The sequence below is a fragment of the Pinus tabuliformis genome, chromosome 8, assembly GCF_031772625.1.
Source record: "Pinus tabuliformis cultivar Carrire ecotype Pingquan chromosome 8, CPIR1, whole genome shotgun sequence".
Lineage (NCBI taxonomy): Eukaryota > Viridiplantae > Streptophyta > Pinopsida > Pinales > Pinaceae > Pinus > Pinus tabuliformis.
The window spans coordinates 497,583,952-497,656,040 of NC_142294.1; the positions used below are offsets into that span (position 1 = coordinate 497,583,952).

General features: G+C 36.9%; 1 protein-coding gene across 1 annotated transcript; it reads left to right on the top strand.

Moving 5' to 3' along the window:
- The first annotated feature begins 12,737 nt into the window (after positions 1-12,737).
- On the top strand, positions 12,738-53,813 carry LOC149236258 (lipase-like PAD4). The gene is made up of 3 exons (XM_089368823.1): positions 12,738-13,049; positions 13,265-13,755; positions 53,693-53,813. Exons 1-3 carry the CDS (start codon positions 12,738-12,740, stop codon positions 53,811-53,813), a joined length of 924 nt encoding a protein of 307 aa, XP_089224949.1.
- The last annotated feature ends 18,276 nt before the right edge of the window (positions 53,814-72,089 follow it).

A 72,089-nucleotide genomic window follows, 5' to 3' on the forward strand; every position in this document is an offset into this window, starting at 1 on the left:
CATAATTAATACATATAATCCAACAACACAAAAATGACTCATAACTTCTGATTTAACACCACATGGAAATCAAATTTTTTATTTCAAGATACGATGCAAACATCAGTTATATAAACTGTCTTAGACAATTATTCAAAACCACTCATGTTTTCTTGCACACCATCAAAATTCACATCTTCAAATGAATGACAGGATGCAGATGAAGATGTTCCATATTCTTCTCTTTCATCAACTAGTTCCCCATTTGAGTCCACATGCATGCCCACCATTTTAGTTTTCAAAATTATTCTAGATCTATGACTTGTTTCAGCAGACTCCCATCTCAACATTGTTCCTTCTAGTAACAACCTTTTCAAAATCTCTATCATCTTGAAGCGAAGAGTTCCTCTCTTTGTTAAATTGAAGTCATAAACAAGTATGACAATTTATATTTGTACCCTTTCTTTTTCTGTTCCCGCATATTTTTTTATCAACTACCATCTCAGTCTTATACACACCATTGAATGGGTGTGTATTTGTGGCATACCAATGTACTTCAACACCTGTAACATCTTCATTTTATGTAATTACCTTTATAACCTTGGCAACCCAAAATGGATAGCCATTGGGATCTCCATCTACTAGCACTGTGATCATGCAACCCTCCTTAATATCATGTACTAAACCCTTGTAAAGGTCTTCCATGGCTTCACGCTGTGCACAAGATCTTCTTTAACTAATATACATCTCTCTTTCCTCTGCCTGTGAAGAATTAATAATACCTTGAGATTGTTTTTTCAACAATGTTTCTTTCCTCATGTTCATTTGACACATTTTGTGGCCAAATAAATGGATTTTTCAAAGGTATATCTTCATTTGTTGTTCTTGAAATGATATCACTTTGATTATTGAAAAAGGACTCCCACCAAACTGAATCAACAATATCAAAGTACTCATATGTATATCTAATACATTTTTTAATTTCTTCTAGGCAATCAGAATAATTTATATCTCTATTCTGTCTGCATGCATTATGAACTTCAGCAACTGATTGTAATAACAATATATTTGATGCAAATATTGGATGATCTAGAATGAACTTCAAAAATTCCAAACCTGATGATGGTGCCCATTCTGCAGTAGTTGAATACTTCTTGCCCCATATTAGTGTTTTCCCATCAATTTTTTTGATACAAAATTGATGTTGGAAGCTAATGTCATTAAGTTGTTCAATGCATTTCTCCTCACCATGTGATCCCAGAATAAACCTTCGCATGTCAACAGTTTCTTCCAACACATCAAAAGTAGGCTCTGGCATGTATGATTTCTTAATACATTCAATTAATGATGGCAAGCTCTCAACTTCCTTCCTCCTCAATGTGACTGAAAAATGACTGAAAATTTGATCAATATGGTCATGAGTGTGCCCAACAAGAAGGAAACCAACCTTTACCTTCAGAAAAATTCTCAATACAACAATCATGTTTAGATATCCAAAAACAATCTGATTTTTGCTTTCACGACAATTGTTGTCAAATTGTAGATATAAAACTTCAAAAAGATTACTAGACCAATTAGAAGTCACATCATGAATTATGGTTATTGTCATATTTTCATCATTATGAATATTTGGAGCTATGAAGTACACCCTTGGTAACATTTTCCCATTGAAGGCCATACAACTGACCAAGAGATACTGAATAAAACTTTCATCCTGTAATTTTTTCGGTGTGCGAATAAAATGTGGTAAAAGTGTTTTCTTCTGGTACATACTATCAATTATCAAACCCAAATATTTTTTTGGATTATCATAACACTTCTTTCGATGCTTGTACAACTTTTTCCTTTCACTTGTTTGTTGTTCATGATGCTCCTGAAGTTCTTGGATGATGGAATCTACACAGCATAAAAGAAAGTCATAAAGAAATATGTTTTCATAGTTGATGACTATGTAATTTTAAAGTTAAAGTTATGAATGCTTACCTCTTTTTGACCCTTCAAATTTATCCTTTCTTTATTTAATAGAAGCACATGTACTACAAATCCCCATCCTTGTCTTCTTAGGAATACGAACATTGTTGAATTCTTTCTTCCATACCTTCAAAAAATATTGATATGTAATAAATCGACCATGTCCCTCAGCACCTTCTGCATATTCTTTATATAAGTTGTAGATTTCTTGCCTTGAGAAATTATCTGGAATATGTATTGTCTCTCTATTTGGTACACACTCTCCATGCTTTGAAAAGAAATCTTTCATCCATGACATTGCAGTATTTGATAATGTCCCAAACTTTCGTTTATGACGTAATTCTGAATAAAATGTGGGATCCTTTTCCAAATTTTCTTGGATTATTGAGAGACAAAAATTACCCATTGAATGAAACATTTTGAAAACCTTTATATAGATAAATAAATACCCAATATGATAATCATAACCTGACAATGTAGATTGCATGCACCCCACTAAATATGAATTTTTCATGCTTTTATTCATTGACAAATATCTCTTCCTTTTCTCTAATGCAAACTTGAAATCCATATGTTTCAAGCAATCTTTTTAACAACATTCACTTGAAATGAGAGCACTGATAGAACTTCTTCTCATCAGATATTGTACTCTACCCCTTGTATAACTAGAACATCTTGGATTGATATGAAAAAGTCTGCTCCTGCTCCTTAATACAATATTTCCTGGCAACATCTCCATCATTGGATCATCATTTGTATAAGAATTTTCATCATCATTCTGAGGAATGTTATCCTCACTATGATCATTTGTGCTTTTGAAATACTGATGTGGAGGATATTCTTCATATTCCCCTTCTTCAATGCTATTGTCATAGTCCTTAGAATTAGGACTAAATTGAAAATTTGACTCGATGTTTATTGGATATTCTTCATCATGTGCATTTTCAGTGCTGCTCTCATAGTCCATAGGATTAGGACTATGTCAAAAATGTGACTGTTTACTTACTGAAAATTCTACATCATGCCCTTTGTCACTACTATTCTCATAATCCTTAGGATTAGGACTAAGTGTTTTATCCTGTCCTTCATCACTATTGCTCTCATAGTCCTTAGGATTAAGACTAAGTGGAAATCACGACTCTTTATTTATTTGAAAATCTTCATCATGGTCTTCATCATGTTTCTCTCATAGTCCATAGGATTAGGACTAAGTGGACACTGTGACACTCTATTCATTTGAAATTCTTCATCATGTTCTTCATCACTGCTGCTTTCATAGTCCATAGGATTAGGACTAAGTGGACACTGTGACACTCTATTCATTTGAAATTCTTCATCATGCTCTTCATCACTACTGCTCTCATAGTCCATAGGATTAGGACTAAGTGGACACTGTGACACTTCATTCTTTTGAAATTATTCATCATGCTCTTCATCACTGTTGCTTTCATAGTCCATATGATTAGGACTAAGTGGACACTATGACACTCTATTCATTTTAAATTCTTCACCATGATCTTCATCACTGGTGCTCTCATAATCCATAGGATTAGGACTAAGTGGACACCGTGACACTCCATTCTTTTGAAATTATTCATCATGCTTTTCATCACTACTATTGTCATAGTCCATAGGATTAGGACTAAGTGGACACCGTGACACTCCATTCTTTTGAAATTCTTCATCATGCTCTTCATCACTGCTGCTCTCATAGTCCATAGGATTAGGACTAAGTGGACACCGTGACACTCCATTCTTTTGAAATTATTCATCATGCTCTTCATCACTGCTACTCTCATAGTCCATAGGATTAGGACTAAGTGGACACCGTGACACTCCATTCTTTTGAAATTCTTCATCATGCTCTTCATCACTACTGCTCTCATAATCCATAGGATTAGGACTAAGTGGAAACTGTGATTCTTTATTTATTTGAAATTCTTCATCCCGTATTTCATCAATGCTACTCTCATAGTATTTTGCAGTAAAATGGCATCAAAGAATATTTCTGTGAATCTTTCTGGACCAAAGATTGTTAAAGGTGGATCCTCAAAAAGCCTTATTGAATGAATCGAACCTGAGTTGATAGCTACAAATATTTCAAGTGCCTCAAATGATAAGAAGACGATTTCATACTAGAAGAAATCAAAAGAAGTGAAACTTCCAGAAAATGTATGGTATGTGAAAGAAAGAGAAAACAGAGATGTGGAAATATATTTGTATGTTGATATACCTAACAATAGTGGAATTTATGAGGTGCTGAGAAAGATCATAGACATGTGTTTGGTACCAGATAGTGAAGTTGTTTATATACTTACAAAATCGCCCAAGTCACATGAAAGGATTGCATATCAGTTATTATATTCTTTGTATGACACGAGAGAGATATCTACAAATTTGTGTAAACAAATTGCAAATGAAATTACAAAAAATATTGTAAGTACTATTATTTATATTTGTGTTTTGCGTTATTGTAACTGTCTCATTATATTTTTATAACTTAGCTTTTATTGACATATGATATTTTGTTTGACAGAATTTTGTTGAAAGTGTTTCAATTATGTTGGGAGGCATTCATTGAATAGAGCGTGATATTATGAATGTTGTCAGTAGTTTCTACTCAATGTCAGAAGAAGATATGGCAAACAAGCAAAAGGTAGTAATTCATGATGCTACAAAACTACATCCAAGGGATAAAAAAAATGCCTCTAGTGGATAAATCTAGCAAAGGTAGATAGGATACTTTTGAAGATGAGGAAGTTGAAACTAACATTGAAGAATATGTTGTCGTTATTGAGGATGACATTGGAACTAATCTTAGAAAGGAGAAGAGCCGTAAAAGACCACAAGTAACAATACCCAAGAATAAATTTGTTTTAGTTAATGATGAGAATGTCATGAGGAAGAAAAGTAAAGTTGTACATTCTCAAGTAGTCATTACCAATAGTGAATATCCTAGTGAAAATTAAAAAGAAAGCAGAGAAATCATTACACTAGGAGCTGATTTAGGGTATGGTATTATTAAAACAAAACAAAATTCCATTTGAAAGAACTTGACAAAGAGATACTTAATTGAGGGTGGTCGTACATTTCAGCTTAATGTGAGACAAATCTGTAAGGCAAGTGAAGGAAAATGTAAATATAAAATCAGAAAGCCACACCGCCTGCATGTTCACAACTTGAAGACATTGATGAGGTACAATCCATATGCTCATGTGGTTAATTATGTGCTTCTTGTTGATCCAGTTCAAGTTCCCAGTAAAGAAGAATTTGATAAGTCAAAATGTTTTGAATACAATTATTATGTGCTTGGGGGAACCATTCTATAGAATCTCAAAGACATTTGATGGAGGAATATCCCAATAACCCATGTTTTGAAACAATGAAATGTATCATATATGTTGGTTTATCAGATATAGAAGCAAAGTTAGTGGCATGGGATCATAATTCAGATAATGAATATAGGATGTCTATGACTTTCATCCAAAGGGTTAGATTTATTCGTACTGAATTTGAAGAAAAATGTGGTGGGGATAAGATAAATGTTACTGTAGATTTTTGAAAGGAATGTTATATGGAAATAGGCTATCGAATTGATGAGAAAATCAATTCAAAAGGTGGCAGAGTAAATACTGATTTATTTATAGGTATTGATAACATTTTCTAGCTGGCATTTAGAACTGGAGAGATATGGGAATTTATTAATGAGATTTTTAGCATGTGGGAGAACATTGGCATTAAAAACTAGAAGGCCAAAAGGTTTAAACCACTGATATGTAGCAATAGTAAATCAGGTCCTGAAATGAAGCAGCTTCTAGAAGATATGACTATCACACCTTAGAGAGCATTGCAAGGAGTGAAGGGTGAAAAAGTTGTCAAAGCAATATTATCTCGTGTGAGGACAGGGGAATTATCATTGGAGGAAACATCTAAGGAATTTCAAAAGTAAGTTTGTTGAATTATTTTTACTTATTTCTAGATTACAATTTTCTTTTAAATATAACATATTGTTCTTGGTAGTATTTGTTATACATATCATTATATTAATTTTTTTTACTTTATCTATGCAATCACAAAGTTTACATGAAAATATAGGAACAAATGGTTAAATTTTTGAATGAAGATAGTTGGGATGATGTCGTATGCAACTATCTAGACTCAAGTTCTACATCAACACTAATTTTTTTTTTTTATCTTGCATTTAAAAATGTATGTTGATTTGTACATTCATTTTTATTCATCTGTATAGTATTTTTACTCTATAACTTAGACATATATTTGTTTATTTTATTAAAGATGAGGAAGGATGCAAATCGAGCACTAGATAGTTTCAAAACCTTTATTGAAAAAATTAAGATCCAAAGACTAAAGAAGCAACGTCTTAGCAATGTTCAACTTGATCCAACTCTTACTCATTTCATTTGGAATAGGCTTGACACTATTCAATAGCAAGTAATACAAGGTGACTATGAAGGCATTGCTAAACTCATAACCTAAAAGGGATTATGCCCTAGTTATTGCAGATATTCCCCATGGTTTCAATATCCCAAACATTGACTATGATAGTGACCCTTATACTTATCAAGCTCTTATTAAAGTGGTTGCGGGATTTCTAGAAGTCACATCATCACCATTATGGAGATTTGTGACATTTCATTTAGACACACAATTGGCAATGTTTTTTTTTGTGAACTTTGACGAGCCCCAAAAATGGACAATTATTTGGGCTCATTCAACCTCCTAATTTGACTTAATCCACCATTCTCATTAGTTTATTGCATGTTTTTTATTATATTTATGTTAATAGAGTGAATTTGGTTAGTCATTATGCCAACAAGTCTAATGGGTGCTTTGTGTAGCCTTTTTGGTCAATTTGGAGACAAAATTGAAGGTCTTAATGAGCACTTGGCAGCCAAATTCGTGGGAAGACAAGGGAGAGGATTTGTAGGAAGGTGTCCCCTTCATTTATGGGCCCTTACCTCGAATTCTCCACCATCAGCTCGGAGTTCAAGGGCCACCGAATCAATCAGCACAAGGGCAGCCAAACAAGTCAAGTAGGACTATTGTTAACTCCAAGTTTTGGGCAGCCAAGTCCCTAAAGTTTAGGAGGACTGTTGGGTCCTCAATTTGTATAAATAAGAAGGCTTAGGGCCTCATTTTGGTTAGCCAGGTTAGCCAGTGGATGTTAGCTAGTTAGCCAGTAGATAGTAGCTAGTAGTTAGTCATTTCATAGCCTTGTTGTAGTCATTTTCTAATTCGATTTGTAGGCCATGGATTAGCTTTGCTTTCAGCTCATTCTCAAGCTCTCCTTGTGGACAGTTTTGATGTAACTCTTCATTCTTGATTAATAAAGATGAATCCAGCTTTGCACCAACTCTAAATCACTCTTGGGAGGCTGTAGCTCTTGGGGTTGGGCCCATCTCAAGCGCCCAGTACCTCCCTTGTTTATCTTTATGTGTGTTCGCTGCATTCTTAAAATAAAATCTACTCTTTAGATTTAATTCGTGCTTTGTTACTTAGGTTGCTTTTGATGGTTGAAGTAGCTTTTTATGTTTAGGATGGATTGGTAGGAGTTAGTCATGCGTTTATATCTCTTTGATAATGTTTTGTTCACATGTTGTACGTGATTCTTGTCATGAATAAGGTTGTTGTTCACTGATCTCATTAAACTGTTAGATAGATCATCTAATATTTTGATTGTATGCAAGACGTAGTTGGTTTGATCAGGTAAACACTATGCAGGGCACCTTCATCACGTCCTCGTTCATCTGAGCCTCGTCTAGATCAGCTCCTCCATCACCAAGTCTGTTTCCTCATCCCCCATCTGCTCTTTTGCCATGTAACCCTACCTTCTTGCCTTTCCCTTGCCTAAACCTTCTTTGATGCAAGCTAGACTTCCACACCCTCTCATCACCTCATCCCTCAGTCATTGGGTCATTCCAGGCCCCTACCCAACCTCCCTACCCATTCATGCATTCTCTTCCACTCACCTATCAGTCAAAAACCCAATCACGAAACATCCTGTAGAAGAATTACAGAACTTCCTGTAGAAACCCCTGCAGACTTCCCGTAGAAGTTCATAAACACGGTTGCATGGCATCCTGACTTTGTGAAACTCTCTGAAAGGATGATAGGGATCCCTTAGACCCTCTCTGAACCTTCCCAACCTTTCCCAAGCATTTCTCCTCCTTGATCCACCTCTGCACAGTGAAAAGCTAGTTAAAAGCACATGCATGATAATTCAAATAACTTAATCAAAAATACAAAAAAGATGTTTTCTTCAGATAGTGATAACTTAGACACATGCATTTTACCTTCCTAGAAGTAATGGCATCTCTTCTCGTAGTTTGCATTCTCATTTTTGCATCTGTAGGACTAGTTGGTAGAATTAGGGTTTGCTAGGGTTTGTACTTCTTTTTGGCTTTCAGTTTCTTTCCGCAAGTAGATTAGCTTCCTTTGAGTTAGCTTTCATCCATCAGTTAAAAAGCTTCTTCTAAGAGCTCATAGAAGTTGGCTTGAGCCCCTAGCGGACTTGTGTCGGCTGACCAAGTGACAGCTGCGGCAAGAGCTAGTACTTGTGCATACAGCACCGTCGCTTCCAAGTTTGTTACAAACTACCGGGTTGATAAAATTAGAGAAGGAAGCTCCAGGAGTTGTAGCATTATTGCTACAATACTGGAGCCCACCATCTTTTTGGCGTCGTTGCCGGGGAAGCGTCAGAGTATTAGTAATTGTTGCTTTTCTTCTACTTTCCTACTCTTGCTTTCTGCCAAGTAGTTTATTTCATTTCCATTCTGCAAAAGTAGCATAGACATTTCCTGCTTTCATAGATTAGCATTTCAATTCCACAATTTCAATTTTGCAAGCATAGATTAGTATTTCAATTCTGTAAGTGTAGACTAGCATTTCCATTCCTGCAATTTCATTTGAGCAAAATAGATTAGTCCTTTCCTGCTTTCATTTCAATTCCGCATTTTCATTTTAGCAAGATAGTTAGTTGCAGTTCAATCTATTTTAGTTTTGCAAGTAGAAGTAGAAAAAAGAAAAAAACAACCAAAAAGATTTCATTTCATGCCTTGTAGGAGTAGAGATAAGTTAAAAAAAATGATTGCACAACACCCCCACTGCTTCACACAACCAACATTCTCTCTTCTTCGATGGCTGTGTTTGAAGAACCCCTGGGTGGACATCAAGGCATATTTAAAGAACCTCTAGGGGAGAAGAAGAAGAAACCATTCCTCTGGAGCAAATGGCTACAAGCAGAAATGTTGGGAGCAATCCCTTGTCCAAAAACGAATTTGAAGACCAGATAGAAGATTTCAAGAGTGATATGAGGTAGTTTCTTGCCATGCAATTGGATACCCTGTGGATCCAAAAGAAGCAAGAGGAAGCCAAGAGGGCTTTGGTCATCTTTTGTCCCAGGTGCACTAGAAAGCATCCTAGGAACGAATGTCCAATGCACTCCCTAGAAGTGTGTTTCATCTATGAAGAATACCATCCTACAAATCAGTGCCCTTCCTTGCCCGGAATCAAAGCTTCCTATCAAAGGGCCAAAGGAGCCACTGAATCACTCTATTATATGAACCAAAGGAGGCCGCATGGACCTAGATCTTACCAGCAGGAACTGCAAGGGACATCCGAGACCTATTATGACCCCTATCAAGCCACTTTCATGCCTTCTTGGGGTCCCCCTGCTCACCCTTCCTGGTTCACACCTCCTCCTTGTTCCTTCACAGATCCATATTATGCCCAACCAGTTGCTCATTCATTTCACTCTTATGCTTAGCCACAGCCTCAGTGGAATGCACCTTATCAGGAGTGGAGGCCCCAATACAACACTCCTTCCGCTTATTTTCCTCCACCACCTGCTCATCCACAACCATCGCCTCCTCCTCCACCAAGGCAACCCCAAATGCCTACCCAACCACAATGCCATCCATCTCCATCTCAATTTCACACCTCCACTCAACTACCCGTACCATTTCCAAAGCCATACCATGAAGTAGCTCAACCCAATTGCAAAGCTGAGGCACAACATGTGCAAATGACTCCTTTTGAGCTCAATGATGTTCACCAAAGCTCAGGAAGAGTGTTGCAAAATAGAGATTATATTGACAACATTGAAGGACCAAAGGAAAAAGAAGATTCCAAAGAGGAGATCAAAGAACCATGGGCTGCACTTGATGAAGAGAAGACATCAGAAGCAGAGATAAAGAAAGATCCTTCATGGTTACCATCAAATCTTCCATGTATTCAAGAGAAAGATCAGCAAAAAGAGGAAGATGAGAAAGTCATGATAGAAGGTGACATGAAGAATGATCCAGATCAGCAAAAGGACCAAGAATATCAAAGCTATATTGAGACATGGTTCCAGACAGTCACTAAGTTGCAGCAGTACTCTCTTCATCGGCTATGTTTGATCCCTTCAAAGTCAAATCATTTGGTCTCTGAGATCTGGATAGCTGTCAAAGCATGCATTTCAAGCCATCACATCATTTTTTCTTTAATCTCGATGTGCACATGGCTCCATTGGAAGTATTCTTATACTTGAAAATGATTTTGTTTTTCAAGTAGGGTAGGGTAGGAAAAAAGAAAAAAGAAAAAAAATGAAAAAGAAAAAATGAAAAAAGAGGAAAATAGAAATCTAAGGTGAAAACCTCCTCGGAGGCGCCTTAGATTGGCTCATTGATTGAAAACCTCCATGAGGCGGTCAATGGGTTGGAAAGAAAAGAAAATAAAAAGGCAATAAGATCTTTGGGTGAAAACCTCCCTTGGAGGCGCCCAAGGCAGGCAATTAGGGTGAAAACCTCCATGAGGCGCCCTAGTTGTTTTTCAAAAAAAAAGAGAAAAAGAAAAAGAAAAATAAAACTAATTTCCATTGGCTAATTGCAGGTTGCAAGAAGGACGTTTCATGACAGGAGGAGCACTCAAATCAAGGTTAAAGGAATTTTTCTTGTGCCTTCTACAGGAAGCTCTGTATTTCTACAGGAAACATCCTGTAGAACCTTTGGACGAACCAAATTCAAGTTTAAAATGGAATCTGATGGTGGGAATCTGTTGATTAGGCCTACAAGCACTTGTGTGTCCATCCCTTGCCTTTCTCCATCATTTTTTCCACCTCATTGTGCTTCTCATTGTGCTTCTACAGGAACTTCCTGTAGAAATTGTGGGAAACTAGACATGGATTTCAAAAAGTGGTTTGGCGAACATGGTAGCTTCCTCAAGGGTTCAGAAGTCCTCATGCAATCTTCCAACTCCTCCTCCATCATCTCCATACCTGCATCACAGCCCAAGCTCAGTTTTCCCTTCCATGCAAACACTTGCAAAAAGCCTTGAGGCAAAAATCCATAGAACAAAATTTGTTTTTGCCATAACTTGAAAACCATGCATCCATTTGACAAACCGTTTTATGGGGAATTGTACAAGGGTGATGGCAACATGCTTGAGCAGTTTCAGCCAATTCCGGTGCACGGTTTCCAAGAAATCAGCCTCCATTGCCATCAGCCATTTTTGCATTTTGTCCATAACCGTGCATCCGTTTCAAAACCTGTTTCATGGGGATATGCATATGAGTGATGGTAACCTACCCAAGCAGTTTCAGCCGATTCTGATGCACGGTTTCCGAGAAATCGATCTCTAAAATCTTCAGCCATTTTCCATTTTTCTCGAAATCCGTGCATCCATTGATCACGATTTTTCTATGGGAGATGCATCATGATGATAGAAACATGCTCAGCAAGTTTCAGATCAATCCGCTTTACCGTTTGGGAGAAATGGCGAAAACAAGTTCTGGTTCTGTGACATTGCAGCAGCAGCAGCTTGAAGGTGCAGATTTGAACGTGGAAACAAATGCATGCAGCTTAGATCTGGTCAGAGGACACCTGCACAAGGAAAAGCAATAAAAAATCATCAGCCAAGCCCTCATGCAACCAAAGGATCCAAGCATGCAGCAGCAGAACATGAGCATGCAGCAGCAAAAAGCTTCACAAGCAGCCGTTTGACTTCAGGTACGTGACTAAACCTTGTTCATCTATTGCATGAATCTAGTCTGAGCATTGCATGAACGAATGGAATGGTGAAATTAAGCCATGAATGTAGCAAGACACCCAGTTCTCTAGCACTCACGAGAAGATCACGCAGCATGCGTGGATAGTCATTCACGTGGAAGTTGAGAAACACAGGAAATGGAAGATTTATTGAACTTCAGTGCACATGGCATCAATTGATTAACAAATAGAAGAAGACATGCAGTTCATAATAGCACAACAGTTCATATGGGCCAGCACACGTTTTTGCCACCTCACTCCACCAAAAATCACGCAGAATTAATGAGCGCTTAGCCGAAACTCATAGACTGCTGTTAACTTGCACTTGCATCATGTTCAACTCGAAGTATATATCCTCTGCTTCCACAATCGGCTTAACCTATCGTCCTCCGCTGAGTTTCCTACCTGTTCTCGAATTTCACTCGTGCATCAGGCTCACTCAAAGGCAGAATCACATTCTACAGGAAACGGGTGGGGTCTTCTATAGGCAAGTGCAGCAGAGTCTTCCAGAGCAGAGAAGCCTAAGGTTCTTCATCCAGTTTGGAGCTTGAAGAAATCTCTGAGATCCGACACCATTGTGGAATAAATCCAGTAGCAATAGCAGGCCATGGAGTCAGAAACGAAAACTCCAGAGTTCACTGGTGGTCAGGAGATTGCAACTTTTCTTGTCTCATATGGACTACTGCCCAAGGTTTGGGGAAGAGTCTCTTCATGCAAGCAATTCAGAGGGCTTTACTGTGAATGGGCATGAAGATTTCGTATGTGTCGCTTTCGCTTCAAAGAGTAGAAGATTTCATTGTCAACCAGAGTAAACGTGGAGAGGACAATATAAAAACTGTTCAAAAGGTCTCCTCTGAATGCCTCAGGGGTGATGATGGTGAACCAGCCTTCATTCATCCAGGAGCTCTTATGTTGTTTCTCCATATAATCGAGAAAACAGATTTCCAAGCAAAGTTGCAGATTTACACGGACTTCAAACAAAAGAAGCTCAAGCCCATCATATTTGTGGGTCACTCCATAGGAGGGGCAGTTGCAACCTTGGCCACATTATGGGTTCTGGGAAAAGGCTAAGGCAAAGCTCTCCCTTTTGTATCACGTTTGGTTGCCCTCTGGTCAGACATGAAAGGCTTGTTGAAGCAGTTGGCCGTGAGAACTGGGGAGGAAAATTTTGTCTCGTGGTTTCCAAGCATGATATTGTTCCTCGGATGCTCCTTGCACTGATTGAGTCCATTGCTAACTCCTTGACGACCATTTTTCCTTATTGGCAGGGCACAAATGTGCCTGATTCTTTAATTCAAGATGCTTGTAGGACTCTTCTGAAACAGATCTTTGTTTCTCCAAGCAGCCCATACAGACCTTTTGGCACTTACATGCTTTGCTCAGGCAATGGTGTAGCTTGTATTCAAAACGCTCAGACGGTTTTGGAAATGCTTAGTTTGACTATGCGAAGCCAACAAACTTCTTTTGATGAGATTGTACAGGCCTGTCTTTCAGAGCACATAAGGTACGATTCTGTTTTGGAGGAGGTTTTGCAAAACCCCATAAGAGGGATACGATCAATAGAGAATTCCAATTCAGAATCCCTTTACGAGATGGGTATTTTATTGCAGCTTGAAGCTATTGACGTTGGAGCTCAGAATGATCATGCACAGCTGGCCCTACGAACAACTGGAGAAACTGAAAAAGGGTATAACACAAATGTTGACAAGCTAGCTATTGAATTAAGCGTAAAACAAAGTAGCATGGCAGAGCTTGAATGGTATAAAGAGAGATGGAAGAAGGTTCAGTTGCATGGCGAACATATCCTAGTCCAAGGCCTCAAGTACCAGCCTCTACACCACCACCAATTTGTTTCTCAGCATATCCATCAGGCCTATCAGCATATTGATGAGCCTCGTCATTGAGTTTTTGGGAGAAAATCATGGCAATTTTGGCTAATTAAGAGCAGAAACTTGAATGAGACAAGGAGGATAGATTATAGGAGATAGATCCTCCTCATTAAACCCTCACTCATTCAAATATTACTTAATCAAATCACACTAGCTCAGATTTGCAAGCAGCACAGTTCAAGGAGAAGGCACCACCGGCCAAGCAAGCAAAATCAGAGAAAATTGGTTCAGCAGGAAGTTAGCAGACTGTTTCTACAGGAAGTTAGCAGACTGTTTCTACAAGAAGCCAGCGAACTGTTTCTACAGGAAGTTTGAAAAGAGGGAAGCCAAAGGAGAAATCAGCCGAGATGTTAGCCAAAGAAGCCACCAGGGCCATCAAAGATGAGGAGAGAGATTGGTTGCTCAGAGGATGAGCAACACTTTCAGTAGGGGGGTGATGACGAGCCCCAAAAATGGACAATTATTTGGGCTCATTCAACCTCCTAATTTGACTTAATCCACCATTCTCATTAGTTTATTGCATGTTTTTGATTATATTTATGTTAATAGAGTGAATTTGGTTAGTCATTATGCCAACAAGTCTAATGGGTGCTTTGTGTAGCCTTTTTGGTCAATTTGGAGACAAAATTGAAGGTCTTAATGAGCACTTGGCAGCCAAATTCGTGGGAAGACAAGGGAGAGGATTTGTAGGAAGGTGTCCCCTTCATTTATGGGCCCTTACCTCGAATTCTCCACCATCAGCTCGGAGTTCAAGGGCCACCGAATCAATCAGCACAAGGGCAGCCAAACAAGTCAAGTAGGACTGCTGTTAACTCCAAGTTTTGGGCAGCCGAGTCCCTAAAGTTTAGGAGGACTGTTGGGTCCTCAATTTGTATAAATAAGAAGGCTTAGGGCCTCATTTTGGTTAGCCAGGTTAGCCAATGGATGTTAACTAGTTAGCCAGTAGATAGTAGCTAGTAGTTAGTCATTTCATAGCCTTGTTGTAGTCCTTTTGTAATTCGATTTGTAGGCCATGGATTAGCTTTTCTTTCAACTCATTCTCAAGCTCTCCTTGTGGACAGTTTTGATGTAACTCTTCATTCTTGATTAATAAAGATGAATCCAGCTTTGCACCAGCTCTGAATCTCTCTTGGGAGGCTGTAGCTCTTGGGGTTGGGCCCATCTCAAGCGCCCAGTACCTCCCTTATTTATCTTTATGTGTGTTCGCTGCATTCTTAAAATAAAATCTACTCTTTAGATTTAATTCGTGCTTTGTTACTTAGGTTGCTTTTGATGGTTGAAGTAGCTTTTTATGTTTAGGATGGATTGGTAGGAGTTAGTCATGCGTTTATATCTCTTTGATAATGTTTTGTTCACATGTTGTACGTGATTCTTGTCATGAATAAGGTTGCTGTTCACTGATCTCATTAAACTGTTAGATAGATCATCTAATATTTTGATTGTATGCAAGACGTAGTTGGTTTGATTAGGTAAACACTATGCAGGGTACCTTCATCACCTCCTCGTTCATCTAAGCCTCGTCTAGATCAGCTCCTCCATCACCAAGTCTGTTTCCTCATCCCCCATCTGCTCTTTTGCCACGTAACCCTACCTTCTTGCCTTTCCCTTGCCTAAACCTTCTTTGATGCAAGCTAGACTTCCACACCCTCTCATCACCTCATCCCTCAGTCATTGGGTCATTCTAGGCCCCTACCCAACCTCCCTACCCATTCATGCATTCTCTTCCACTCACCTATCAGTCAAAAACCCAATCACGAAACATCCTGTAGAAGAATTACAGAACTTCCTGTAGAAACCCCTGCAGACTTCCTGTAGAAGTTCATAAACACGGTTGCATGGCATCCTGACTTTGTGAAACTCTCTGAAAGGATGATAGGGATCCCTTAGACCCTCTCTGAACCTTCCCAACCTTTCCCAAGCATTTCTCCTCCTTGATCCACCTCTGCACAGTGAAAAGCTAGTTAAAAGCACATGCATGATAATTCAAATAACTTAATCAAAAATACAAAAAAGATGTTTTCTTCAGATAGTGATAACTTAGACACATGCATTTTACCTTCCTAGAAGTAATGGCATCTCTTCTCGTAGTTTTCATTCTCATTTTTGCATCAGTAGGACTAGTTGGTAGAATTAGGGTTTGCTAGGGTTTGTACTTCTTTTTGGCTTTCAGTTTCTTTCCACAAGTAGATTAGCTTCCTTTGAGTTAGCTTTCGTCCATCAGTTAAAAAGCTTCTTCTAAGAGCTCATAGAAGTTGGCTTGAGCCCCTAGCGGACTTGTGCCAGCTGCGGCAAGAGCTAGTACTTGTGCATACAACACCGTTGCTTCCAAGTTTGTTACGAACTACCGGGTTGATAAAATTAGAGAAGGAAGCTCCAGGAGTTGTAGCATTATTGCTACAATACTGGAGCCCACCAAACTTGGCAGTGCTTCCTCTATTTATATTACTTTTCCAAAATCATTAACTTCCATTTGTTCCAGGTGGCTTACCTACCCGAAGGAAACCAGGTAGCCACCTATATGCATTAAACCCTGTTCAAAATTTAAGAAGTTTCTTTACTATCCTTCTAGCAGCATTGTTTTGACTGTCTATACTACTGATTCGATAAAACAAATTAAACAAGTGAATTTCATCAAAATTTTATCAGATTCGAACTTGAACACTACTTCAATCCTCATCCGAAGATATTACTGGGGCTGGCGCTTTGTCACTGGAGCCTGGAATCTCGCTCCTCTGCTCAATTCTCCACTTCAAATCTTTTAGGGTTTGTTCAATTCTCCCCAAGGCCAGGTTATCTCTGTAGGTCTGTATCTGAAGGGTTGCTATTTCCCTAAGTAGTTCAGCTCTGACTGGATCCTTTTCCTTGTTTTTCTCCTATGCCTTTGTTCCGTCACCCACTGCTTGCTCTCGATTTAGGGTCATGGCCTGTGCCACCACATTTTTCATTACCCAATATTGTGATATGGTTTTCCTAAATAGGGAGTGCCTTCCACGAGAATTCCCTGGGTCGGGAACTGTGCTTTCCCACTCCTCCATGGGGATGTCTTGGTGCTTGATGTTGTCATTCAAGTCCCTCTCCCAACTTGCAATTTGGGATCTAATGTCCGTTGGGTTCCTTTCCATATATGTGGCGATAAGAGTCTTCATGTGTTCACTACCCATCTTCCTCCCTCTTTTCCTGGTCGACCCGCTTATTCCTTCTTCCTTCTTGTTTTCTCTCTTGCCTCTCCTAGGGGCCATGTTACTCCTTGCCTGTCTACAACTTTCGTCTTCTTGTTCTTTGTTCTCCTCATTGTACTGTCCTCGGTATGATAAGATACCTATCACAAAGCCATTGCATTTATCAGAATTATAATAGTAAATCAAAACTATTTCCCATTTACCCATTTTCTTTCCCTTTCCAGGGTTTGTTGCCTTCGGGATTTTTGTCAGAAGGGATTTAGAGCTAGTCCTCTTTTTGTTAAGGGTTCGTTCCTTGCTTGGATATCTTGCATTTTTGGCTAGCCTCATGGGTTCCTTGTTTTGGCTAGCCTCATGGGTTCCTCCCTGGATGAGGTCGGTTTTCTATTCCTCCATTCCCAGGGTCTCCCTGGCTTGTCTACAACTTCCCTCTGGGTGCTGGCTCTAAATCCCTCCCCCCAAGGTTTCTTGTTTTCCTGGTTCGCTATATTCCTTGGATTTTTTCCCCCAAGTTGCTTCCTTTTTTCCTTCTGGCTCCCTCCCATCGATTCCTACAGGCCTGGCTATAGTCATGCTCTGTCAGGGTTTACTACAAGCTTTTTCCATTGTATGGTCCTCTCCCTTCCTGGGTGCGAGACCCTCCCACCTGATCTCCCTACCCTGGGATTTCACAAGCACTTCTATATTGTTTATCTCAGTGTCACAAGAATTTCTGGTTTCCTTCTTAACAGACTTATGCATGTTCCATCTCAGATATCCTATATTCCTACTGAAATTAATCTTGGGCCTAACGAGGATGGGGAGCATAGGAACTACATACCAACTTGTAGGTCTAATGCTACTTTAGTCCATAGGTTGGGTCTTTGCTCTTTGACCACCCTTCCTCTCACCAGCTCTCCTCTCTATCGTTTGTATGAGTTTAGATATATCCTAATTTTTGTTAAGTTTTATGCCCCTCCCCCTCCTGTCCCTTACCTTTACTACCACCTATCTGGCATTATTACCTGCGCAGATCCCTACACCCTCCTCTTAGGATGCTGCCCCTCTATCCTTACTACCATCTCCTCTCATTAATCCTCACTTTCTCTCGGTTGCTCTTGCCGTGTACGTGATGTCCTTGTCCTGCCACTTGTTGACATTCTTCTGCTCGCCCCCTTGCTCATTGCCTTTCCCTCTTCTCTGTCATTCTCATCCGTCACCACCCTCATTCTCTCGGGAGTTGTACCTTTCTTGCCCTGCTCCGTCACTTGCTAGCTTACTTGTCTACTCACTTCATTCCCCTCCTCTGTCTGTTCCCCCACTTGTCCTCTTCCTCCCCCTTCCCGATCACATCTCCCCGGTCCCTCTAGATTTCCTGTGTTGTTCCCCGATTTGGGGTTCTTCTCTCCTCCTTTGTCTTGTTCAAGGAGTTCCACTAAGTTTGTCATCTCCTCCATATGGAATAACTCTTCCTCGTTTGCATCCAGGGTTCTTCCTCCATGCCTGCTCCCCCAGTTTTCCAGGTTGTCTGCTGGTGCATTGCCTTTCCTTCTCACATGGGTGGGAAGGATGTAGTCTATTTGTCTTATGAGTTTGCCAATCCCCAGCACCAACCAAGTGGTTCTCCAGCTATGGATGATTTTCTCCTATTGGGTTCCTTGATTTAGTTGTTTAACTATATCAATTACCATTTTCGAGTCTCCTTCAACCTGTAGATTTTGGTATTTCTCCCTTATGGTGATTTCTAGCCCTTCTTTCAGTGCATGCAGCTCTACTTCATTGTTTGTAGTGTTACCACAGTCCATCGCATTGATTCTAAGAGTCCTTCCCCTGTCGTCTCTGAATATTCCACTAGTCCCTACCTTGCCTGGGTTCCCTTTCATAGCCCCGTCGAAGTTTAACTTAATAAACCCCTGTTGAGGTCTTCTGAAGTGGTTGGCCTCCTCCACCTCGTTGCTTTGGTGTTTCCTGGCTGTCTTGTGCGTCATGCTTGGCTTTAGGTTCAGGTGTATCATTATTTTTGTTTCTGTTGGGTCTGTTTTCCAATCCTCCTCAAACCACCTCTCGGTAAGAATGGTCTCTCTGATATTTTGTATAATTTGGTTCCATATCTCTATTCTTGCTCTACCTTCCTCCTTGAATATCAGTCTGTTTCTCTCTTTCCAAATATTCCACAGAACAAAGCCTAGCGAGAGTCTCCATGCCTTGTTCAGGATCGTGTTCTGGTAAGGTTTTTTCCTCCAGTTCTCTATCATTGTTTGCATGCTATTTATATTTTTGTCGCTGATTTCAAATATTTGTTGATGTTGTTTCCACATGTTTACACTGACTTTACAAGAATTGGTTAGATGCTCTATGGTCCTTTCCTATTCTCTGCAGAGGGCACATCTTGATGGACCTTGCATTCCTTTTTTTCTCAGTTGGTCCCATGTTAGTGTTGTCCCGTGGCTTAGGATCCAGGTAAAGAATGCTACCTTCGACCATGTTTTTGTTTTCCATATACTTTCCCATTTGTTTCTGGATGTCTGTTGTATCCTAATTTTAATTGGTAATCTTCTCCTATTGTGAACATACCTTTGATTCTATAGCCCCATATTAGAGTATCTGACCCTTCTTTTATCATTATTTTCCTTGTTTCCATTTCCTTTTCATAGATTTCCCATTGGGGTGTTGTTGGCACATCTGCCCAGTTTTCATGTTGTTTCCACTTTCTCCAATATCCTTTAGATTCCGGGCACTAGTAATTTCATACTGTGTCACCCTCATTTAGGCTGGTGAATTGGTGGATCTCTTTAAACTACAGTTGATTGTTGAGTTTTTCTCTCTGTTGCCATGCTTCTTCCCATAAGCTGTGCTTCCTGATCAGATCCCTGTTGGCACTGGCCAAATTCCATATTACAGAACCTTTCTTCTCATTTTGACTTCTCAGCTTTCCTTCTGGGGACCTAGGCATCTCATATTTTCTCTCCCATAGTTTTTTCCACAGGTCTTCCCCTCCCTGTGTCCATCTCCACCACAAATTTTCCCCCATTACCTGGTTCAAGATGTATGGATCTCGAAGACCGAGTCCTCCTTCTTTTAGGGATTTGCTTAGCCAGCTCCAGGATAGGAGCGCCCATTTCTTTGTCGTGCTAGGCCCTTGCCATAGGAATTTTTTAAACATATCTACCATTTTCTGGTAGATTGTTTTAGGTGTGGCTTGGCTGGTAAGTTGATATATCGGGATGGATTGAAGCACCGATTTTAGTAGAATGATGTGGCTCAGGATATTCAATGCCCTGAATGTCTAGTTTTGCATTCTCCATTGAATCTTTCCCATCAGGGTACTCCAGTTGACCACTCTATTTTGCTTGTCATTTAGGAGGATGCCTAAATACTTTGCAGGGAAATTCCTAATTCTATATCCCATGGTTCTTGCCAATAAGGCTTGGGAGGAGGTAGGGGTATTAAAGAAATAAATCTTTGATTTCTCTTTACTTATATTTGTCCCAGAGGCACCTGTCAAGTTTGTGAGAATTTCCATTTTTTTTTCTTCTTTGAGTGTTGCCTATCCATATAGCATGACGTCATCGACAAATTACTGGTGGGTTACAGTGAGATCCTTTCCCCAGAGTCTTAGGCCCTTGAGTTGTTCGTTGTTAACTTTAGATTTTATCTATCTTCTTAGTCCATCCGCTGCGAGGATAAACAAGAATGGGGATAGCGGGTCTCCTTGCCTGAGCCCTCTAGACACATTGAAAGCTTCTGTAGGTGATCTGTTTATTAGTACTGACAAAATTGGCATGGTTATCATTGACATTACCCAACCTATCCATCTATTATCGAAGCTGAAAGCCTTCAGGATGTTTTGGAGGTATCCCCAATTTAGTCTATCATAAGATTTGGCTAAGTCTAATTTTATCAGCATCCCTTTGGTTTTTGAATTTTTCAATGAATGAATTGCTTCTTGTGCTACCACTATGCCATCTGTTATTTGTCTACCTTTGACAAACCCTATCTGCTCTTGGGATATCAACCCTGGTAGTATTGGTTTTAGTCGATTCACCATAATCGTAGCTAATATTTTGTATATAACATTGCAGAGCACTATATATTGGAATCCTTGTGGTTCTTCCGAATTCTCCGTCTTTGGTATCAGGGCTAGGAATGTGGTGTTCAAGGTCGGATGCATTCTTTTGGTGCATCTGGATTCTTCTACTGCATTCACTATGTCTTGGCTCATGAAGTTCTACGTAGCTTGATAAAATTCTAAAGCGAATCCATCAGGCCCAGGTGCGTTATTCTTTGCCATCTTTTTTATTACCTCCTCCACCTCCGCTTTTGTTATGACTCTTAAGAGAGCCAAATGCTGATCTCTAGTTACTAGTTTAGGGATATGTTGACTAATTTTGCCAATGTTGTCCTCCCTTCTAATATTGGTTTCTATCAGGAGCTCTTTGAAATGTTGTACCAGCAGATTCTCCATTTTTGCTTTCTGAGTTATCCTGTTGCCTTGTTGGTCCTTTAGGGAGAAGATTCTATTTTGTTGTCTATGTTGTACCATTGTTTCATGGAATAATTTCATGTTTCTTTCTCCTTCTTTTAGCCATTGGATTCTTGATTTTTGTTTCCATATGATTTCCTCTTGTTTTCTCCTTTCTTCCAGATTATTTAGCACCAGCCCTTCCTCTTCTGCCAGCTCTTCACTTCTTCCTTCCTCTATGACTTTCTGTTGTATTTGTTTAATATTTATCTGGAGTGTTTCTTGTTCCTTCTGGATGTTTCCAAATTCTTCTTTGTTCCACTTCTTTATCCTTCCTTTTAAGTCTTTTAATCTGAGTTGGAGGGTGTGCATTTTGTTTCTTCCTTCCATCCCAGTCTCAGTCTCCTTCCACCAATTCTTCATTTTATCAATAAAGGTGGGTTCTCTTAGCCAGAATGCCTCAAACCTAAAGGGTATATTCTGGTTTTGTTGATTCATAGCTATTTCTAGTTTAATGGGCCAATGGTCTAACCCTAAACATAGGAGGATTGTTGCTTCATAGAAGATATATTTTCTAATGAAGTGTTTTGTTGCTAAGAATATGTCTAACCAGATGCTATATGTCTGCTCCCTCCTCTTCGATTGTTCCATGTATATTTTCCATTTATGGTTGGAATATCTACCATTTTCAGTTCTGCTTGAAGGTCCCTGAACCTCTCCATCTCTGGCTCTTCTCTTTGCAGTCTGCCTTTCTTCTCATCTTTTGATGTTGTCATGTTAAAGTCCCCTGCTATCATCCACAATTTCTCCTCGTGAAGGTTTCCAAGCTGTTGTAGTTGGAGGAGGAAGCTTCCTCTTTCCGCTGGGGTATGAGGGTCGTATACTGCAGAGACTAGAAACCATTCTCTGTTTCCGATTAGCCAGAATCTTCCCGTGAGTATTCTTTTCATGCCTATCCAATAATCTACAGTAATTTCTACAGGGTTCCATAGTATTGCTATGCCTCCCACACTGCCTTTCGCATCTATGGACATGCATTCATATTTCAGTTTTATTTTATTTAGGATTTCCTCCATTTTCCTTCTTGAGATTTTTGTTTCCTGTAACAACATTAGTTGGGGTTTTTCTTTTCTTAACCTTTCCACTAAGTGCCTATGTTTACCTTTACTATTAGGGCCTATTATATTCCAAGATGTAATTATCATTGGGATGCTTGGTTGGTTTGGTGGAATACCGCTGATAGTGGTACTACTCTCCCTGTATTCACTAACATTTCTCCCATGATCTGTATCGATTCATGTAGGTTTCTTTGACCTCTTTTCTTTCCGCCTTTTGCTTTTCTCTGATGGTCTTGAGTGTTGTCTTGTTGAAGGCCTAGTTGTTCTACCATTTCCATTTTCCCTTGTCCCTGTTTCGCTTGGTACTGTTGAAATGTTTCTCTGTATAGTCTTTTTTTCTCTTCTGGAATGAATCTTTCATCCAGGTGTCTCCACTCATTTAATAGTTTCCTCAACACTTCTTCTTCTGAACTTAGTTCTTCTCCTCTACTTGTATCAATTTCCATTATTGCATTATCCTTCTTCTCCCTCTCTTATATATCCTCCTTCTCTGTCAGTTTGCTTTGTGCCTTCCTCTTGGGTTTTTATTTGCCTTGGCTTGTGTTGCTTTCCTTTTCGTTTTCCCCCTGATAGTCCATTGTTTGGGTCTCATTATCTTCTTCTTATTCTTGTAGGATTTCAAAACTGTTTGTATTGCTTGGTTGGGCTTGTTGTTCTTTCTTTCCTTCACTGGTATTCTCTCTTGTTTGTCTTCTTTTGCTTTTTACTTCTTGAAACCCTTCCTTGTCTTCTTGGTTTTTCCTCTGCTATTTATTCCTACGCTCCTCTTCTTCTATATTCAGTGGGCATTCCTTGAATAGATGTCCATACTCATGACATCTTCTACATCTAAATGGAATATGTTCGTAGTTGAGGGTTTGCTGCTAGACCTCTTCGTGATACTCTAACTCAACTGTGTCTGGAATAGGGTCAACTATATTCATGTAAACACAAATTCTAGTGTATGAGGTGTATCTTCCTCTTTTTGTTGTTTCTGTTATTTTAACAAAAATGCCTATTGTATTTCCTATGCCCTCTAGGATCTTCGGGTCCCAAAAGTCCATTGGAAGCCCAAATAACCTAACCCATACCGGGGCTGCCAATAATTTTTCCTTGTCTGGGTTATAACATTCTTCCTAGTATCTCATGAACAATCCAACATTATAATGAAAGTAAGGGCCATTCTCAAACACTTTTTCTTTATCTTGCAGGTTCGAGAATATTATCGTGAAGAAGCCTCTTGCTCCCAACTTTAGCTCGATGTGGCCTCGAGATTGCCATTTTTGCTGGATCCATTTGGTGAGGTCCTTTTCTATCGGCCATACTCCAGTGAACTTGCATATGAGCGCATGGTCTTTCATGTAGATTCTGTATCGCTCCAGTTTTTTCATCGGAATTATGAATCTTGGTTTCTCCATCGCACATGGTAAACACTTGCCTCTGCTGTCTACCTGCCATCATACTCCAAGGATAGGTCCTGGTTTTCTTATTTCTCCCACCTGGTTGCTGGTGCCCTGGTCTTCCCCTACTGCCGCATCTCGATAGGAGGAGATCTCTCCCTTCCTCTCCTCTTCTGTCATTTTCTTTGATTCTTGGTTTCTCGGTCTATCTCTTACTACAGTCTGTGGTTCTTCTTAGCACTGCCTAACTCATGGTCGCCTGAACATTAGGGTTGCAGAGCAAAGTATGCACATTTGATCCCCGTCAAGCTTAAAGGGGAAAACAAACTCAAGGATGCAATTTACATGGTAAGACATTGAAAATGTATATTTGATTAATGTAAAAAAATCATTTATGTACAAGTTTATTGAACTTTTACTATTTCATGTTATAGGCAAAAGTCAAATATTCTTAACCATGAAGATCAACCATTTATAAATGATTGTGAGTTCATCCATATTGATAGTTGGGCAAAAGATGATAGCTATATGTCTATGATTTTTAATCATGTAGATGGAAAGAGTCATAGCCAAGTACTGGCTTATGATGTTGTTATGAGAAAACTAACATATGAAGACAAAGAAGCAAAATGAGAGATAGTTAAAATTTATCAAAAACCACAGTTATTGATTGACTGTCTTATAGACATATGTTCAAATGAAGGAGATTGGGTTCTGGATTTATTTTCTGGCTCAAGTAAGTTTTATTATATGGAATTGAATTTCAATATATTCTTTCTTAATTTATATGTCATTATACTAATTTACTTCATTATTTCTTTTGTGCTTGATAATTAGGTACAACATTAACATCTTGCCTTCAAAAAGGAAGAAATTGCATTGTCATTGAAAAATATCCAGTACAGTGCAATTTTATTCAACAAAGAATTAATGCTCTTCAATTTCTTCCAGATGCAATGCAAGAAATTGGGTTGAAGAAAGGGGATTTTAGTGAATCACGTGTGGCAGAAAAGGCAAAGGAACCTCAACCACCATTACATGGAATGATTGGAAAGGAATACATTGGGAGATTTGCAGACATCAAAGATCCATTAAAAGAGAAAAATGCGCAAAATGAAGCAGAAAATATTGTGGAAGAAGATAATGATGAAACTCTAGACGATGAAGAGTTTGGATTATGTGATATTGTTGATTAAATTTAAGTTATGCTTGGAAATCAAGCTCATTTTTTGTAACTATTAATTAGTTACACTTGTAACGTTTTGACTTTGACATTTTATGAGAAGAATAATCATTCAATTAATGTTGTTATGTGTTCAATATTTGTATTATGTGATTTTCACATTAATTTTTATGTTCATTATTTTTTGAAAAAAAAGCATTGATTATTATTAATTTTTTGACATGAAATTCATTTAAAAAAAAAAAAACAATTATTTAACCAATTTTTGTTAAATTTTTCCTATAAAAATTGTGATTTTGACATGTCATTTCTAGCACAAAATTATCAAAATGTGCAATTTTTTAGTTATCTTTATGTTGAAAATGGTTATTTTTATGTCAATTGTTAAAAAATATTTTTTTTAGAGAAAATTATTTGATGTGCATTGAAAAATTAATTAACGATGTATAAATATGTAGAATATCAAAACTTTAAAATATCAACCTTCTTCTTTAAATATGCAAAACAATAAAAACCTCACTACAATTTTTTTTTTAAATAAAAACAAGAAAATATGAAGAAGAAAACCACTTCAAAAATTGTTAAATTTAGAAAATAATTATTTACATTTCATACATTAGAAAATTTAAAGTCAAAAAATAGGTCTTTTAAAAAAAGGGCCTGATGCAAAATCACCACTTTTTTAAATCAACATGCAAATCACTAACATTCTAAAAAGTAATGTACATAAAAAAAAATTAAAGTGCCAAAAACTATGTTAAAAACAAAATATTTGTATTCTGCATCGCTCCTTTTCAAAATCGGGTCACTTTTTTGCTACCTATAAGAAACAGGTAATTATATTAGTTCCCATTTCAAAGTTTACATTGTTTTTAGTATTCCTATGGTAGCCCTTGTGTTAGACTTTCTTGAAATTAGTCTTAACAAATAAAGAGTCCAATAGACACTTTGTTTTTTAAAACAAGCTCTATCTAGCAAAGAAAATGTTGATTACACAGAGTTGCAAGAACACTATTACGAGTGCAAAGGTCATCCATAGATGTGTTAATATTTTTTTTTTGAAAGGGAGCGGCAATACAACAAATTATTTTCTTGCACAAGGACATGCAAGATGATCATCATGGGGGAATGTCGGGCCTCTATTTTGTCTTTCTTTATATCGCCTTTTACTCAGAAATCCCTCATGATTTTGTTTAGTTAGAATGGTTATTGTCATGGTTTCCTGCATTCTTGTTGACAATAAAGTAAGTATTTACTATTTTCCATGATTCCCTTGTTTAACCATATTTAAACATTAAAAGCATCATTAATAATAGTTCATGTGTTTGCAGGTTTAAACTTAATTGATGCCAACAAGCCTTGATCCTACACTCACCTCCTTATATTATGCATCAGATTCATGTACCGATTGGAATTCCTGTACTCATGAGGATTCTTGAACTAGTTTATTATAAGACTACCTAGTTCCTACCCCATGCATCAAGTTTTTTCACTCACATTCCTGCACCAAAGTCAAAGAATGCATAAACTACTTCAATTATTCAAATTTGGAGGATATTACTTACCTTACAGTTTGAATATAAGTTTGAGGATATTTTAGGAAACACTTGTTGTTAAACATCGCATTTATTTTCACCACCAATTGTAGACCCAAAAAAGAGGAGTCATTTACCAAAACAACCCCTCATGTACCAGATTCAACTCCTCTATTTGAAATTTAATCGCACTAGAATTAGATCTGACTTTTATCCATGGAAAATGATTATGATTTGTAATTTGTTTCTTCTGTATTAGATTGGATTATTAATAGCCCGATTTGTAATGTAAATATCTATATAAACTGAAAGATGGCCTTGAGCCTTGGGAGGAGATGATTCCAACGTAACATTACACGAGTATAGTCAATATGTGGATCGCTCCCTCTATTTGTTGGAGTTTGATATTTTCCTTCCACATGTAAACACTAATATCTCAAAGATTAATTGAAGCACTTCATGTTAGGTTCAGTTTTATACATTTTATGATTATAATATCAGTGTAAACTAAATCATTGATAGAGGGTGTGAGCTGGCTGGGTTGGCCGCCAGACTAGCTCGACACCACTCTGATTTGATGAGAATAGGGTATGTTATGATTTTTTGAGTGAGTATATTGAATTTGTCATTTACTGTGTGGTGTGGTGTGCTTAATGTTAGATCTGTAGGGTCTCTTAAAGCAATTTTCATTCTGATCTCTTTTTACTTTACTTGTGGAAATTGTCACCTGGTATAGAATGAATTTGTATGAAAAATGTTTGGCCTATGATATATAGCTCTTCCTTTGAATTATGCATAGTCATGCTATGTAATATTTAGAATATTCTGTGTGATTTGAATTTCTTGTTTTGATTTATACTTTGGCTTATGAGACTTTGTTTCTCTAGGCGATGACCATGTATCTTTTGATTCATCTAGAACTTGAGTTTTTGTAATATCACACTAATTTCGTTTTGTCACCTCTACCCTAATGATTGTAATGAAGGTTGCATAGGTATATGATGTCAAGCTGCAGGGGTTGCTATGATTTTTATGCATCAAAATTTTAGAACACTTGTATTGTTCCCAAAACGTGTTGAGGTCTTGAGAATTCGATTTGTCTGCACTACTTATCATTATTGAAAGACCTCTATGATTTTGAAGCCTACAGTAATGCATACACTTGTTGATAAATGGTAACTCGTGAAGATAGATCCATTTTTTGAATATTCATTTGATGTGTTTTCTTCCAGGATTTATTTATTTTAAAAATAGGATAATTGCTGCAAAGAGAGAGAGAGTGTTTTCTGTTTTGACCTTGTCCACACAATATGCTTACACAGTGAAAACATTTAATAACGATTGATGATGGTTTTAGTAAATCGGATCTTAATTTCTTAAAGGATTTTGTTACACAAAGGTGAACTAGATAAAATTAGTACAAATTAAAGTTTCACTTTACATAGAGAATGGTGTGAATTGATCTTGAATTTATTTCAGCATTTGCAATCTCCCTTTTTAATGTTGTTTAGGAATTGCTTTTTTTCCAATCAAATAGTAGTTAGGATTTACCTTATGTCTGCCAATACTTAGGATTTCCTTTTGCAATTACTAATAGTACATGTTTGTATTCTGTTTTCTAAATGTTATTTTGAGGTTTGTTTCCAACTGTCAGGGTTGGTGTTTATTCTTTCTCAAGTTTTCTTTGAAGTGAAGGATTCAATTTAATTTGTTGAGATTGATGCGCAAGTTATACTAGAATTTGATTTGCAGGTTGCTAGGGCTCTCTCTGGCATTTCCAGTGCTACGTCTTGAAGTTCACAAAATCCCGTATTGAAAATTAAATGTTGGTAAATTATTATGCATTATATTACACCCAACATGGAGAAGAATGATCTACAAGTTTTTATGGGTGTTGTTGCAATGATGATTAAAATGTGAAGGGTTAAGGAATATGCAGAGTCACAACATGTGGTAACAAATTAACACTTGTAGAGACAATAATGAACATAAACACTAGTAAATAAACTGAAAAGGAAATAAACGCCAACAAGGAAAGCAAGATTGACAACAAAACATGAAAGGAAACCAATATATTTGACATGCAAAACTTACTTGGAATGTAGATTAACGAAGAGTTTCTTAATCTGAATATGTGTACCCAACCCAGACGAGAATGATTACAAGAATGAATGATCATCTGGGTTAATTTAAAAGAGATTACACGCAAATTTGCTCATGCATTCTCGCCACTTATTGACAAGTGACAGAGTTAGTTAAGAGAAGAGAAGTGGGATCCTCTTTTCTAGGAGTGTCCCCACATGCAACAAGGAAGTTCATGCATGCATTATAGAAGGGTGCATGTCTTCGTGTTGAAATAATGTGTCAAAGAGGGTTCACTTGTTGGTCATGAAGGAGTATGCTCAAGGAGGGTGCACTTCTTCAACCCAAAAGAGTGTGCTCAACACAAGAGAAATTCTTCATCAACTTGAAGTGTGCTTTTGCCTTAAAGTGATTTTTCTTGCTTTTATCTTTTTTTGTGAGCTTTTGAGTGCTTTATGTGGAAAGTAATATGATTTTATCAGTCATAAAAAGCTATGAGTTCACCTTACCATGGGAAATATAACATAAGCACTTTTAAAGGTTAGTTGATGACACGTAGGAAACATGCACTTAGGAGGATGTGACGCTTAGGGAAAACATAAGAATGGCAAATCAAACAATGTGATTACACCAAAGGGATTGAAACAAAAATTCATGTAGGATCCAAAATTGAGTTAGGAAAAAAATTTGGAGGGTCATTGTCGCAGCGACAACACTTGGCAACATGCTAAAAGAACCCCAACTTCTCTGTTGTGGTCTCATTTATGCACAATGTCTCAATTCTCTAGGAAGTATTGATTCAATCAGTGAGTTACCTTAGCTCCCCATTCTGCTCGATTTAAGATATAGTCTTCCTAGTTCCATTACTCAATACAAAACATCCTTAAGCAAGACATATCATGATCCTTTCGATGAAAGTAAGGGTATTATAACATGGAAAGTTAAAATCAATCAAAGTATGATTTTTACATATCTGATGTTGCTCAGCTACCACCAAGCCTAGAATGTAGCCCATCATATTCACTTCAAGAACACATATAATTCTTCTTTTCTAGCAAGCCTAGACAATACCCTGACGAAGTCCCTTACTTCACCTCTCTACACAAAAATCCTTTCTCTTCTTCCACCTTTTATTTTTCTTTCTTTTCAATAGGATTTTTATTAGGCCCTTATTATTTTTAATCAAGGTGGAAGAGGGATCCTGACTTATTGAGAGTAGAAGAATTTTCTCCTTCAGAGACAAGTTTAAGACCTTTGATACTTTTTTTTGCTAAATTATTCCCCTTATCTTACTCTACTCAGATAGATTGGAAACAAAACATCATTAACAAACAAGAATGAGTGTAGGAATGAGAATCTTAAATAGATATGGGAATTATGGTTTGCGTATAGCTTCCCGCTGAAGGATTGTATTTTCCATCCGAAAATCATCGACTTAAAAGATGTAAACCATGTCAAAGAAGAGGGTAACAAATAAGCCAAGGGTTGTATGTTACCACAACTTGACTTTCACAAAATATTAGCCACATCATCTTGAAGCTCAAAACCAACTTTATTCAAGGACTAATGAAATTGAAAAACAAAGTGAGGAAAAGAAAAGAAAAATAGGAATGTGATGCATCTAACTAAATGAAACCTATCATATCCTAAACTAAATAGTACAGGGCCAGGTCATGTGAAATGGAACTTCCAATGTAGCCATAGAAGATTCTCCTAACCCTTGGGTCAAAATATGTGATTGTGTTATACCAGAGTAAGGTAAATTGCAGTGAAAAAGACAAACAATGCAAACATATACATTGACACATAAAAACAATAAGTGTAATTATAATGGTGTAACACACTTGACTACTTTATTGGATGAAAAGCTCCACAAAAACAACAACTACTAGTTTCACGATCATACAAGACTTGATTAAATGAATGAAAGTATAGGGCATGAGACATAGGTCCTTGCTGACAAAATTCATTGAGGGAAACTGCCATAGGATTATGGAAACAACCTTTTAGGAAAATTTTACCAAAAAACGATAAAAGATAAATCCACATCATAAGAAATATCAATAGGTTGATAAAAAATTGTGATGTCATGTGAGTTAAATTCTTTGTTGGATGATGCAGATGGTATGTTAGATCAAAATATTTGACAATCGTTAAGACCACTCTCTGTTTCCACACTGCAGATTAAGGATTTGTTTGAGGTGGGATGTACAAATTTAAATTCAAGAGTCAAATTAAACTTTCTTCCTCGAGGGTTTAAAATTTTAATTTGAAGAAAATGAGAATCCGTCAAGAGAGAGTTAATATCCCATGAGATGATATTTACGACAACATTTTGTGAGAAAATCTTAAAATAACCAAAATCAGAAATGTCGTCCCGGTGATAGGAACTTGACACAACCATCAATGTCGGTTGAAGTCTCATACTCACCTGACTTAACTTTGAGCACTGACAAGATTGAAAATTATATTGGGAAAGCGCAGTTAGGTGCTTGTCTAAACAAGAGCCATTATTCAAATAATGAGATTCATAAGAGAATTGAGGATAATCAGAGAGATTTTTGAGATTACCACAAAAATCATCAACGATAAGTGTATCATCTTCTTTATCAAAATGAGGTATAATTGAATGAAAAATCTTCAATGATCGCATTAGACTCTATTTGAAACTTCTGCAACTCTAAAAATTCTTGTGGAAAAAAAATGTTCATCCATGAGACTTGAATAACCATCAGCATACAATTCAAAAAATATGAAATCATCAGGGTCATGGTTGTCCAAGGATTCAAATTGATTAACGAGTTGAGGGTCGACATAAATATAAAGATTGGAAGATGATTGATTAATAGGATCAAATGAACCATCATCTGGGGACCCATGTGAAAGAAAAAACAATTCTTCGTCAAAAATTGATCTTTTGATTTATGGATCAGTTTGGGTTGAAGACACAAAACATCAAAATGAGGTGGACAAGGAACAAAATGAATATCATATTCTTCTTCAGGATGTTCCGATTCCATTTGAATAGGAGAACATGATGAATCTAATTCAAAATATTTCCTTGACATCCTAACTAAGAAACAAAACTTTTCATCCAAAAATTTCCAGTCCACATCCTCATCTGAAAATTCATAACACAGATGAAGGAACCAGCTAGTAAAATATTCATGTGATTCATTCGATTCCATTCTAAGCTGATTCATATTTGTTGAATACGTGATGAATCTTGTTAACCAATTTCTTAAAAGATGAAACAAAAGTAGTGGGTAAAGAATAACACTATTTCTTTGCAGAATATCTAATGTACGGGTAAGCAACCTTGCAAGGATTTCTTCAGAATAAGCATCACTTGAAAAACAAAATTAAACACACTCAATTATGTAATCAAGGACAATTTTTGTTCCCTTTCCATCGAATTTCAAATGTGAAAATTTATGTAAAAAATTCAGAGGGGATTGAAATATCTAAAGCTTCAGAAAAACACTTCAGGGTTATGATCTGGTATGATGCCATTACAGGTGAGAGACTAAAACTGACTTCACAGGCTCAACTTGTCATCTTGCCCTCCTTCTAGCACCAAAATGTTGATGGTGCTGGATGGTACCAACATGTAAGGGGATCTCTCTGGTGTGAAGTCTCAATTAGACCTCACACCATTTGGTGTAGGAGTCCCATCCAGTTGTATGTTCCAACCACCATTGGAAAGGTTTCAAAGATGTGCCCTCATTACACAACATACACAATAGATCACAACACCTCTTTGGAGCAGCATGTATGTAAGCTTTGTGTGACACTTAATGTAAGATGCATAAGGAACTTCCATAACTAGTAAAGGAAAACGATCCTACGATTAGGCAAGTAATAGTACTATCCTAAAGGGGGATCCGAGAAGGAAATGAAAGGCTTGTTGATTACATGCAGATTAGTCCACATAATAAACAAAAATCATGACAATATATCAACACTTATTCAATAACAACCATATCTAAGAAACAAAATAGTTCATTAAAATTAGTATGTAATTGAACCAACTAATCCGGATTTAAACAGGAATGCAACAAATTATAGAGATAACCATAAACACAGATATGCAGCGGAAATAATACTTCATTTCATTAATGTAAAATACTGAAATATTCTTACAAACAGTAATGGAAATAAACCAGCTAGGGCGATGGTAGCTTATCTCTTAGAAGAGATGTGGCGGCTACATGCCTCTGAACTGTGTTACAATGAGGCTCAAAGGCCTATTTATTGTTGAGAAACAATGCAAAACCCTTAGCATTCCAAAACCTAACCCTAGAAGATGAAACGCCAAACTGTGGGCCTCGTTTGGGTGAATTGGTACATTAAATTCCCGGGGTCGTAACTTTGGCATACGATCTCCGTTTGACGCGTACAATAGCTCGTTAGAAAGATCTACCCAAGCACTACCACTTTGGGAAGGGCAACATCGGTCCATGGACCCATGCTTCCCCCAAATTTCCCAAAAAACGTCGTTTAGGGTCTCAAAACGGTTCCTGAAGTTCAAGACCTGAAAAACTGCTAAAAATAGTAAACTGTGCTACAATTTAGGAAACTGAAAAAACTGAAAGATACAGTTGTGGGGGTCCAACTGGGATAGGTGGGTGGCCACCAAAATCCACTAGGATCATTCCTCCCCCCTTAGGAAGAAATGGTCCCCATTGCGTTGAGTTCCTCCCTGAGATGAGGAAGCTTCTGCTAAGCTGGGTCTCTGGTAAGTTGTTCTGTAATCTTTGATGTGTCCAGTAATGGTGGGAAGCATGGTTGACGGCTATCCACATTGAACACTTGGTGCAAGCGAAGGAATGGAGGAATGTTATGCTTAAAATCATTGTTTCCCGTAGCCTTGGTACTGGTGTAAGGACCATGTCGGAGTAGTTTGATTTTTTGATGGGTTCTGGTAAGGCGTTCTCTCTGCAGATGTAACCAAACTTTATCACCCACCTAAAACTTGTGTGGTACCCCTGTGGGTGGGGAGAGGTTGTTCCTGTGTTCTGTCATGACCGTATCCCTTTGTTGCTGCTGCTGCGTGGAGGAACCCTTTGCTGGGGTCATGGATGTAGCAACGATCTTCCCCTTACTTTGGGAGCGAACCAGACAAAAAATGAATTTCCTAGTCTAGGAGATGAGCTTGCTACTTTTCTTGGTAGTGATCAAAGAGGTGGCAATAGGTGGGGCTACCTCTGGTATCCTGTATAATGAATTATCCAAAGAAATAATGACAACGTGAGGCCTTGACTCATACACAGCATGTTGCCTCCACAAGTATGGCTGGCCTAATAATACATCACAAACATCCAAAGGTGTAACATCACACATACCTCATCTGTGAAGGGCTTGATGATGTGGGGAAGGCGGCACTGCTAGCGAACTTTAAGATCTCGTCCTTCATGAAGCCACCCGATACTGTATGGCTGTGGGTGTGGCATAGTTGGTAGGCCCAACCGCTTCACGACCTCTACTGAAATGAAGTTCTTTTGGCTACCACTGTCGACAATGAATTGCAGCGACGAACCCTTCACCCACATCTATGAGTGGAAAAGACGTTCCCCCTCCTCTGGATCTTCAGGCTCACTTTTCTGGATCTTGGTGGTGGCAATAATGGCGCTGGGATCTGCATCAATGATCTGCTTCCCTTTGCCATTCCCCTAGTCAGGTTCTGGCTCAGGGTCGGAACATGTATCTATTTTTGAAGCCTTCAACTTGGCCACCAACGACTGCTTGGTCCGACACTCACTTGTGTTGTGAGTGGGGCTCTTGTGGAACTCACTCCACTTTCCTGTGTCCTTCTTCGGCTTTGTGGTGTTGTTCTTTTCTTGTGGCTTCGATGGGTTGTCTTGGGTCACCCCACCTTGGCTTTGTCCTTTTGGCTTCAGATTCGCAGATCCAAAGTCTCGCTTTTTCTGTTTGAACTTTTGCTTGATTTTGACAGCGTATCGGTATGTCATGCCGAGCAAGGAGATGTTCAGGAACTCCATCTATTCCTGGATGTATCTGTGTAGGCAACCGCGATATTTGAGTACCAGATGCAACTCAGAATCTTTGATACCCAACTGTGTGTGAAGGGTATGAAAAATGTTTACGAACTCTAGCACATCTTGGTCCCGTCCCTGCCGCAGTGTGGTCCATTTGATGTATTTGTCCTCATAGATTTTTACAGGGTAGTACTACTCCTTGACGGCATCCCGGAATGAATCCCAAGTGGGTGCGGCTGAAAATAGTGAGCCAGTACTTTCATTCTTCTGCTCGCAATAGGTTTCCCAACAATCCTTGACGTGGGGGGCTACTTTGAGAAGAGCGAAAACAATCTTTTCCCGACTTGAAAATTCATGAACAGAAAAATACCCATCCAGCAGATTTAACCATTTATCTACGGCATCTGCATCTATTTGACCCTCGAATATGGCGATTTCAAAATTAACTTGTACCTTAAACGGTGTGGCGCTTCCAGAGTAGCTGTTGGAAGCCGATGCGTCGCCTCTAGGTAGCCGCTGAAGGATCTGCACAAAGTTATCCATCATCGTGTTCCTTTGCTGCTCGAGGGCTTCTTTGAGAAGGATTTTGATAGGATCTCCTGCCCCATCGTCTTTCTTTTCATCCACCATGGGAGGCCATTGGGATTTGCGAGGGTGGTATTGCAAAGGTTCGACCAGTTCAAGCCCTAACTCTTTATATCCCGACCTCGTTGGGGACATGTAAAGAAAAACAGAGAAAAAGCAGACCGCTCTAATACCATTGATCTAGATTTAAACAAGAATGAAACAAATTACAGAGATAACCATAAACATAGATATGCAATGGAAATAATACTTCATTTCATTAATGTAAAATACTGAAATATGCTTACAAACAGTAATGGAAATAAACTAGCTAAGGCGATGGTAGCTTATCTCTCAGAAGAGATGTGGCAGCTACATGCCTATGAACTGTGTTACAATGAGGCTCGAAGGTCTATTTATTGTTGAGAAACAATGGAAAACCCTTAACATTCCAAAACCTAACCCTAGAAGATGAAACGCCAAATTGTGGGCCCCGTTTGGGTAAATTGGTACATCAACTTCCCGGGGTCGTAACTTTGGCATACGATCTATGTTTGACGCGTACAATAGCTCGTTAGAAAGATCTATCCGAGCACTACCACTTTGGGAAGGGAAACATTGGTCCATGGACCCACGTTGCCCCTAGATTTCCCAAAAAACGTCGTTTAGGGCCTCAAAACAACTCCTAAAGTTCAGGACCCGAAAAACTGCTAAAAATAGTAAACTGTGCTACAATTTAGGAAACTAAAAAAACTGAAAGATACAGTTGTGGGGGTCCAACTGGGATAGGTGGGTGGCCACCAACATTGACTTGTATCACCAACATATATTGCAAACATAACAAGAACAATCCTACTATATCCATGATACATGTATGAAGAAGTGTCAGCTCATAGAGCTTTCGATTATGAATGAAATATCCCAAGTACACTGTTACATAGACAAAACACTAGATCGAGTAATGGAACATGAAGCCACAATTTGCTTCTCTAAAGAATTATCTATCTCCTATGCACTACAATAGAAGCCAAGGCAAGAATCCAAGCCCTTAACTTGAGTTATGAGGATATATTTATAACAAATGATAATGACTTTTGGGCTTCCTCGTGACTCTTCAACTCCTATGATTTTTCATATTCTATATTAACCTTTTACATTGCATATGTGGCTTTTCAAATTCCACATGTATCTCTTGGACTTCATTACATACAACCCATTACAAATGACAAAATACATATGAGACGATCTCTATATGAGAGAAAAATGTTAATAGGACATACTATTGTCAAATGGACAAGTCATGTGCTTCCTCATAGAGATCATTGGTGATGTATGTGCACCATTCTCTGAAATTTGTAGAGATGACTTTGATCTGAACTAGAAACTCCACTGCATATTGCATCTTCACCTCCAGTGCCTCTATCAATATGGTCTTGGAGCTTGATTGTGAATTATTTCATAGCCATGAGACTTTCATGTGGGCTTTGACTGGGGCGATGGAATATTGTAGAATAATGTCTTTGATGATCTCCAAGCCTTCCTGTTTTGATGCTTGCTTGATCTATTCTATGTATTTCCCGATCTCCTGGGATTTACCTGATTCTTATTTCTTCAAGTGATCGTACTGAAGTCATCCCATGCTTTTGTGCTAGAGACATGAAACCATTGTGTATAGGACTATAAATGGCAATAGTGTTAGTTGTTTCTTCTCCAAGATGATTGTAAATCTGATGGTGGAGCCACAGCTACACTCAATTCATTTCAATGAAAATCCTATCATTTCTAACCAACTTTAGCAGAACATTTAGATATTTGGCATCCTATTCTTGAAGTTGATCAACTTCTCTTCTTTCCAATTTCAGGACCTTCAATACTTCTTATGTTTTCTTTTGAAAACCAATAAGGGGGGCCACCACCTATTGAAGAAGTATCATTTCATCATATAATCGTGCCATGGTATCCTCCATTGGCATCAGTTCCTCCTACATGGCTGACTACCATTCTACTATGTTGAAGTTGTGTGAATACAACCATTGATTTTCTGCAGCAAGATGTTACGCCTATTGCTTCGCTACAACTAGTTCTCTCCTTAATCATACATTATCATTCAACAAATATTCAAATGTGTCATGCACTGCAATATCAAAAGCAACATTTTCGACCATGATTTCCCTAGGATTCCTTCTGGTATTGGTAGTTATTTCCCTCTCTATAGATATTGACACTGGGATTTGAGGATCATTTTTGAAATATCTATGTCTTTGTTGCATGATCCTCTTCTTAAGCTAATAAAACATGACATTACACACAACCATGACTCTATCTTCAAGTGGAGGTGTGATTCCCATTTCATTAAATGGGAGATGACCATAGGTGAGAGGAGGTTCTTTTGGAGAGCCTGTTTCATCATCTATGGGCTGAATGGTATCCTCCTCCCCCAATTATTCCTCTACCACCAAATTTGACTGTTCTTCCTCCAGTATTTGTGTTGCTTCTTCCTCTTGGGACTACCTTTGTTATTCCTCTTCTTGTCTACTTATTTCCTCCTCTTCTTCCTGTTTCTTCCTGAGTAACTCATCTTTCTTCCTCTTCTCTTCTTCCTCTAACTCTCTCCTTTCTTATTTAGCTTGAATAGCTCCTCTGTTCAAAGGATCAACTTTCCATTTCTTATAATTTCTCCTATTTAATAATGTTTCATCCTTTTCATAGGAGCTACACTCTTTGCTTGAGGGGTTATCTATGTTGCCTCCTGTACCTGTATGTCTTAAGCTATTGGATCTTGGGGTGAACCGAATTCCATTCCTAGTTGCATCTTTCTAAGTGAATTGTACAAGTTCTTCACCATCTCATCTTATGTTGTAGACATTGATGAATATCCCCAATTGAAATTGATCCTTTCACAATGTTTCCTAAACACTCTCCTAGGATAATATCCATGAAAGTCCTTAACTATGAAGTGCAAGTGATCCAGATCTTGTAACTATACATTTTCTACCTTGTGGCTCTTCAGTTCATACAATCTAATCCTCAAAGGGAAGGTGGGCCAAGGGGATTTCTTCTTTTTGTGAAGAAATCCTGACAAACCTTTATCTAAATGATATGCTACTTCTTGCAATACCACCTTATTGGTCACATATTGCAGCATGAACTGAGGGGAAATATTACAACTAAAGAATATGATGTATGTAACCTCAAGTGCTGCAAACCAATTAGTCATATCATGTAGTGACACCTTCACTTGATCGATCATGCAAGGGGGATAAATTTCATATATCATATGGAATATGACTGCGAAGAAGTTCTCTGTCAAACTATCATATGTGCCTCTAAAACTTGCTTATGACAACACTTTGTAGTGGAAGTAGACTGCAAACTTATTTTGCGAGGTCCAGTTCCAGTACATTCCTGGAAAACCATATCATGCACAGATTCCATCTAACAGAAATGCAAACATATAGAATTATGATGCCTAGTTGGCCCTCAAAGATGCCTTTTCCTACCCCACATATGTTGCAACTCAAATAGAAATATATCTACCCAATTAAAGATCTTACCACGAGTAACCACCATTTTGAGTATATATATCTAGTTTTTCTCAAACACCTCAGCGTTCTTTCGACCATGCAACCGACAACACATAACAATGAGATACTGATATACATCCCTAAGAATCCTATTAATGTACACTACGGATGGACTGTGACAAAACTTAGCAAGCTCTTGACACCATGATTTAATGATGTCATTTGTGTCATGATCGGTCCATCCAGTGTAAAAGTTGTTATTGCCATATTCTGAGGGCCTTTGCATCTTATTGTAAGTCTTCATATATTCTCCATAATAGGTGGCAAGTTTACAACCGCTTTCGCTAGAAGCACACGATGATAATCATCCATCTCTGTAAGAATCCACTAAATCACTTATGCACAAGGGATGACTGAGAATATACATGCAATCATGTGTATCCTGGATCGCTTGATATTGATATATGCTTCCATATCCTCCGTGTTTTTAGGAAAATGTTTCTGCATGAATGTATCTTTTATGTCATTCCATGTGACCTCAATAGAATTATCTATGAAGCACTGTGTATCTACATAAATGGGAATGGTAGGCTTTGTCACTTCAACTGCTTCCTCGGTGCTTTCCTATGAGGCTTCTTTGGAGGCCACTTTATGTGTAGTGGGATGCATGATTCTAACAAATGATGAAAGAGTAACAATACTTGTAGCTCAAACAACTGTTTGTGGAAGAACACTCATGGAAAAAATGATTAGATTTATGAAATATTCTATGTATTACATGCAACAAATTAGCAAATCATATTCAAAAAATCATTAAATGTAACTTAGAATGTAAGCCTATCATTGATGGAACATAGTTACTTGCACGGACAAGAAACATGCATGCAAACAAGAAGGGCTCAATTTCAAAGCACAAAGGGGATTCAAGGATCATTCGAGGCTTTGAAGTGTGCTCATGTGCTCAAGAAAGAGAGGGAAAAAATCAAGGGCATAGGGTGCACTAATGAAGCATGAAGGAGAAACATTTAGGCCTTCAAGGTGTGCTCATGCACTCAAGGTAAAGGAGGGCACACTAGCACATGTTGAATGGATGAATGAAAAACATTCAAGCCTTCAGGGTGCACTTGTTCGATCAATGAGGGTGCAGTTCTTTGTGATGAAGGAGCGCACTCAATATGTAAACTTGTCTTTTCCAGGCGCATTTTTCTGATTTAGTTAGAGATTTGGGTTCTAGAAGTGTGTTCTATCAGAGAATGGCTTAAGGACAAGTCTGGCAACAATATTTCACGATAGAAATGAGAAGAACAAGGATCCAAAAGTTTTTATGTGTGTTGTTGTAATGATGATTAGAATGTGAAGAGTTAAGGAATATGCAGAGTCACAATGTGCGACAAAAAATTAACACTTGTAGAGACAAGAATGAACATAAATGCTAGTAAATAAATTGAAAAAAATAAATAAAATAAATGCTAGCAAGGAAAGCAATATTGACAGCAAAAACATGAAAGGAAACCAATATATTTGACATGCAAAACTTACTTGTAATGTATATTAACAAAGAGTTTCTTGATCCAAAGATGTGCACCTAACCCGAATGAGAATGATTACAAGAATGAATGATTAACTGGGTTAATTTATAAGAGATTACATGAAAATTTGTCTCATTCATGCTTTCCACTTGTCAACAAGTGACTGAGTTTGTTAGGAGAAGAGAAGTAGGCTCCTATTTTCTAAGAGTGTGCCCACATGCATCAAGGAAGCTTATGCTTGCATTCTAGAAGGGTGCATTTCTTTGTGTTGATGGAATGCGCTCAAGGAGGGTGAAATTGCTGATCATGAAGGAGTGTGCTCGAGGAGGGCACACTTCTTCAACCCGAAGGAGTGCACTCAACACAAGAGCAAGTCTTCGTCAACTTGAAGTGTGATTTTTCATTAAAGTGATTTTTCTTGATTTTGTTTTCTTTTGGGAGCTTTTGAGTGCTTTATGTGGGGAATAAGGTGAGTTTCTAAGTCAAGAAAAGTTATGAGTTCACCTAACCATGGGAAAGATAACACAAGCACTTCTAAAGGTTAGGTGACGACACTTAGGAAACATTGACTTAGGAGGATGTGACACTTAGAGAAAACATAAGAATGAAAAATAAAACAATGTGACGACACCAGGGGGCTTGAAATGATAGTACATGTATGATCCAAAATTGAGTTATGAAATTTTTTGGAGGGTCATTGTCGCAGCGAAAACATTTCCCCACAACACATCCATTCATAATATACTGTTATCTTGCCTTGCACAATAATGCATTGACTTGTCATACACAGAGCTACTCCCTTGTGTTGTGCACCAAAATTTCTTTTGGTTTTATAATATTGTTTACCACAATGAATATCTTCGAAGTGTGAGGTATAATGGATTTGTAGTGTTTCAACATTTTATCGTTAATAGAATAGATGGCCCCACCTAAGAAGAGACCAGAAAAATAAATTATTGAAGAGGTTGAAGAAGGGATATAAAAAAGTTCCATGGACTCAACCCAACATACACAGATACAACATGCTTCATTGAAAAATCCCTATCAATAACCTGCTTTGGGATATATCAGCTATTTATTTGCAAAGAAATTCCCAAGGTTGAGGAAGATGGTGAAGTGTATCAAAATGTGAAGAGATCTTGGTTACATAAGGTGCATCACATCCCACACTTTTCCCTTGTGTAGAGACAATTTAATGGATCATAAAATTCATTAATGTTAAGGACAAGACCATTCAATACTATAATGGTGTATTTGTAGCAACACATATATACCCCACATTATAGAATATTACAAGTTTTCTAACTATTAGATAGCACTAATAGAAAAGTGGTATGAAGGTTTTGGCCTAGCTAGTAAGCAAAATCTTGACGACTTAGTGGCAAGACTCCAACAAATTCTAGACAAGATTTGATGGCATATACAAGAACAAGTTGTTAAGGAAGAAATACCAACTGGTAGTCGCCATGTGTTGCTAGTTGTATCACTGACTTGATGCAAACCCATTTGAAGAAACCTTGGTGCCATTAATATATACTTGTGCCCAAGAAGGAAGCATGTTCTATTGGGTGGAAATCCTAGCTACTTCCATTCATACAAGAGTAAAATAAGCTTAGACCCTATGCGTAGGGAAACAACATGAATTCTACATGAATCATATCTCCTAGATGGTGTATTCTTGATATTTTAGTTTGACTTACTTGGATGGAGATGGACCTTATCTCTAGACATACCGCCACTTCAAATCTATTGCAGGAACTTATCGGAAACTAGTTATAGGTAAATTTACCACAAAATAATGGAAGGATTTATCTCACCTTTATACCACATTCTCTTCAACAATGATTCACCTTACGTGTCTAACCGAGAGAAGCAACATTATATGATATAGTTTATTGGTTTACACCAATAGATGCTACATACATTAGAGTATTCAGAGCCCAAAAACATCGCCATTAGCTTCCTCTATTTTTCACTAACAAGGTGATCCTACAAGAAGTAACATATTAATTAACAATGAGACTTGGAGGCATGTTAGTCCAAGCAAAGAAAGCACCATGGCATGCCCTTCCGTTGTATGTCGGCACATACTGTGTAAAATGTTATAAAGAAGAAAAATTTGAAGCCACTGATTTGGAACACCTTAGATTTGGTGAGCTTGGTTATTGTAAATATGACTGCAAAGGCATTGCAATGGCTCATTGTAAGTAGCTAAAGGTTAATTGGGCATACAAAACAAGCATTGATGAAGAGGAAGAAAATATCAAAATATTCTCCAACACTATAGTGGTTGTAGAGGCAGAAAAGAAGGATAGTGGAACTCAACCTACAAATGCTGTTGAACCTACAAATAGAGAATCAACTAAAGGTAAAGATACCAAAGACAAGAAGGCTTCCTAAAAGAGGGAAAGACAGAAAGAACAAGCCAAGAAAGAAAGGCAGAAAAAACTGAAAGTAAAACAAAAGGCCAAAAGAGAAGAGGAGGAAAATAAGAAATAAGAGGAAGAATGAAGAAAGAGAGAAGAAGAAAGAAGGGAAGAATAGGAGGAAAATAAGAAGTGAGAGGAAGAAATAAGAAAGTAATTACAAGAAGAAGCAAGGAAACAAGAAGATGAAAGACTAGCAAAATAGATAGTTGATAAATAGGCACAAGAGAAGATCAAACAAAAAGAGAAAGCTTGGAAGGAAGCTCAAGTCATATTTACAAACATGGATGTTGAACCTTCTACCCCATTTTTTGTACCTCTCAGCAAAGGACACCTGGAACTTAGAGAGATGGGAATCTTAGCTAGTGAAGAAATTTAAGTTCTATATCTTGTGAGCTTCAATTTTGATCATGTCTATAGTAGAATTGTTCAAGAAAGGTGCATATATTTAGCCTGGGAACAAGAAAATGCAATCTTGATCACTATTGAATGAGATATAGTGTTAGATACTATGCACAGTATTTTAGAAATTTCTTTAGCAAGATCAACCTTCTTTAGTATTGTAGAAAGAAACATCAAGCATCTTCTAAATTAGGTCAAACAACTAGAGAAGAATATGACCGATTCACAATCGGAAAATCAGAGGCTTCATAAGCATAATCAATATTTGTTAGCCTCAATCTCCAATGAGGATGATTTTCTAGTAGGTTCATTAGAGGAAAATAAAGTGCTAGAAGATATCATGAAGCAATTATACAAGGGAATGAACACACTTCAAAATATAGCCTCCAAGCTTATGACCATTCAAGATTCTCTCAAGGACAAAGGTACATTATGGAAGGATGCATCATTTTTTGTGGACATATTGTATAGGTGGAACATAGAGTATCCTAATGTACCATTTTATTTACCAAGAAGGGATGTGATAGGAAAGGAAAGGGATAAGATAGAAATTAGGCTGATCATCCAAGCCCAAGAGAAATTGGGGAAAGACATAGTTAGAATACTAACCAATTATCAAGAACATCATATCTGATAGAAGTTCTTATTAGGTCTCACAAAGTAGTGCCCATCATGGCACACAAAGAAATAAGTCCAGAGAAAGACATCCAACGAGAAATTTAGGAGATGATAGATGCACACAAGATGGTTGTCACGTAGAATGACCTCAATCCTATGAGGGAAGCTATTATGGAACACATGGTGGAGACAACAAAGTTGCACATAATTCTCACCATACTATTCCACTGAGTAAAATAAGATATGAAAATATTCGTGTCCAGTTCCTTCAAGTGTTATATCACCTATGAAAACCTATTATCAAATGATGTCTTGTCCATTACAACTGATTACAAAGCATGGCATGCTTACTTGACTTGGAAATTACAAGTGGAAGCCTTACCTTTTGATATTTCAAAATTATTGCTATAAAGTAGGTTTATTTTAAATTTTTTAATTTTCAATAAATTATGTAAGTAAAGTAGAATTAGAATTAAAAGTAAAATAGAAAATAGATATGAGAGAAGTTGAAAAGTCACGGGGTAACTGAAAAGTCATGGAAGGTGAAGAGTCACCTAGTTTTATATAAATGTACCCTCATGGATACTTGGAAATGAATCTTAGTTTTGGAATCCTTAGAGAACTTCGAAAGGGAAAGCTTATACATTTCTTTTGAAGATCAAGTTATAGTTTTCATTCCCACTATTGGGTGTCTTAGATATTTTTTGTAATTGTGCATATGATATTTCAACATCAATATTGAGAAACTCTTTTGGTTTGAGGAAAGAATTTATTTCATGTGTTACTGAATCTTATAAGACTACTCTTGTTTTCTTTCTAATGGTATGCAATTGGTGTTCATATGTTTAAAGTTAATGAACTATTACGTTAATTGGAAACTTATATCTTACTTGCAATTGTTGGCTAATTTATATCTGCTTTCTCTTTGTTTAATAATTGTGAACTACTTTACAAATGATAACAATATACTTCTTTATTAATGAATCTTAATAAAAAATTTCTATCACTCTTTTTTGAGATTCATGTCCACTTTATAATTCATTGTAATATTATTTATACCTATTACTTAAGGCATTTCCATAAATTATTATAACTTGCCTCTCACTAGTTGTTTTATTAGGATTTCCCTTCTTCTTTCTCACTTCGTCCAAAATCTAATTTTCATTGAAACATGATATGGTAGTTGGGCCAACACATCGGATGAGACTCCTATCCAAAATGGTGTGAGTCCCCTAATTGTTGATGGTGCGTTTCACCCCGTCAATAGGTACCAACCCTAGCAAGCTCCAACCAATAGTCTCACATCCCCCCATCAACCCAATTGACCAAAGTTAGTGCACCCTCTTTTCTAATCACAATAGTCCCTTGGGATGTGCTACTATCCTTATAGGGTCTCCAACTTTGGTTCATTAAGGATTCCTTAGATCCCCGTGACTTATAGGGGTTTCATATGCCTTTGGGGTTCTAGGTAATCTCTAGACCCCACACATAAACACTTGTCCCTACACTCCTCCTTCCAGGGTTGCATCCTTACAGAATGCAACCCAAGGGGAACTACATTCACAATGATGTCATAACATGCATAGGTGTCACTTGTACCATTCTCCCATCAATGCCTTATTTTCCATAGCCTTGATTCTATAAGAATACATGCATCACCTTCATTACATTCCCAATCATGTCTTCAACCTATTCCTGGTTACATGTTCACCATTAGACACTATTAGTAATCTAAATCATATTATGACAATAAAATACTCCTAGTATTTATGCTTGCACATCCACTATTATATGCACCTAACATATCTTCATGCATCCATCATATCATTACTATAATATATTCAATGGACATGCATCTTTGAACTATTCCATCTCTTGAATTTTTATCATGCCTATGTTATTGTTCATCAACATATGCAAACATCTCAAAACATTAAAAAGGTATTAAAACTAGCAAGAGATAAGTTAAGATATCCTCCCTCATAGTTATGGTTGCATCACTTGGCCATAAAATTTTGCAATTTCATTGGGATACTCTAGTGAATCTAGTCATCATCCAACATGTTTATCTTGCTGCATCGAACTCAAGTCAGCTAAGTAACATTAGTGTATTCATGCAAAAAATAATTTCACATAAGTAAACATGCATACATATATATTGATTTAAAACATAATTCTTGAGTCCATCCAAGCTCAATGCTAAACCTTGTCTCTAATACCACTTTGTCACATAGGATTATATCTCTCATTTCATCTATTCTTGAGCCCATCTAGGTCCAATGTTGAACCATGCTCTTATACCACTTATAACATACCCAATTTCCTCAACGACTTAAAGAGGCTATGAGGTACCCAAAATTTTATTTTTCTTGACAATAAGCTCTAATACGACTTTTTCTCATACGCCTACTAGATTTATCCTAACCACACTTGTAAAAGCTTGATTTTCATCTCTCATATGTTTTGTCAAACACTTTACATGTAAATCATTCTCCAAATACTTTGTATGCAACCAATTAGGTAGTCTTTTTCTTGTAGAAATTTTAACAAACATTTTTTATGAAATGCAATAAGATACATTCCTGTAATTCCACTTGTATCATACTAATTGAAATATACCACTCAATCATGAAACTTTTGATTTTTTTCCTTGAGGTATTTTATCAAATCGTTTGTATGAAAATTATAATAAACACCTTTAACACATTTCTTCAAATGCTTTGAATGCAAATAGGCATAGATCATCTACAACAATATTATCACATAACAATGCTAATATACAACAATACCATCCCCATCTATAAAACAACATTTTCGTTGAAACATTTCATCAAACAATTTGTATGCAATGAATCATTAAATTATTTAGGAATTTCTTCAAACACTTTGCATGCAAACTAATATAGAAAATTCCACCAGGAATATATCCTAAATTATAGCAGTCCAAGTTCTGAAAGCTAAACCAGATGATCAATGGGAATTCCCCTCAATATTTCCTAAGATTCAATCTTTGGAACCTTCCAGATGAAAAGTTGTAACATAAATGTCAAGATGACCTATTTGATGCATGATTTTGGGATCATCTAAGAAGCTCAAATTCCTCTGGTCATTTATCATAAAGTATTAGAGCCCACGATCGCAAAGTTGGACTAGATTATCATCAGGATTTCCCCTCACTATGGTCCATGTTTTAGCTTCTAAAACCTCACAAAATAAAAGTTATAAAAAAAATACCAACATGACATGTTTAAAGATGCATTTAGGAAGCTTCCTCTTATCATATTTCCTAAAATTTCATGACCCAAGATATGAAATTTGTATCAGAGGATCAATGGTATTTCTCCTCACTATGGTCCATGTTTTATCTTTTGTAACCTCTGAAAAGAAAATTTATATTATAAATTCAAACATGATCTGTTTAAAGAAGAATTTACGAAGCATGTCTTTCTCAACCAATGCTATTACAAAATATAATACGTACAAAAAGCTATAGAAAAATAGTGTAATAACTACAACCATGATAAATATGTTGAAGGGTAAATTCTTGCACATATAAACTTGTTGAAAAGATCAATTAAATAATCCTACATAAGAGATAATTATCTTGAGTCAAATATTTTTCAATCTAAAACTGAAGAAGGGTGAGCCACTATCTACCTAATTGTGGGCTTAACTATGCTGCAATATTTCTCATAGCTAGACACCCCCAAACCAAATCTTGATGCCTTTAGGGAAAAAATAAACTCATGGATTTAGCACATAGTTTTCATACTAGATTTAACAAAAAAAGTGAAGGCCAATCTCCTATACACAAATGAAATAATCTTATTGTTTAGCCTTTCCATTCCTTTACCAAACCCATAGACATTCATAAATGAAAATTCATGAATAGCACAAGGGATTCATTCTCTAATATCTACACTCCCTCATACCTCACTTCTTTATTTCTCTCTATTCCGCACACAAACATAACAACTCAGAGTCCTCAAATCCATCCAGTCCAAGAAAAAAGTACTAAAACACATTAAATTCATGTTGTAAAAGTTGTCACTGTTTCTCATGCCAATTAGAATTTATGATTGGGTGAGGGAAAAAATGAGTGTATGAGAAGAATAATGGAGTAATGCTTGGAACAAAAATGCCAAAAAGAAAAGATTCCTCAATGTATTTCCTCTTTCATCTTTATAAACATGCCTTGACCCTTCATCTTATCAACCATCACATAAAGGGAATTATTAATTCAAGATATGTATTTTCATCTCGGGTGAAGTGCCCCCCCACTCTAAAGGAATCATAATTTATTGGTTATCCCCCTTTTTCAACTCTATAATTTTTATTAATAAAATAAAAATTACATCATATAATAGAGTTTGACGCATATCATGATTAATGACGATACCCCAACATTATATGTTCTTAATTAAATTACAAAATTTGCAGTAATGAAAGGGGTGTCACATGGAACCACAACCATACATTTGATTGGAATTTAAAACAAGAATATGCTCCAACAATTTTTTTTCCATTTATTGATATTATTAAAAACTTATAACACCTTTGATAAAGGAAACTAGTAACCACAATGGGAATATCTATATTTTAGACCCAAATATCTAATTGGTTTGGTTTCTAGCTTATAGTTCTTTGGAAAAAAAAATGATAACAACTACCCATAATTCTAGTTCCCCACAATCCATGGGGATATCTTTGATTCATAGGATTAATTCTTATTTTCCTATTTAAAAAAATAACAAATTATCATTAACTAAGTGGAATACTTTCTAATTTTAATTAAATTGTAATTTTTAAATAAGGGATTATTCAATACCCTCATGTGCGATCTTTAGATATTTTCAAATATATAATTTCCAATCAAATGTGTTTCCTATAAAAAATTTCCATTGAAAATATGTGACTAGCGTCACCAATTAATTCAATCATGGGAGTTATTAAGGATTCCTTGCATTAGGTTGGAATTTGAAAGATTTATATATTGAAGAGCAAGGATTTTGTACCTATACTGCACACCCATTGATCCAAACTATGAAATAAATATTCTCATTCCCTATTCCCAAAACATAGTACTCATTCCACATATTATACAAAAATAGGCTCTCATGCCTAATCAATGCATCCTAGTCATGCCTCACACCCACATGTTGGCAAGTTGACAAGGTCTCATCTTGTGACTAGCACTATATCATATCATAATCAAATACATACTACATGTTACCCTGAATGGATCTCCACATTTGATTCCACATGTTTTTGTAAGTGGGCAACTTCTATAGTCCCTCAATATTACGCCATAACAATCAACATGTTTGACGTCCTTTCCACACTTAGTATTGTTCCAAAATATTTGTAGTACATGAGTGTCATCATATAAAAATGTCCTACAAACCAAATGTATAAACCATAAATCATTGTCCCTATAATGATCTTGTCAACAACATGATATATTTGCTAATTAATTCACAAGAAAAAATACAATTTCATCTCATCCATAGAGAATATTTCCCACATTGTGTATATGTATATATGTAGGTGTGTGTGCGTGTCCGAACACAAACATATTTTAAAAAATTCTATACCATATTCTAAAAAATGCATGTTCCTAATCCATGTCCAAGACATTTATATACATCACATATTAAAAAAACTAGAAGATCTATTATAATTAGATACAAAATATTGTCATGCAAGATGGGGAATCACATACTTCTCCTATTTAGATAAAACTTAATTTTGGATTTCCTATGAAAACAAAATTTGGTACTCAATATTCATCCTCCCAAGTAGTTGAATTGGGACAAGCCTTGCTTAAGCTACCAAGCATATGAGATGCATTAAGAATATAATGTTGAAAAAATGACACATGGGTAATGTCATGTATATTATGTAATATTAGTGGCAGAGTGAGAAAATATACCATAGGTTTAATATTACTTGAGAGTTGAGATGGCCTTATAAATTTACGAGAACTGTTGGATCCCTTCCTAAACTTTATGGAGCTTGTTGTAGGCTTAACTTGTAAGAATATTTTGTGCCCCTCTTTTGTAATGTCCACGACCCACTACTGGCTTTATTTGTAGCATTCTCAACCCATTGTTAGGTCATTTCAGTTTTTACCTAGGTATATACAGGCACAATGACCCTCTATAATTAATGTATGGACATTTTCTCTCTAGTTTATTAACTCCAGATATGCCCCAACCAACATGTTTATATGCACAACTAAATGCATTTTGATGCAAATTTGTAGCTACTTAATTTTTACACACGATAAATTATGATTCATGTGAAATAAATCCATATATAACAAAGAAAATGGTAAATAAGAGATTGCAACCTAAATTAAATTAATTTTATAGAAACACTTATTTGTTAAATGACCAACTGGTGACCTTCAACATTCCTCCCAACCATATATCAAATTGTTCATTTTCTCTCAACAATGGGTCACCCCAGAGTTGGGGATGTGACTCCATGGGGAAACAAATCACCAAAATCTAGGTACATGTCTAGTACCATCAAGTGGCTAAGGTTCCAAACCTTAGTAGCCTACAACCTATAGGCTAACGCCCCTCATCAACTTGCACCCGTGCAATTCACACCATTCTCTATGTTTGTTGTCCCTCGGGTTGTGTCATTACCTCCAAGGCATTTTAATCAGTCAGACAGGGACATCCTTAAAGTCCTATAGCTCTAGGATTTCATGTTTCCCTCAATGGTCTCCAGTTACCCTCCAAGCCCTCATATAAAACCTTATAAGCCTCCAATCTCCAAGCTCACATTCCCCATGAGCCTGCACCCAAGCAATGCACACCCTTCTTTCCACCTACAATCCCTTGGATTGTGCTACCACCTCCAACATGTCCAAATCAACCATACAAGTATGTTATCAACACTAGGGCTTAAAGAGATCCTATAACCATCTTCGGTATCCACACCGACTGCCTATAACAACCCTTTTTTCTACCTACATGTGAATGTCACTATGTATATTTGTTTATTTGAAATTATGTAAAAATGTAAAATATGTCTAAGATGGAGGAGTGGACATGGATTTAGAAGTTTGAGGAGGAGGAGGAGTTTCTTTTGTTGTGCCTAAGCCCAAAACCACAACCAATTCATTTATTTTCCCCCATCTATCTCCCTGGTGAATTAATGGTCTCCACAAAAGGCATTAGCGTTTTGTATGGGCAGTCTACAGTAAAGGAAGAGGCCCATGCGTTCTCCTCGTCTCACAAGATGTGTTGGGAAAGTCACCAAATAAGAGAAAACAAATTATAGGGGAATGAAAAAATAAAGAGGAAGGGGGGAGACAATGAAAGAGATATGAGGTAAAGTGAAGATAAAGTAGAGTGGAGTGGATACAATGAAGGAAAGATGAGTGACAAGGAAGGTAGTGTAGGGGAGAAGAGAATTGGCTATGTGCCAATGCCATATAATGGGACATCGTTCCCTGTAAATATGTTGGCTAGTAGTTCACTGAGCCTTTGATGTAACCATATGATTTATTTTAAAGAGGGATAAGATTCAGTGTGGTGTTTACTGCATGAGGTAGCTGATAAAGCACTTGGATAATGCACTCCCTCTCTAGTCTGGTTTACTTGATATTGGTGTGAAATTCCCTTAAACAATTAACTCCTTAGACTTTGAATTCAACTAGGGGGTGGTAAAATACAAGAAATATTGCATTGTAGTTTTCCTAAGGTTGGGTGGTGGGTTGATGTCCCTCCCTCAGTTGGAAACCATTCAAGTTAATAAGATAAGTGTATTCACAAATCTATATACTTCTACCATGGATGATGAATGCTTGTTTATATGTTCTCATGGTCATGCTAGTTTGAATGCTTGGTTATATGTTCTCATGGTTAAGTTGGTTTCATAGAACTATGTGTTGCTATTAAATCTCTAAGATACAAAGTTAGCTACATGCATAAGCATGGTTGTCTAGATGGTCTTGTTCATTAAATCTATTCATGATTGGGTCGTGAATTTTTGTGGCTATGATTACTATGACATGAATCTATATGATATGAGTCTAGACTATGTTGTTCATAGTCAAATGTATGATCATAGACTATGTTGTTCATATACTATGTATGGTCATAATCAAATGTTCACCAGGGTTATTTGAATGAGTTCCAAAGTAGACGAGTGTGGTTGAATTGAATAGTGTTTTCCTCTGCTAAGATCTAAAGTGTTATGTGACTTTGGAATTGGGACTTGTTCCCTTCCAGTGTAAGATATTATTGTTTTCCAATGTTTAGATGTATTTGACCTCGCAGTTGTTAATCACTCACCATTCGTGGAATATTAACCATGGGTCCTTATTCCTTAAACTTAGAAGAACCGAAGTCTATATCATTGTCCCTTCTATCTATCTACTTGTAAGGATGTAGAATGATTTGTTTTGCAGGAATGTGGCATAAGCACCCCAAGTATATATGTAAGGGGCACAACCTAAAAAGGTCAGGGACCGTGATGATGTTGTGTGGCCTAGGCCCTCTCAATTGAATAAATTGGGCATCATAATGTATGCACATGGAGGAACCTACTAGGATGACATGCAAAAAAACCAAGGATATTTGAATAGAATGAAGTGGGGTGTAGTCAGAAAAGATATAAAACCATGATGACATGTGTGCAGCCCTGGGCTTTCCTGGTAGAATGAAGTGGAGCATAGTTTGGAAGGACTCATGACTACTATTACGTAGAGTTAAACATGTTGTTTATAATGAAAAATAGTCACAAATGTGATATGGTTGGGTTGATAGAGCCCACAATCCTAAGTCTAGATGGTGAGCACTAATAGGAGTAGAGAAAATCTATGTGGATGCCATTTAGGAACCATGTGAGGACCAATATGATGTGTAGTTGGGTAGATCATTTATAATGAAGAATAGTCGCAAACATGATAGGGTCAGGTTAGAACAATGTAAACTTTGGAACAGGAACTGATACTGTTACCCGTTTCGTAGAGATAGCAAAAAAGTGACCTGATTTTGAAAAGGGGCAATGCAGAACACACATATTTTTTTAGAGCATAGCTTTTGGCACTTTAAATTTTTTTATGTACATTACATTTAAGAATGTTAGTGATTTGCATGTTGATTTAAAAAAGTGGTGATTCTGCATCAGGCGCTTTTTTTAAAAGACCTATTTTTTTACTTTAAATTTTCTAATGTATAAAATGTAGATAATTATTTTCTAAATTTAACAATTTTTTATACTTTAAAATTTTTAATGTATTAAGTGTGGATTTTTTTTTTTAAATGTTACATTTTTTTACACTTTAAAATTTTTTATCAATTTCTTTTTGACATACAAAACAACAAATATAAAAATATATATAAAAAAAGACAAAAAAAACATAAAAATGTTAAAAAAAAAAGAAAAATTATCTCGTAAACCATAAAAAGTTTTGGAAAAAAATAAATAAATAAATAAAATAAAAATAAAATTAAGTAACTAAAAATAGAAAAAATTTAAAAAGCATTAACAAAAAACTACAAAAAAAAAAAAGACAAAACAAAACAAAACAAAACTAAAAACAAAGTAGATTAAAAAAAATCCAATAAAAATCTAAAAAACTATTAAAATCAAGATTAAAAAAAAAAAACCCAAAATATACTCAAATTAAAAAAAAACAATTAAAATTATATATATATATATATATATATATATATATATATATACTAAAAACATTTTAAATTTTAAAAAATATATATATTTTGGATTTTTTTTAAAAAGCCATTTAAAAATTAAAAAAAAACATATATTTACGATTAAAACTTTAAAAAACATATTTGCACGCAGCTTCGCCGCCCAGGACCGCGCCTCCACGAGCGGTCAGGCGGTGGCTATCCGATTCCAAAAATCGGATAGCCACCCCCATAGGCGGCCAGACGGTGGTTATCTGATTCCGAGAATCAGATAGCCACCCCCTGGCCGCCCGTGGGGGCGCGGCCTTGGGAGGCGGCCCTGCGCTGCGCCCCCATGAGAGACCAGGTGGTGGCTATCTGATTCTCAAAATCGAATAACCACCGCCTAGCCGCCTGTGGGGGTGGTTATCCGATTCTCAGAATCAGATAGCTACCGCCCGTGGGGGTGGCTATCCGATTCTCGGAATCGGATAGACACCGCAGGGCCGCCCATGGGGGTGGCTATCCGATTCTCAGAATCCGATAGCCACCACCTGACTGCTCATGAAGGTGGCTATCTGATTCTCTGAATCGAATAGCCACCACCCAGCTGCCCTTGGGGTGGATATCTGATTCTCAGAATCAGATAGCCACCACATAGCTGCCCGTGGGGGTGGCTATCCGATTCGTGGAATTGAATAGGCACCGCCCTACCACTGGTGGGGGTGGCTATCCGATTCTCGGAATCGAATAGCCACTGCCCAGTCGCCCGTGGGGGTGGCTATCTGATTCTCAGAATCAGATAGCCACCACCCGGCCGCTCGTGGAGGCACGACCCTAGGCGGCGAAGCTGCATGCAGCTCTATTGCCTAGGGTCACACCCCCATGAGCGGTCGGGCCACGGGCAGCCGGGCGGTTGCCGATAAAATTGTTTTTCTTAAAAAAAAAAAAAAAAATTGTTAAATATGTTAATTGTATCTAAAAAAAATTAAAATTAAAATTGTAAATGTTTCTTTTAATTTTATATACATATTTTTAAATATTTTAAATGTTATTTTGTAAAAAAATCAAAAATATATTTAGCATTTTTTAATTTTAAATGTTATTTTATTTCTATTTTTTTTAAATCAAAATTTTAAATTTTAATTTAAATATTTTAATATAAAATTTGAAATGTTTTCTTTTTTTTTAAATAAAAAATATATTCCCTGCACACTAATCTTGAAAAAACCATCCAAACCTTTTATTTATATTTATATATATATATATATATATATATATATTTGAAAATATGTGTATTTTTTAAAATTTTAATTGTTTTTTAGGTTTGTTTTTTAATTTCAGCATATTTTTTTTAAGGTTTTTTTTAAATGTTTTTAATCTTAATTTTAGTAGTCTTTTAAAAAAATTTGGAGTTTTTATTGTTAATTTTCTATTTTTTTTTAATCTAGTTTGTTTTTAATTTTTATTTTTATTTTTATGCTTTTTAAAAATTTCCTATTTTTTCCTTAATTTTTTCTTTTTGATTTACGAGATTAAAAAAAAAATGTTATTTTTTTTGAAAATATGTTTTTCTTATTATTTATTTCTTTATATTTTTTTAATTTTTTAATTCTTATCTTTTATAGGTTAATTTTTTTTTTTTAATATATATTTTTAATTATGTTTTTCTATTTAAAAAAAAAATGTTTTTTTTCATTGTTTTAATTTTTATTTTAATTTTTAATTTTATGTTTTCATTATTCTTTTGAAATTTTAATGTTTTTCGGAGTCATGATAAAATATTTTACACCATTATTTCAAAATGTTGAAAATTTACCCTAGAAAAAAAAAATTGTTATTCCAGCATCAACACTTTTCATTTTGAGGGTGTTTTTTGCACAATTTTTGCACATAAAAATTCGGTTTTACTGACATTTTTTTTAAATGTTGAAAATTGACCCTAAAAAAAACCATCATTCCAGTATCAACACTTTTCATTTTTAGGGTGTTTTTTGCACAATTTTTGCACAAAAAATTTCGTTTTCACTGCCATTTTTAAAACATGTTCAAAATTGACCCTAAAAAAAAACCATCGTTCCAGTATACACACTTTTCGTTTTTAGCACTTTTTTCATGTTTTTTCGGGGTTTTCTGGCCAGAGTTCCCGTTTTGAGTTTATTTATCCCATTTCAAAGTTTACATTGTTTTAGTGGAGCCCATGACCCTAATTCCATGTGGCGAGCACAAATAAGAGTAGGCAATGTCTACATGGATGCCACATAGGCGCTGTGTGAGGAGTGGGATGATGTGCAGGAAATTAAGTTAGACTTAATTGTGGGATTAGCCTTAATCCTCGGTCATGGGCCTCAGGTGTGTGTGAAATTATATGTTTGGAATAGGTCGAGGTCTCAAGACCTTGAGGATGTGGCACTAATGATGTGGCCAATCTGATGACATGGCACACTGTCTACATGATATGTGGTAGGTGAAATCAACCCTCTTAGGTGGTTAAGTGGCCTAGTTTTAGGTGACATGTGGCACCACCATATGATGCCACCGGTAGGATGATATCACCCTAATGACATTATGATGTACAAAAGATGTGGGGGAGGAAGGGTGACATGGCAATGTTCGATTTGTTGAAAATTATGAGATGGCATCCAAGCTAACCAAGTGACATGGCAAAATAGTTTGGTCACAAACCACTTAACTATGGCTTAGGTGGCCTTAATCTGGGATTATGCCTAATCACCATGAGTGTGGCCTTGGGCAATAGTAAATTTCAATGGCTAGAATGGGATAGGGACTTGTGACTAGGAGGACATGGTATTAGATGACACATGGTGATCAAGGAAAATTTTAAGGATGGAAAATTTTCTTGAAGTTTAAAAACATTGGCGAATCTCAATAATCCCTAATATGCAAACTATAAAATGTTTATTGATATATTTGTAAAATTGTTCAAAATTATAATAATTTTATATATAGCCTCTTTATAATGTTGGCGACTTTTAAGGTAAAATAAATTTATATTCTAAAATTTGGGTGAATCATCTTTTATAAAAATTGGAAATTGGTCAATCTTTTTTGTGGAAAAATCATGGAAAATTAGCCCACTGGGTGAATATTAGCCCCAAAAATTTTCCATGATGGCGATGTAGAGATATGACAAGTGGTAGGAAGTTATGTGGTGGCACAATAAACTAGGCATATACAAAAAAATCTAGGACCCCCTTCCCCTTGTTAAAAGTCGAAAAGTAGTATGGGGCATAGGATGGATCATCGACCATTTAGTTGGACGTGCCCACGTGGAGGCTTTGGCACACACAAGAAAGTGGTGGGGGATTAATCACATAAGAGATAAATTTCTTACCCTCCCCCCATTAATTGTTGGGTAGGAGGGAGGACCTCAGGATGTTCATTTGGTCATTGATCAATTATGCCCAATTGGAGCACTAATGGAAGGCTTCATAGGTGTAATTTTTTAACCTCTACGCACCTAAAGGTCTATGTGGATAGTACGGGGTACCACTTGATGGTTCTTTTTTGATGTAGCGCTATTTAGTTGGTTAAACTTCAAATGGGAATAAATTTTTACTTGGGAGTTAGATTTAGATAAAAATTATATCACAAAAGGCTCACGACAATCTAAATACGATGGTAATATCAGAAGTTAATTCCACAAGCTTTGAAGAAATAGGATTTTTGCAACCCGATATTCATAATGGACCATCGAGGTTGGGTTAATTTAAAAGTAATACCTCCAACAACCAAAGAAGGTCTAAGGGGTGGGAGGGAATGTTACAAGGCGGTATTAGAGCTCCTAGATTCAACACTAAGACTGAATGGGCCTAAAAGTATTGTATTAGAATCTTTATTAGAAGTTCCACATAATAGTATTTAGACTAATCATTTATTTTGTATTCATATGTGTGTTGATTTCAAAATGTTAGTTGTGGTGAATGTTAGCATGATGAATTTAGTATATGTTATTTTTTTTCTCTAATTGACATGCGAACCCAAGATTATTTGTTTCAATTAGTTTCACATCAACATGCTTGTTTCAAACATGCCAAGGTGATGGATACATATTTATATTTGTATTTTAATTTAACTAGTAGAGCATGGTTCAACACTAGACTTGAAAAATCTCATGGAAATTTTTTTAATACAACAATTCGTTTAATGCATATGTTAATTTTATTTTGATTTACAACTGATGTAAATGATAACCTTGATTAAATTTTTATTTTAAAATTGTTGTTGAATGTGGTTACTAACATGATGATATTTCATCTATTCTCTTCGAATATGTTACTAACATGCGTTTAGATGTGTGAACATCATCAAATCAACATACTTCAAACTAGCATGCTTATCGTTGGCATGGCAAGGTACAAGTTAATATGTTTATGCTTGATATAACTAACAACTATATGTGTGTGACAATATATAAGAAGATACAATTATAGCAAGGAATAGAGGAATGGTCAATAGCTTGGTGCAACATGGTCTAGAACAAAATAATCATGAAAAAGAGGAAGAAAATTTCCCTTATGGAGTAGATTCTCTTAGGAGCTTGAACAATGAGTTGAAAAATTACCAAGCAAAGAATGAAAGATTCATCATAAAACAAGAATAACAGGCAAAGAAAAACATATTGTTTCATCAAACCATGTCCTATATACAAAGGTTGTTACCACTTGGACCAACATCTAGAGATATGGAAGGGTGTCATCCTGACAACATCAGAGAGAAACCTCGTAATATTGGGAAGAAGACAAGGTTATTTGCATGTTAGCGTCACAGAGAAGAACACCCTATCCATGAATGTTCATCCAAGCAACAAAAGAAGGATAGCCCATGAAAATTTCAGACACATGAACTAATAACCAACAATAATGAAGGAAGTAAATCAAGGAGGAAGAGAGACAAAGGAGAATTTCCATGAGCTCTCTAAAGTATTGAAATGTACTCTTGAACTATTTATAAGGAGTTTTGGAACCTTAAAATTGCTAAAGAACTTGGGAAAGACACTGTCTTAGATTTTGTGTATGTTAGAATGTGTTTAGTTCTCTTGTTGAAGTAAATATAATATATTTGATGTTTTGTCAATCAAGATGTTTTTTGATTCTCTGTTTGCTATTGGCTACATGTTGTTTTTTGTTGACTTTGAGCATGACCATGGTGCATTGTGTGGTTGTCATATATTCTCACTGTAGTCTTTTCTTTGTTCCTTTTTCTTCTTCTTTTTTTTATATTTTTTTTGTTTGGTCTTCGTTGGTTTGCTAGGCGTGAAAAAGGAAATAAAAGGAGCTCATGGAGAAGAGATAAATAGAAACCAACCAGAAGTCATGACCATGATTAAACCTTATGCATGAGCTAAATTGTAGTAGAGGGTAGAAGAAGATAGAAAATTAGCCAAAAAGGGCCTAGATGGGGCCCCTTAAACAAAATAGATAGTGACATGACAACTAGAAAATAACATAAGAAGGAAGTTTCCCTAATTGAAATAGTGTTTGGCTGATATATGTTTTACATTTTAGGAATATGTGAATAATAAGAAAATAAAAGAAGGATATAATGATTCCATTTTGTTGACACCTAATCATTGAGATTGGTTGAATATATGTAAAATAATGTAAATAGAAAATAAGAAGAATAGGAATAAGAAGAGACAATTGAAGGTGAAACCCAACAGTCTCTCCCTCCATGTATATATCCATGAGAAATATTAATGCAAAAACCCAATTTGCATTGTGGAGTTACCTCCTGGCCTGACATGGTATCAGAGCCATCTCCATTTTTAGCTTTCCTTCCCTTTGTAACTCCATTCTACCATTTATGCAGTCTTCCCACTGTACATTTAGCCAGAGATTAATATTGTCTCCTCCATAAATTCACAGTTTGCCTACATTGTGTTATTACCATCTATGTAATACAGTGCTCTGGCATGGATTTTGTGTATTTAAGCATCACTATTGTGGAAGATTGGAGTCGGATTTGCGCTCCCTCAACCACGAAGCATCAGTTGTGCCTAGATAAGTCACAATCCTGCGTTCAATCCACGGTTTTGTGCTACCCCAGTGGCTCAATCTCGGCCTGCACTATTGGTCCAGTCCATTGTGGTAATACCACATCCCTTACTGCTCCCATTTTTTTTACTGTAATACCATTACATTATCCATCTCCATATTGCGTCAACTCCACTACACACAACGCTCCAGTTTTTCTATCTGGTCCAACATTTTCCATTATCACTCTGTCAAACTCCAACTCAACACTGCTCCTCACATTCTCTAGTCCCTCCACTGTGCTCCCACAACACCCTTGATGCCCTTCACACTGTGCTCCACAGTTGCTCCATATCCAGCCGCTCCTCCCCATAGCTTGCACCCCTAGCTGGTTCTCCTATTACACTGCTCATGACCTCGACCCTCTCCCTCAACCATGGTCCCTCGGCCTCTCCCCTTGACCTCAGTCCCTCAACCTCTCCCTTTGTGGTCTGAATACACACTGTACTCCTACCACCGTGCTCCTCCTCCCATGATATTACAGTGGTGGTGGTATTCGATACCACTGGTTCAATGGAATTATCATGTTCACACCCACTATTTGACTCTCCTTGACATATAATACCCTCCCCACATCAACCTTCCCCATATAATACCCTCCCCACATATAACCTCCTCCTTATAACAACTACCCCAAATATTACCTCTATCCCATAAATATCAGATTGCATTTTTTTTTTGCATTCTTGCCACCAGAACTGCACTTTTTTGCCACCAGAAGTATATATATATATATATAATTTTTTTCAGTATACATTTTTAAATGCATTCATTGATATCTATTGTTGGATTAGTTCTCTTTGGGAAAGATAACTATCCAAAATGGTTGCGGAAGATAAAACACACTCTTAGTTTTAATGAGTTGTGGAAAGGAGTTTGTGTAGGAAAAGGAGATTATGAATTTGCAAATCCCACCACAGATAAGGTGATTGCCATTTGGGAAAACAAGAACAACAAGGCCTATGCCTTGATTGTAGAATCTGTAAATGAATAGGTGAGTCATCATATTTCACCATTTTCAAATGCTTTTGAAGCCTTACATAAGTTGAAGGAACTCTATGAATCACACTTTGAACTTGAAGTTGTCTAATTGATGATTAAATTGTTCAGTCGTGAATTGAAAAATGATGACCCTCTTGCTTTGACATTAGAAGTAAGATCTATTATGCATGATATTAAAACCATTCGTGTTCAAATAGACATTCCTCTTATAGCTTATGTCAAGTCACTATATCCCACTTATTCAAATTATCTTGAGTCATTGCAAGCAATTCGAAACCTCAAGGAGAGTACCTTTGACTCCCTTGAGAAGAAGTTTACTAAGAGAGAAGGATATTGGGAAGAAGAAAACTCCTTGGTCTTCTAAAGAAGCTATGTGTCTTGCACATATAGAGAAGAACGATGCACAAGATTCTTCTAGAGGAAGAGGTGGTCGAAGAGGAAGAGGAAGAAGAAATTTTAGAGGCAAGGGGGGCAAACATTTACAAGGAGAAAAGTTTTCTCTTCATTGCATACGTTTCAATAGAGCTAGACATGATGCACACATATGTAAATTACCTTGGGACATAATTGAGCAATAAATAAATGAATCCAAAGGTAAAACCAATGACAAAGAGAAAGGTAAAGCACTTGAATCGGTTCACTATGTTGTGGCACATTGTAATATTGAAGTAACTGAAGAATGTTTTAAACCTTCACTTGCCTCTTAGAAAAATGATCGGTTTCTTGATTCAGGGGGAACTTTCCACATGAAATTTAGAAGATATTTTTTTGAATAATTTACTGACAATGTTGATGGAGAAATATACTTTCCAAACAAATCAAAACTCAAGGCATCAGGGCTTGGCACAATTAGGCTCAAGCTACCTAGTCTTCTAGACTTTCTTCTACATGATGTTTATATCTCCCACAACTGAGGAAAAACTTGTTGTCCTTGGTCCACATCTGCCAGCAAGGACACTCCATTCATATGTTGATGGAAAGGTTGAGGTCATAAAAGCATAATATCTCTCACTTTTCATGACGGGGATAGAAGAAGAAAGACTTTTGAAGTTGCAAGGTACCTCTGGTCATGCACAAAACTTCTCATATAGTTTTAATTATGATGAAGCTACATTTCCAGTAAGTCCTTTATGGCATGCTAGATTTGGAAACTTGAACTATGAAAACCTTCGTATGTTGAAGAAAAGTGGTGTTACTAGTTTTCCTACAATTCCTAGGAAACTTAAGCAATGTGATGCTTGTATTCTAGGAAACTTAAGAAATGTGATGCTTGTATTCTAGGAAAGCATAGCAAAAAATATTTTCATGATTCGCATTCCATAGCACATAGAAAACTTGAACTCATTCATTAAGACTTATGTGGTCATATGCATGTTCCTTTTTCAAATGGAAATAAATATATGATGCCATTTATTGATGACTACACCGAAATGTGTTGGGTTTATTTATTAAAGAACAAATTTGATGCTTTTCAAACATTCAAGAACTTTCATGCATGGATTGAAAATGATGCACAATCTCATATTGGCTATATTCACACTGATAATGGAAAAGAATACACTTCAAATGAATTTTAAAAATATCTTTGCCAGCATGGGATCAAACATCAAACAACTGTGCCTTATAGCAGAACAGATTAGCTGAAAGAATGAACAGGACAATCTTAAATATGGTACTTTCCATGATTTTATTCAAGAATGTAAAATTGAGGTTTTGAGTGGATGCAGTTCTATGTGTTGTGCATGTGAAGAATAGATGTCCATCTAATTATATTAGAAATAAGACTCCTTATGAATTGTGGTATGGCCACATTCCTTCAGTAAAGCATCTCAGGATCTTTGGTTCCACCTATTATTCCTTGATACCAAAAGAACAAAGAAACAAACTCGGTGTAAGGATTTGTAAGTGTATCTCCTTGGGAATTCAAATACCTCCAAAGCATACCATCTCTATGATGAAGTGAATAAGAAGTTTGTTGTATCTAGATATGTGATCTTTCTTAAATCTTCTAAAGCTGACAATGTTTTTGATCGGCATATTAATCACTTGGATAGATTCAGACATGCAAAATCTTTTCAAGAATTTGATAATCATATTCCACATCTTGAAGGGGAGGTTCCTATACTGGATCAATATGTGGAATCGTCTTCTAAAGCACTCTCTCCCCCACATGAAGCTCCAACCACTGATGATACTTTGAGTGATGTGATTGACATAATTGGGAGACTAAATCTTGATTCAGTCCCAACTTAGTCAACTAAGTAGCCTAAGACATCTTAGAAAGGTCCTCCAAAATGGCTGACAAAGACACTTGAAAGTGTTTGTCCTGATGAGGTTGGAAAGATAGCCACACAAAGTCCAACCAGGAAAAATGGAGGTGTAGTAGATGATTTTGATTCACCTATTGATATGGTGGTTTCTTATAATTGTGAATTGAATTTGTCGACAGATTTTGAACCAACTTCCTTTAAATAAGTTGTTTCTCATGAAGAATGGAAAGAAGTAAGGCATAAGGAATATGATGCCTTTGATAAAGAATGGCACTTGGAAGCTGGTTGATCCTCCATTGGGAACCAAACCAATTGGCTACAAGTGGGTATACAAGAACAAGTATAAAGATGATGGCTCACTGGACAAGCACAAAGCCAAACTTGTGGGAAAAGGTTTTGCACAGGAGGAAGGGGTTGATTATGAGGAGAATTTTGCCACCACAGTAAAATGGGCTACCATTTGGAAGGGCCAAGAACACAAAGTATGCAAGATTGTGAAATCCTTGTATGGCCTCAAGCACACACCGCGAGCCTAGTATGAAAATTTAATGGAGCATCTTCTAAAACTCAAGTTCAAACATTATGAACTTGATGATGCAACTTTGTTTGTTAATAAAGTTGGAAAAAAATTGTATATCTTGTGGTATATGTAGATAGGGAACAATGAGAGCTACATTGCATCCATAAAGAAAGAATTGAGGAAAGGTTTTGAAATGAATGACTTGGGCTATGTTCACTACTATCTTGGTATTGAAGTAACTCAACATCCAAAGTTTATATTCCTCTCTCAGAAGAATTACATTAGAGATTTCTTGAAAAGGTCTGGCATGGCTGACTGCAATCCTTTGACTACTCCAATGGAACAGAACTTGAAGCTTACATCCATTGAAGGAAAATAATTTGAGGAAGCAACAAAGTATATGTAGCTAGTAGGAAGTCTCAACTACCTAACTACTACCACACTGAACATTTCATTTGCTATTGGAATCCTCTCTAGGTTTATGCAAAATCCTTGTGAGGGACATTAGTTTGCTTCAAAAAGATTTCTAAATTACTTGAAGGGAACTCAAGATTTTGGACTCAAGTATATATAGTTGGGCAACTTCAGCTTGATTGGATACTCTAATTTATACTTCGAAGGAGACAAATAAACTAGGGTATCTACTTTAGGTTATGATATGAGTCTTGGATTAGGAGCTATCTCCTAGAGGTTACGTAAAAAATCAATTCCAGCAGATTCCAAAATAGAGGCAGAAAATGTGGCAGCAACTGAAGCAACAAAGGAATTTGTGTGGCTTGGGAAAATTCTGGAATATTTGTAGGTGAAACAAGTGCATTCAACTCCGCTCATGATTGACAACACTTCTGCAATAAAGTTGGCCAAGAACCTAAAGTTCCATGATCGAACGACACACATCAATGAAAAATACCATCTAATTCGACATCATGTTGAGTCCAAGACAATCCATCTATGCCATTGTTCCACAAATGAGCAGATTGTAGACATCTTCATCAAAGCTCTTGGCAGAGAAAAGTTTGAAAGATTCAGAATGATGGTTGGACTCACCAACATCCCTACATATTAAGGGGGGGAATGTTGAAACCTAATCATTGCAAAATAGTGTGAATAGAAAATAAGGAGAATAGGAATAATAAGAGACATTAAGAGGTGAAGCCCAAGGGTCTCTCCCTCCATGTATATATCCATGAGGAATCTTAATGCAAAAACACAATTTGCTTTGTGGAGTTACCTTCTCGCCTGAAATATTTCATTTGAAAGGTCATTTGTTGAGATGATCCAGGTAGATATTGGGTCCCACCTGCCTATTCCAATCGAATCCCCAACACTATTTTCCGTTAGTTTCCTATTTTTTAGCATAATTTACTATTTCGGTAGTTTTTTATTTTTGGCAGTTTTCGAGTTTTGAAATTTTGAAGCCATTTTGAGGCCCTAAATGGCATTTTTTGGGGAAACGAGAAAATACTCAAGTTTTGATTTAAATTTGTTTTCCTTGGATTTACCTTTCTAATGGGCTATTATGCACACCAAATGGAGGTCGTATACTAAAGTTATGACCTCAGGAAGTTGATGTTCCAACTAACCCCATTAGGGCCCATACCTTTTGGGGCTTCATATCTTAGGGTTATGTTTTTGGATGTTTAGGGTTTCTCATTATTTATTCATGATGAAAAGACCTTCAACCCTCATTGTAGCACAACTAAGAAGGAATGTATGTGTCAAATCTCTTCTCATAGATAAGCTACCATTGCCCAAGATAATTTGCTCTCATTCGGCATGTAAACAATTTTCAACATTTTCTTTTAATTAATTGAAGTTCAATTTCATGGTATCTCTGTGTTTCATTTCATTCCTTCATAAATTTGGATTAGTGGAATTAGAGCAGTCTTCTATTTCTCTGTTTTTCTGTGCATGTCCCCAACAAGGTCAGGGTATAAGGTGTTTTGAAAATGGCACCAAGAAATATTCTAATTTAATTTTCCCTTGATTAAATTAGAAGAAAATTATAATTCTGTGTCTCATGAAAACTTCTATGCATTAACTAAGTTATTTTGATTTAGTTGGTTTAGTTAATTTGAGTTGAGGGTCTAACTTGAGTCATGTAGAGCGGTTCCTACTTTTTAGGAGCACTAGTTGAGTTTATTTTGAGTTGTAATTAATTAATTCAATTTATCTGAGTTAAATTCAATTTAACTAGTTCCAACTTTTGGAGGAACTAGTGGAACGTCAAAGTGTGGAAGTGGAACTTGATTCACACTCAATGATCATCTATAGAACTAATAGATAAAACATAAATAACTCATGCATGTGTGGACTGAGAGTTACCCAGTTGAGATTGGAGTTCAATGGAAGTGTACTATCAGTTGTATAATCATCCAAACTATACAGGTGGTGCATGCAGTCAGAGGAAGGCCCTTGATGAATTACATAGTATTGGATGGGGACTTCCCTAATTAATAGGGGATAATTACCCAAGCAAATAGTGCAAGGAAATAGGGACTTGGGCAGGCCAAAATTTGGTTAAGTATTGGCCTAGGCTTGTTTAAGAAGTAGTGAGACACATAACGCAGAGGTTTCTCAGGATTGAGAAAAGCATTGTAATATTCTCATATTTTCTAACTAATGAAATATACAGATAGAGGGGTTTTTAGTTGTGGATTTCCCCAACAAATCATTATATAATGTGTTGATTGAATTCTTTCTCTTGTATGCTTCATGATTTCATTATTGTTTAAATTGGTTTCCGCAATTGGTAGAGTAGATTCAAGTCTATTGTTTTAGAAAATTACAATTAGCAATTTGAATCTACAAGGAATTTATACATGGTATAAGAGCTAAAATCACTATAGAAGAGAAGAATACAAGTTTGTTTTATGCAAGTGAATCAAATTTGCAAATCTATTCTCTAGGACTAGCAACAGGATCAGGATGTCGTTCTACGGATTGAGACTTGAGTATGCTTTCAAATTACATAGCTTGGAAGGATAGGTTGGAAGCAGTGTTGGAAGATAATGAGCTGAAGGAGTCCATAGACAGTGATATTCCTAAGCCTCTAGCAGATGATGTTCAAGATCTAGTGGCCTGGAAGAATAATATATCAAAGGCAAGAAGGATCCTACTAGAAGGTTTTCGAGATCATATTGTCTCGAACCTCCATGGAAAGGAAACTCCATATGTAATGTGGAAGGCTTTCATAGACTTGTTTTAGAACAACAATTACCACAGGAAGCTGGGACTGAAGGAAAAGCTCAGGAAAATCAAGATAGAGAAGGGTGACACAATACCAAAGTACTTGACCAAGTTCACCCAATGTCAGGATAATTTTTGGAGTGTTAGGGTTACAGTTTTTGAAGATGATATGGTCAAATTAGCACTTCTATGACTTCCTAAGAGCTAGAAAAGCTACCAAGATTCAGTAAATGGGAGGGAGAAGCTATTAGAGTGGGAGAGTTTTTGGTCTGGCTTGGGGCAAGAAGATATTCGGCGGAACACCAGAGATGGATCCTCATCCAAGCATGATGCTGAGGAGAATTGTGCCTTGGATAGAAAGGCAAAGAAAGGGAAATGGAAGTCATCCTATTCCAAATCATATTCTAGTCAGGCAGGAAAGAAGAAGGACTTGTCGAAGATTAAAATCTTTCATTGTCATGAGCTGTGACACTATGCCACAATTTTTCCGCACAAGAAGGCTGGAAAGAAGCTCTCAGGAGGAGTGGCAGGTGAAGGTCTTTCTTCACAATTCAAGTTGGATTTCACCCTTGTCGCATGCATGGTGTCATTGATGATGGGTAGTGTGTGGTACCTGGATAGTGGAGCCTCATTCCATATGACTGGCAACAAAAAATTCTTTAGTGGCTTAGAGGAGAAGGACCTCTAGATGCACATCGAGATGGCAGATGATGGAAGGTATAGTGCGACTGACATTGGTACTGTTACTTTTCAGAGGGAGTCAAGGTCTCCTCACACATTAAAATATGTGATGTATGTTCCAGGTCTGAAGAAGGATTTAGATTCAGTTGGTATGTTGGAAGATCATGGCTATGATGTTGTTTTTAGCAAAGGAAAGGCATTGCTTCATCACATAGCCATGGGACAGGTGAAGAAGATCTGGGTTCGGGTGAAGAAACTCTACAAATTGGATGTAGAAAACTGTGCTGCTTTGAGCACAAAATCAAAGAAGGGGTAGAGCCAAGACATCAGTGATTTATGGCATAGAAGATTGGGGCATCTACACCATAGAGATTTAAAGATCACGCAACAGATTTCTATAGGAATTACCAAGGCTTGATCCTGATCTCTTCAACTACCAAAATTAACCAAGATCTTTTACTTATGTGATGTTAGCTGAATTGCATATGAAAGAGTATAATACAACCACATGTGAATTTTGTAAAGAAGATGAAACATAATAACAATCATCAAATCGAAGAACATAGACACATTGATAACGGAGTTCACCTAGTGTGGGTTATGTCAAAGGTGGTGAGGTCGCTTCATTAAGTGTTGCAAGATGATGATGAGTACATAGTACATTCATTGTCATTACAAGGATAAATGTCCTCAACCAGAGTAGCATGGCTCTCCACGAGACATTCTCCCTATATGAACTCTCACTTAAATGGGCCTTCCTTCAACATGACAAGCTAATAAATTCTCATAAGATGTGGCATACAAGTATCCCTCAACATAATGGTAATCAGGGATCTCAAAAACAAAAACATCATCTCAACAAATTAGAAGAAAAGTATGACATAAATGCATCATATACCTCCACTTTCGAGGATGGCCAAAAAATGAAAATATCAGCTGATGAAATGGACTTCACCATTGAATTTGTGGCACGAAATCATGTCAAACGACTATAAAATTTTCCCCTTTCTGACACTATCAAATTCTCGACCCTTGGGAATCTTGAATATTCTCCCAAAGATTCCCTCCTAAATATGACCAAAAAATCCACTGCTCGGATGAAGATTCTGAGCACACCATTGCACTCCCTGTGAAATTCTGTGAAAAATTACTATAAAGTCGGAATCATTCCACATTTGTCAAAACTCAGCTTCTAAGGGAATCTTTTAGATTCCCCAAGATTCTATCAAGATTCCTTGTTGTTGTCTGCCTAAATTTCTACTTCTCAGATGGGGAAACGGACCACACCATTGGACTCATAGTAAGAAAACATGCAAAACTGACTATAAATTTGTCCAATATTGTCATCGACACCTTTGACCCTCTAAGGGAATCTTTTCAGCATCTCACATATTCCCTTGCTCATGGTTCCCCATCATAAGGCAGCTCAGGGTTCCACGCCCTCCATCCTTCGCTCGTCATCTTTGCCCCTGATCGAATGAGTAGAACATTTCATAGATATTTTGGCGGGCGGCCATTTCAATGTATAGACCATTAGCCTAATGGTTTGCCCATGACTGGCAAGTCGTTGGGCCAGGGAGACTAGGGATCGACTCCCCCAAATGACATAATTTTGCAAGTTGCGGTTTAACATTTTTGGGTGCATTTTTTTTTGTTCAAGGGTTGTAGGATAGGTAATGGCCCTGAGCCCGGTTAAAGTGTTGTAGTGGCGTGTCATAATAGTGGCGGGGCAGTTTGTTGATTGGTTACGTTGGCGTTACATTTTATTTTGGGGTTACCCACTGGGGGCCGATCCACATGGGTCGGGTGGGTTCAACCCCCATCGACTCCCTTCCACGTAGTGCCATGTCATTTGAATATGGCATATAATCGTTGGGCAGGGTTTGAGTCACTCGTAGCCCCAAACCATTATATCATTTTTTTTTTAATATTTAATACAACAATGCGGTTTGGGGGTGGCGACCTGCCACCCTATATATATATATATATATATATATATATATATATATATATATATAGACCCATTAGTCAAAAACCATCGACCCAAAAATAAGGGTTTTAGACAAATTAATTTGGTGACAAATTCACCTGTTCTGATGGCTGGATTATGTGCGTCAGGACTCTACCAATTTTTTGCCTCATTAGGACTGTCGCTGTTATGAAACCAGCTCACAAAAAGATAGAAAAGAGAGATCAACGCCTTAGAATTCAGCCTCTTCGAGGGGGCAGCCTCCTTTACATTACACAAATGAGAAATTCTTGGATGATTCAAATGACAAAACCTCCTTTATATATATAGGATTCTAAAGAGTCACAATATAACCAAGCCGACCTAACAATAATAATATAAAGCCACAAAAATAACAATAGAGGGATTCTATGGGGCACAGTAATAACAATGGGGACAATACGGGCACAACAATATTAATAAGGGATACAACTACAATAGTAATGGGGTAATCACTAGTATTATAGGGACCCAACATGCCCCTCTCCTTCAAAAAAGTGTTGTCCTCAATGCTTGAGTAGTTCTGGATGGTTCTGTATAAAATTCTCATCCTCCCATGTGGAATCTTCAGTGGATAAGTTCTTCCACTTGATAAGATACTCCGAAATTGATCGATTTCGTAGCTGTCGAGTTCTTGTTTCTGTGACTGCTTCTGGTTCCAATATAATTTTTTCTTCCTCGTCAAGTTCTGGCAATATTGTTTGAACTGGGAGCTTGTCGCCTATAACCTTCTTTAAACATGAAACATGGAAAACTGGGTGCAATCGAGAAGCTGCAGGAAGCTCCAATTTGTATGCCATAGTACCAATCTTTTGCAACACCTTGTACGGACCATAATACTTTGGTGATAATTTATTATCCTTCTTAGCTTGCTTGAGGGACATTTGCTTATATGGTTGTAGCCGTAGGAATACCCAATCACCTACATCAAAACTTCTTTCACTGTGATGTTGATCTGCCTGTTGTTTCATTCTATTCTGTGCCAACACGAGGTTATCCTTTAAGAGTTGGAGGACTTGTTGTTGATGTTCGATGTGATGTTCCACTGCTTGAACCTTAGAATTTTCTCTTAAATATGATGTGATGGATGGTGGCTGATATCCATAAAGTGCCATAAATGGGGTCATTTTTGTTGCTGTATGGAAGGAAGTGTTATACCACCATTCAGCCAGAGGCAACCATTTGACCCATTGTGTCTGTTTATCAGATACAAAGCAACGAAGATATCCTTCCAAACATTTGTTTACTATCTCAGTTTGCCCATCAGATTGAGGATGATAAGATGAGCTATGAGCTAACTGAGTACCAAGACAAGAAAATAATTCTGTCCAAAAATTTCCAGTGAAAATGGGATCTCTGTCACTTACAATAATCTTTGGGTTTCCATGTAGCTTTTGAATTTTTTCCATAAATGCAGTAGAAACTGTACTGGCTTTAAATGGATGTGATAATGCACAAAAGTGTGCATACTTGGTAAGTCTGTCAACTACCACCATGATGACACTCTTTCCCTCAGACTTGGGTAAACCTGTGATAAAATCCATTGAAACCTCCTCCCAACGTTGGCTTGGAATGGATAAAGGTTGTAATAGACCCCGTGTCTTAATTGTTTCAACTTTATTTTGTTGGCAAACCAAACATTCCGCCACAAACTTTTGAATATCTGATTTAAGGCCATCCCAAAAAAATTCCTTCTTAACCCTGTGGTAAGTTTTTAAAAATCCTGAGTGCCCTCCTAAGGGAGAAGTGTGCAATTCCATAAGAATCTTTTGTTTTAGCTGGGAATTCTTACAGAGGTATAAGCGATCTTTGTACCATAACGAATCATTTTTCCAGCTAAATGTATCAGACGTACTGGAATCTTGTTGTAACTTTCGAATAAGTGCCCACACTTCTTCGTCATTCTTCCATTCCTCCCTTGCTTCATTTATCCAATCTGGTTGGATAATAGAAATGGCGCACAACAATGCTTCCACATCCTCATCCTTTCTTGAGAGTGCATCTGCCACCACATTTTGCTTCCCTTTTTTGTAGATGATTTCAAAGTCATAACCCAACATCTTTGTGACCCACTTTTTTGCTCTTCAGAGGATAATCTTTGTTCTAAAAAGTATTTAAGGCTATCATGATCCATTTTTACCTTGAAGTGTCTTCCCATTAGGTAGGGTCGCCATTTCTTAAGTGCATGGAGTATTGCCAACATTTCCTTCTCATAAATAGCTTTGTGTAAAAACTTTCCCTTGATTGGACGACTTTCAAAAGCAATGGGTCTTTCATCTTGCATTAAAACAGCACCAATTCCATTTCCTGAAGCATCACATTCCACAATAAAGGTTTTTGTGAAGTCCGGTGTAGCTAAGACCGGTGCTTGGCACATTGCCTCTTTAAGATGTTCGAAGGCCTTTGTTGCTTCTAGAGTCCATGAAAATGCATCTTTCTTCAATAATGTTGTTAGAGGTGCTGCTATTCTCCCATAATTCTTAACAAACTTGCGATAATACCCTGTCAACCCGAGAAATCCTCGCAGATGCTTTATGGATGTGGGGATTTTCCATTCCTTAATGGCTTTAATTTTGCTAGGGTCTACCTTAACTCCTTCATGAGATACAATATGACCCAGATATTCCACCTCTTGTACTCCAAAGAAACATTTGGATCTTTTTGCATATAATTGTTTCTCCTCCAATAGTTGTAGCACCCTGTCAACATGTTCAACATGATCCTTCCAAGACTTGTTGTAGATTAGTATATCATCAAAAAATACTAACACAAATTTTCTAAGGAATGGTTTGAAAATGGAATTCATCAAACCTTGAAATGTTGAAGGTGCATTGGTAAGGCCAAAA

Coding starts and splice junctions, on each gene's coding strand:
- LOC149236258 (XM_089368823.1), top strand. CDS start 12,738: ATGGGCATGAAGATTTCGTATGTGTCGCTTTCGCTTCAAAGAGTAGAA. Junction 13,050..13,264: donor CAACCTTGGCCACATTATGG/GTTCTGGGAAAA, acceptor CCTTATTGGCAG/GGCACAAATGTGCCTGATTC. Junction 13,756..53,692: donor AGCATGGCAGAGCTTGAATG/GTATAAAGAGAG, acceptor ATTTGCACGCAG/CTTCGCCGCCCAGGACCGCG.